The 70,741-nt window shown below is 45.8% G+C and overlaps 3 protein-coding genes across 3 annotated transcripts; all 3 read right to left on the bottom strand.

Annotated features, from left to right (window-relative positions):
* Positions 1-10,441: 10,441 nt before the first annotated feature.
* LOC135532056 (mitogen-activated protein kinase-binding protein 1-like) lies at positions 10,442-20,284 on the bottom strand (the record flags this gene model as incomplete). The annotated part of the gene is made up of 7 exons (XM_064959704.1): positions 20,222-20,284; positions 18,655-18,746; positions 18,190-18,252; positions 17,613-17,670; positions 11,981-12,151; positions 10,745-10,882; positions 10,442-10,624 (listed from the first exon to the last, which is right to left on the bottom strand). Coding segments are annotated over exons 1-7 (768 nt in total), but the record flags the coding sequence as incomplete, so codon positions are not given.
* Positions 20,285-20,374: 90 nt separating this feature from the next.
* On the bottom strand, positions 20,375-35,825 carry LOC135532058 (THAP domain-containing protein 5-like). The gene is made up of 5 exons (XM_064959706.1): positions 35,641-35,825; positions 34,416-34,599; positions 32,689-33,473; positions 28,140-28,326; positions 20,375-21,757 (listed from the first exon to the last, which is right to left on the bottom strand). The coding sequence occupies exons 1-5, from the start codon at positions 35,712-35,714 to the stop codon at positions 21,656-21,658; spliced, it is 1,332 nt and encodes a 443-aa protein (XP_064815778.1). The 5' UTR covers positions 35,715-35,825; the 3' UTR covers positions 20,375-21,655.
* A 1,863-nt stretch (positions 35,826-37,688) lies between these two features.
* Positions 37,689-66,613, bottom strand: LOC135532057 (serine/threonine-protein phosphatase 5-like). The gene is made up of 13 exons (XM_064959705.1): positions 66,468-66,613; positions 52,112-52,353; positions 48,611-48,758; positions 48,240-48,361; positions 47,172-47,237; positions 45,205-45,303; positions 44,822-44,927; positions 44,443-44,585; positions 42,254-42,341; positions 42,130-42,170; positions 41,813-41,991; positions 40,829-40,910; positions 37,689-38,439 (listed from the first exon to the last, which is right to left on the bottom strand). Exons 1-13 carry the CDS (start codon positions 66,574-66,576, stop codon positions 38,377-38,379), a joined length of 1,488 nt encoding a protein of 495 aa, XP_064815777.1. The 5' UTR covers positions 66,577-66,613; the 3' UTR covers positions 37,689-38,376.
* Positions 66,614-70,741: the final 4,128 nt, after the last annotated feature.

The raw sequence follows: 70,741 nt of genomic DNA, 5'->3' as shown, positions 1-70,741 counted from the left end.
TGGGACAGGGAGCAGGCCTCTACACTAGTTATGAATGGGTCTCTATGGTGGGACAGGGAGCAGGCCTCTCCACTAGTTATGAATGGGTCTCTATGGTGGGGCAGGGAGCAGGCCTCTACACTAGTTATGAATGGGTCTCTATGGTGGGACAGGGAGCAGGCCTCTCCACTAGTTATGAATGGGTCTCTATGGTGGGGCAGGGAGCAGGCCTCTCCACTAGTTATGAATGGGTCTCTATGGTGGGACAGGGAGCAGGCCTCTCCACTAGTTATGAATGGGTCTCTATGGTGGGGGCAGGGAGCAGGCCTCTCCACTAGTTATGAATGGGTCTCTATGGTGGACAGGGAGCAGGCCTCTACACTAGTTATGAATGGGTCTCTGTGGTGGGACAGGGAGCAGGCCTCTACACTAGTTATGAATGGGTCTCTGTGGTGGGACAGGGAGCAGGCCTCTACACTAGTTATGAATGGGTCTCTGTGGTGGGACAGGGAGCAGGGAGCAGGCCTCTACACTAGTTATGAATGGGTCTCTGTGGTGCGACAGGGAGCAGGCCTCTACACTAGTTATGAATGGGTCTCTGTGGTGCGACAGGGAGCAGGCCTCTACACTAGTTATGAATGGGTCTCCCTCTGTGGTGGGACAGGGAGCAGGCCTCTACACTAGTTATGAATGGGTCTCTGTGGTGGGACAGGGAGCAGGCCTCTACACTAGTTATGAATGGGTCTCCCTCTGTGGTGGGACAGGGAGCAGGCCTCTACACTAGTTATGAATGGGTCTCCCTCTGGTGGGACAGGGAGCAGGCCTCTACACTAGTTATGAATGGGTCTCCCTCTGTGGTGGGACAGGGAGCAGGCCTCTACACTAGTTATGAATGGGTCTCCCTCTGTGGTGGGGACAGGGAGCAGGCCTCTACACTAGTTATGAATGGGTCTCTGTGGTGGGACAGGGAGCAGGCCTCTACACTAGTTATGAATGGGTCTCTATGGTGGGACAGGGAGCAGGCCTCTACACTAGTTATGAATGGGTCTCTATGGTGGGACAGGGAGCAGGCCTCTACACTAGTTATGAATGGGTCTCTATGGTGGGGCAGGGAGCAGGCCTCTCCACTAGTTATGAATGGGTCTCTATGGTGGGACAGGGAGCAGGCCTCTCCACTAGTTATGAATGGGTCTCTATGGTGGGGCAGGGAGCAGGCCTCTCCACTAGTTATGAATGGGTCTCTATGGTGGGACAGGGAGCAGGCCTCTCCACTAGTTATGAATGGGTCTCTATGGTGGGGCAGGGAGCAGGCCTCTACACTAGTTATGAATGGGTCTCTGTGGTGGGACAGGGAGCAGGCCTCTACACTAGTTATGAATGGGTCTCTGTGGTGGGACAGGGAGCAGGCCTCTACACTAGTTATGAATGGGTCTCTGTGGTGCGACAGGGAGCAGGCCTCTACACTAGTTATGAATGGGTCTCTGTGGTGCGACAGGGAGCAGGCCTCTACACTAGTTATGAATGGGTCTCCCTCTGTGGTGGGACAGGGAGCAGGCCTCTACACTAGTTATGAATGGGTCTCCCTCTGTGGTGGGACAGGGAGCAGGCCTCTACACTAGTTATGAATGGGTCTCTGTGGTGGGACAGGGAGCAGGCCTCTACACTAGTTATGCTCCCCTGCTCTGGCTCGGTCGGTAGAGCATGGCGCTTGCAACGCCAAGCGTCGTGGGTTCGATTCCCGCTGGGGCCACCCATATGTAAACGTAGTGGCCCCAGCCGACTTGTAAGTCGCTTTGGACAAAAGCGTCTGCTAAATGGGATATATTATGAATGGGTCTCCCTCTGTGGTGGGACAGGGAGCAGGCCTCTACACTAGTTATGAATGGGTCTCCCTCTGGTGGGACAGGGAGCAGGCCTCTACACTAGTTATGAATGGGTCTCCCTCTGTGGTGGGACAGGGAGCAGGCCTCTACACTAGTTATGAATGGGTCTCCCTCTGTGGTGGGACAGGGAGCAGGCCTCTACACTAGTTATGAATGGGTCTCTGTGGTGGGACAGGGAGCAGGCCTCTACACTAGTTATGAATGGGTCTCTGTGGTGGGACAGGGAGCAGGCCTCTACACTAGTTATGAATGGGTCTCTGTGGTGGGACAGGGAGCAGGCCTCTACACTAGTTATGAATGGGTCTCTATGGTGGGACAGGGAGCAGGCCTCTCCACTAGTTATGAATGGGTCTCTATGGTGGGGCAGGGAGCAGGCCTCTCCACTAGTTATGAATGGGTCTCTATGGTGGGACAGGGAGCAGGCCTCTCCACTAGTTATGAATGGGTCTCCCTCTGGTGGGACAGGGAGCAGGCCTCTACACTAGTTATGAATGGGTCTCCCTCTGTGGTGGGACAGGGAGCAGGCCTCTACACTAGTTATGAATGGGTCTCCCTCTGTGGTGGGACAGGGAGCAGGCCTCTACACTAGTTATGAATGGGTCTCCCTCTGTGGTGGGACAGGGAGCAGGCCTCTACACTAGTTATGAATGGGTCTCTATGGTGGGACAGGGAGCAGGCCTCTACACTAGTTATGAATGGGTCTCTGTGGTGGGACAGGGAGCAGGCCTCTACACTAGTTATGAATGGGTCTCTGTGGTGGGACAGGGAGCAGGCCTCTACACTAGTTATGAATGGGTCTCTATGGTGGGACAGGGAGCAGGCCTCTACACTAGTTATGAATGGGTCTCCCTCTGTGGTGGGACAGGGAGCAGGCCTCTACACTAGTTATGAATGGGTCTCCCTCTGTGGTGGGACAGGGAGCAGGCCTCTACACTAGTTATGAATGGGTCTCCCTCTGTGGTGGGACAGGGAGCAGGCCTCTACACTAGTTATGAATGGGTCTCCCTCTGTGGTGGGACAGGGAGCAGGCCTCTACACTAGTTATGAATGGGTCTCCCTCTGTGGTGGGACAGGAGCAGGCCTCTACACTAGTTATGAATGGGTCTCCCTCTGTGGTGGGACAGGGAGCAGGCCTCTACACTAGTTATGAATGGGTCTCTATGGTGGGACAGGGAGCAGGCCTCTACACTAGTTATGAATGGGTCTCCCTCTGTGGTGGGACAGGGCGCAGGCCTCTACACTAGTTATGAATGGGTCTCCCTCTGTGGTGGGACAGGGAGCAGGCCTCTACACTAGTTATGAATGGGTCTCCCTCTGTGGTGGGACAGGGAGCAGGCCTCTACACTAGTTATGAATGGGTCTCTATGGTGGGACAGGGAGCAGGCCTCTACACTAGTTATGAATGGGTCTCTATGGTGGGACAGGGAGCAGGCCTCTACACTAGTTATGAATGGGTCTCCCTCTGTGGTGGGACAGGGCGCAGGCCTCTACACTAGTTATGAATGGGTCTCCTCTGTGGTGGGACAGGGAGCAGGCCTCTACACTAGTTATGAATGGGTCTCTGTGGTGGGACAGGGAGCAGGCCTCTACACTAGTTATGAATGGGTCTCTATGGTGGGACAGGGAGCAGGCCTCTCCACTAGTTATGAATGGGTCTCTATGGTGGGGCAGGGAGCAGGCCTCTCCACTAGTTATGAATGGGTCTCTATGGTGAGGCAGGGAGCAGGCCTCTCCACTAGTTATGAATGGGTCTCTATGGTGGGACAGGGAGCAGGCCTCTCCACTAGTTATGAATGGGTCTCTATGGTGGGGCAGGGAGCAGGCCTCTACACTAGTTATGAATGGGTCTCTGTGGTGGGACAGGGAGCAGGCCTCTACACTAGTTATGAATGGGTCTCTGTGGTGGGACAGGGAGCAGGCCTCTACACTAGTTATGAATGGGTCTCTGTGGTGCGACAGGGAGCAGGCCTCTACACTAGATATGAATGGGTCTCTGTGGTGGGACAGGGAGCAGGCCTCTACACTAGTTATGAATGGGTCTCTGTGGTGGGACAGGGAGCAGGCCTCTACACTAGTTATGAATGGGTCTCTGTGGTGCGACAGGGAGCAGGCCTCTACACTAGTTATGAATGGGTCTCTGTGGTGGGACAGGGAGCAGGCCTCTACACTAGTTATGAATGGGTCTCTGTGGTGGGACAGGGAGCAGGCCTCTACACTAGTTATGAATGGGTCTCTCTCTGGTGGGACAGGGAGCAGGCCTCTACACTAGTTATGAATGGGTCTCCCTCTGTGGTGGGACAGGGAGCAGGCCTCTACACTAGTTATGAATGGGTCTCCCTCTGTGGTGGGGACAGGGAGCAGGCCTCTACACTAGTTATGAATGGGTCTTTGTGGTGGGACAGGGAGCAGGCCTCTACACTAGTTATGAATGGGTCTCTATGGTGGGACAGGGAGCAGGCCTCTACACTAGTTATGAATGGGTCTCTGTGGTGGGACAGGGAGCAGGCCTCTACACTAGTTATGAATGGGTCTCTATGGTGGGACAGGGAGCAGGCCTCTACACTAGTTATGAATGGGTCTCTGTGGTGGGACAGGGAGCAGGCCTCTACACTAGTTATGAATGGGTCTCCCTCTGTGGTGGGACAGGGAGCAGGCCTCTACACTAGTTATGAATGGGTCTCCCTCTGGTGGGACAGGGAGCAGGCCTCTACACTAGTTATGAATGGGTCTCCCTCTGTGGTGGGACAGGGAGCAGGCCTCTACACTAGTTATGAATGGGTCTCTGTGGTGGGACAGGGAGCAGGCCTCTACACTAGTTATGAATGGGTCTCTATGGTGGGACAGGGAGCAGGCCTCTACACTAGTTATGAATGGGTCTCTGTGGTGGGACAGGGAGCAGGCCTCTACACTAGTTATGAATGGGTCTCTGTGGTGGGACAGGGAGCAGGCCTCTACACTAGTTATGAATGGGTCTCTATGGTGGGACAGGGAGCAGGCCTCTACACTAGTTATGAATGGGTCTCCCTCTGTGGTGGGACAGGGAGCAGGCCTCTACACTAGTTATGAATGGGTCTCTGTGGTGGGACAGGGAGCAGGCCTCTACACTAGTTATGAATGGGTCTCCCTCTGTGGTGGGACAGGGAGCAGGCCTCTACACTAGTTATGAATGGGTCTCCCTCTGTGGTGGGACAGGGAGCAGGCCTCTACACTAGTTATGAATGGGTCTCTATGGTGGGACAGGGAGCAGGCCTCTACACTAGTTATGAATGGGTCTCTATGGTGGGACAGGGAGCAGGCCTCTACACTAGTTATGAATGGGTCTCCCTCTGTGGTGGGACAGGGCGCAGGCCTCTACACTAGTTATGAATGGGTCTCCCTCTGTGGTGGGACAGGGAGCAGGCCTCTACACTAGTTATGAATGGGTCTCTGTGGTGGGACAGGGAGCAGGCCTCTACACTAGTTATGAATGGGTCTCCCTCTGTGGTGGGACAGGGAGCAGGCCTCTACACTAGTTATGAATGGGTCTCCCTCTGTGGTGGGACAGGGAGCAGGCCTCTACACTAGTTATGAATGGGTCTCCCTCTGTGGTGGGACAGGGAGCAGGCCTCTACACTAGTTATGAATGGGTCTCTATGGTGGGACAGGGAGCAGGCCTCTACACTAGTTATGAATGGGTCTCTATGGTGGGACAGGGAGCAGGCCTCTACACTAGTTATGAATGGGTCTCCCTCTGTGGTGGGACAGGGAGCAGGCCTCTACACTAGTTATGAATGGGTCTCTATGGTGGGACAGGGAGCAGGCCTCTACACTAGTTATGAATGGGTCTCTATGGTGGGACAGGGAGCAGGCCTCTACACTAGTTATGAATGGGTCTCCTCTGTGGTGGGACAGGGCGCAGGCCTCTACACTAGTTATGAATGGGTCTCCCTCTGTGGTGGGACAGGGAGCAGGCCTCTACACTAGTTATGAATGGGTCTCCCTCTGTGGTGGGACAGGGAGCAGGCCTCTACACTAGTTATGAATGGGTCTCCCTCTGTGGTGGGACAGGGAGCAGGCCTCTACACTAGTTATGAATGGGTCTCCCTCTGTGGTGGGACAGGGAGCAGGCCTCTACACTAGTTATGAATGGGTCTCTGTGGTGGGACAGGGAGCAGGCCTCTACACTAGTTATGAATGGGTCTCTATGGTGGGACAGGGAGCAGGCCTCTACACTAGTTATGAATGGGTCTCTGTGGTGGGACAGGGAGCAGGCCTCTACACTAGTTATGAATGGGTCTCTGTGGTGGGACAGGGAGCAGGCCTCTACACTAGTTATGAATGGGTCTCTATGGTGGGACAGGGAGCAGGCCTCTACACTAGTTATGAATGGGTCTCCCTCTGTGGTGGGACAGGAGCAGGCCTCTACACTAGTTATGAATGGGTCTCCCTCTGTGGTGGGACAGGGAGCAGGCCTCTACACTAGTTATGAATGGGTCTCTGTGGTGGGACAGGGAGCAGGCCTCTACACTAGTTATGAATGGGTCTCTATGGTGGGACAGGGAGCAGGCCTCTACACTAGTTATGAATGGGTCTCTGTGGTGGGACAGGGAGCAGGCCTCTACACTAGTTATGAATGGGTCTCTGTGGTGGGACAGGGAGCAGGCCTCTACACTAGTTATGAATGGGTCTCTGTGGTGGGACAGGGAGCAGGCCTCTACACTAGTTATGAATGGGTCTCCCTCTGTGGTGGGACAGGGAGCAGGCCTCTACACTAGTTATGAATGGGTCTCCCTCTGTGGTGGGACAGGGAGCAGGCCTCTACACTAGTTATGAATGGGTCTCTGTGGTGGGACAGGGAGCAGGCCTCTACACTAGTTATGAATGGGTCTCCCTCTGTGGTGGGACAGGGAGCAGGCCTCTACACTAGTTATGAATGGGTCTCCCTCTGTGGTGGGACAGGGAGCAGGCCTCTACACTAGTTATGAATGGGTCTCTATGGTGGGACAGGGAGCAGGCCTCTACACTAGTTATGAATGGGTCTCTATGGTGGGACAGGGAGCAGGCCTCTACACTAGTTATGAATGGGTCTCCCTCTGTGGTGGGACAGGGCACAGGCCTCTACACTAGTTATGAATGGGTCTCCCTCTGTGGTGGGACAGGGAGCAGGCCTCTACACTAGTTATGAATGGGTCTCTGTGGTGGGACAGGGAGCAGGCCTCTACACTAGTTATGAATGGGTCTCCCTCTGTGGTGGGACAGGGAGCAGGCCTCTACACTAGTTATGAATGGGTCTCCCTCTGTGGTGGGACAGGGAGCAGGCCTCTACACTAGTTATGAATGGGTCTCCCTCTGTGGTGGGACAGGGAGCAGGCCTCTACACTAGTTATGAATGGGTCTCTATGGTGGGACAGGGAGCAGGCCTCTACACTAGTTATGAATGGGTCTCTATGGTGGGACAGGGAGCAGGCCTCTACACTAGTTATGAATGGGTCTCCCTCTGTGGTGGGACAGGGAGCAGGCCTCTACACTAGTTATGAATGGGTCTCTATGGTGGGACAGGGAGCAGGCCTCTACACTAGTTATGAATGGGTCTCTATGGTGGGACAGGGAGCAGGCCTCTACACTAGTTATGAATGGGTCTCCCTCTGTGGTGGGACAGGGCGCAGGCCTCTACACTAGTTATGAATGGGTCTCCCTCTGTGGTGGGACAGGGAGCAGGCCTCTACACTAGTTATGAATGGGTCTCCCTCTGTGGTGGGACAGGGAGCAGGCCTCTACACTAGTTATGAATGGGTCTCCCTCTGTGGTGGGACAGGGAGCAGGCCTCTCCACTAGTTATGAATGGGTCTCCCTCTGTGGTGGGACAGGGAGCAGGCCTCTCCACTAGTTATGAATGGGTCTCCCTCTGTGGTGGGACAGGGAGCAGGCCTCTACACTAGTTATGAATGGGTCTCTGTGGTGGGACAGGGAGCAGGCCTCTACACTAGTTATGAATGGGTCTCCCTCTGTGGTGGGACAGGGAGCAGGCCTCTACACTCGTTATGAATGGGTCTCCCTCTGTGGTGGGACAGGGAGCAGGCCTCTACACTCGTTATGAATGGGTCTCCCTCTGTGGTGGGACAGGGAGCAGGCCTCTACACTCGTTATGAATGGGTCTCCCTCTGTGGTGGGACAGGGAGCAGGCCTCTACACTAGTTATGAATGGGTCTCTGTGGTGGGACAGGGAGCAGGCCTCTACACTAGTTATGAATGGGTCTCTGTGGTGGGACAGGGAGCAGGCCTCTACACTAGTTATGAATGGGTCTCTGTGGTGGGACAGGGAGCAGGCCTCTACACTAGTTATGAATGGGTCTCCCTCTGTGGTGGGACAGGGAGCAGGCCTCTACACTAGTTATGAATGGGTCTCCCTCTGTGGTGGGACAGGGAGCAGGCCTCTACACTAGTTATGAATGGGTCTCTATGGTGGGACAGGGAGCAGGCCTCTACACTAGTTATGAATGGGTCTCTATGGTGGGACAGGGAGCAGGCCTCTACACTAGTTATGAATGGGTCTCCCTCTGTGGTGGGACAGGGAGCAGGCCTCTACACTAGTTATGAATGGGTCTCCCTCTGTGGTGGGACAGGGAGCAGGCCTCTACACTAGTTATGAATGGGTCTCTATGGTGGGACAGGGAGCAGGCCTCTACACTAGTTATGAATGGGTCTCTATGGTGGGACAGGGAGCAGGCCTCTACACTAGTTATGAATGGGTCTCCCTCTGGTGGGACAGGGAGCAGGCCTCTACACTAGTTATGAATGGGTCTCCCTCTGCTGGGACAGGGAGCAGGCCTCTACACTAGTTATGAATGGGTCTCCCTCTGTGGTGGGACAGGGAGCAGTCCTCTACACTAGTTATGAATGGGTCTCTGTGGTGGGACAGGGAGCAGGCCTCTACACTAGTTATGAATGGGTCTCCCTCTGTGGTGGGACAGGGAGCAGGCCTCTACACTAGTTATGAATGGGTCTCTATGGTGGGACAGGGAGCAGGCCTCTACACTAGTTATGAATGGGTCTCCCTCTGTGGTGGGACAGGGAGCAGGCCTCTACACTAGTTATGAATGGGTCTCTATGGTGGGACAGGGAGCAGGCCTCTACACTAGTTATGAATGGGTCTCTATGGTGGGACAGGGAGCAGGCCTCTACACTAGTTATGAATGGGTCTCCCTCTGGTGGGACAGGGAGCAGGCCTCTACACTAGTTATGAATGGGTCTCCCTCTGCTGGGACAGGGAGCAGGCCTCTACACTAGTTATGAATGGGTCTCCCTCTGGTGGGACAGGGAGCAGGCCTCTACACTAGTTATGAATGGGTCTCCCTCTGTCACACGGACGCAATGTATGATACACCAAGCAACTGGCGAGGAAAAGAGCGGAGCACAGAACTCAGAGACACACTGCAGCAGGTAACTTGGATTGTAAACTACATCAAATCACATCTACTGCTCTCACGCCCGTCTTTCAAAACCATGTGGAGATACGGGATCGGAACATGACAATGTTTCATTTCACACCGAAGGCTTGGTGGTGATCGAGTGTTGAAAATATGTTTTCGCATTATGAGGAGCTGTTGTCCTTACCAAGCATGCAGGAGAAATACAAAAACATTCTCCAGATGTCTGACCGAATCAGGTGGATTGAGAGGAAATAATTTTTTTAAATGTAAAAAGCGAACCATGCCACCTTCCCTCGGCTGCTCTAACAGAAAACAGCGTCAGAAAGTGTCTGACACTTGTGATGACTGTTCACCTCCAACGCTTGGCAGAGCACGTCGGGACCTGCTTCCCAAATCACGTTTGACTGTGATCATGGCTCAGTCGACATGCCCGCAAGTGAAATCAAACAGCTGATTGAGCTGACACGTGACCCGAATGCTGCAGACAACGCATTCACGGGTCACTAAGGAGGAGTTTAGGTTCCTAGATCAAAAAAGGGACCCCCCTGCCGTCTCCCTCTGAACATTAATGCAGCGTTCAAAACAACTGGAAACAGGGTGGAATGAGCTATGACCAGGAAATATCTATTTGAACGATCATCCAACCTGGGAACTCAGGCATCTTTCTAGAGCTCCGACTTTCTGCCCTGAAGATCACCGTCGTCATGATTTGACCTCGTGTATTTTTCCAGAGTTTCCTAATTGTCTTGAAAGCCCCATAAAACTCATGGTACCCTTCTCCAGCTCTGATCTGTGTGAAGCTGGATTCAGTGGTCTCGTCTGCATTAAAACCAAATATCCATCCAGGTTAGATGTGACAGCAGGGACCAGGCCTCCTGACTTTCCGAGACCCATCAAGCAACACCCATCTCATTAGTGGTGGTGACATAAGAGACTTAACAGACTGTCATCATAGCCCCCATGTTAAAAGTATGTGATGGTGAATTGAGAAGACTAATCAGAAATACTGTTGCAAATGTTTTTTAATTAATTGACCGCCCCACCCCAAAACAAGTTAACATTGGCTGTTCGATTTTTTAAATATTTTTTACCTGGTTGGCGTTGCGAGAATTTTCAGATATCAAAATAGGGACAGCGAGAGGTTCAGGGGTCAGTTAGGGTCATACTGACCTTGAGGTCCACCCAGGCGTCAAGCATCCTCCTGCTGTTGAACTGACACAGCAGGCCAGAGGAAGTGATGCAATAGGTGCTGCTGGCCATGTTGCCCCGCCCACACGACAGACCACAGAACATGCTGTTCCTCTGTTCTCCTAGCAATCCTGATCGGCCAATCAGAGGCACCGTGCTGTTCACCTGGGGGAGGAGCCATAGTAAACATCCAGAATCAACCCATTACTTAGACGCCCTGAATACATGGAGTACAAACAATATGGCATATAAAACACTTAATAATAATAACAACAACGTCCTGACCCGTCTCTCTTTAGAGGCGTCGAGGTACCAGAACTTGACGTGTCGGTTTCCTGCCGTGACGAAGTAGCTGTTGTCTTCAGAGAAGGAGACGGACAGAACTCTGCTAGACACCTTGTTGGACGCTATCACCGTCCCCTTCTACAAAAACACACAGGACAAGAGGGTTTACAAAATCATGTCAGTTTCACAGAGTTCGGGTTATTTTAAGTAACACAGGGATTTCCGTGGCCTCGAGTTGACGGCCTTTGACCAGACTGCTGCCAGAACTGATTGCAGGATGTTGCTGTTGTTGTTGTGAAGAACGTTTGGACTATCATTACTCAGTCAGTCTGGACACCCTTCAACAAGTTAGCAGACAGATAAAATGACAGGACATAAAAGTACAGACTCTGGGATTCCCTGCACCCCACCAAGAAGCCCAGCCATACCTTAACCCCCCAGTACTATCCTCCAGGCTGAAGCCACAGCCATACCTTAACCCCACTACTATCCTCCAGGCTGAAGCCCCAGCCATACCTTAGCCCCAGTACTATCCTCCAGGCTGTAGCCACAGCCATACCTTAACCCCAGTACTATCCTCCAGGCTGAAGCCACAGCCATACCTTAACCCCACTACTATCCTCCAGGCTACCTTAACCCCAGTACTATCCTCCAGGCTGAAGCCACAGCCATACCTTAACCCCACTACTATCCTCCAGGCTGAAGCCACAGCCATACCTTAACCCCACTACTATCCTCCAGGCTGAAGCCACAGCCATACCTTAACCCCACTACTATCCTCCAGGCTGAAGCCCCAGCCATACCTTAACCCCAGTACTATCCTCCAGGCTGAAGCCCCAGCCATACCTTAACCCCACTACTATCCTCCAGGCTGAAGCCACAGCCATACCTTAACCCCAGTACTATCCTCCAGGCTGAAGCCACAGCCATACCTTAACCCCACTACTATCCTCCAGGCTGAAGCCCCAGCCATACCTTAACCCCACTACTATCCTCCAGGCTGAAGCCCCAGCCATACCTTAACCCCAGTACTATCCTCCAGGCTGAAGCCCCAGCCATACCTTAACCCCACAGTACTATCCTCCAGGCTGAAGCCCCAGCCATACCAAATTTCAGCAGTTGCCTGATGCAATGGAACCAATGTAGTGGAAAGGAAAAGTGCAACTCTACACCTCTGGCACTTAACAGGCTCACGTCTCTGAAAGAAAACCAAACAAACCCATGTGTTTAACTTACCCTCCACTCCCAGACGCTGACGGTCATGTCGTGCTGGTAGCCTACGGACACGATGTAGCTGCTGTTGGTTGAGAAGGCCACACAGGCCACCCCGTACTTATGGCACTGTACCTCTGCCACCTGGGCCTGCTCAGCCACGTCCCAAACCCGCACACAGGGCATGTGACCACTCTGCAGAGACAGAACCATCCAGTCAATGATTTGAGCAGAAACAAAGAGGAGAGCCAGAGCCCGGGGGGGGTGAAGCTGAATGCCATGGCAGTTGGACTGACAGTTCGAGTTGAATCCAGAGCATTCGAGAAACTGTTGAGTCAGCGCTGTGGCAACAATTAACCTCTAAAATAAGAAAAGGTAAAGTAGTGTCAACATTGGGTGTTAAAAGCGTTGGGCCAGTAAGCAAAAGTTTGCTGGTTCAAATCCCAGAGCCGACTAGGTGAAAAACCTGTAGATGTGCCCTTGAGCAAGGCACTTAACCCTAATTGCTCCTGTTAGTCGCTCTGGATAAGAGCATCTGCTAAATTATAAACATATTCAAATGAAATGGTTTGTCAATGAACAGGGGGAGGACTGTAAAGCAGATCAGAGAAGTTTAGAGCTTGGAGTAGATGACACTAGCAGGTCTTTGCACACACTAGGAGGTGAGGTCGCTGACTAATCATTGCACACCAAGGAGCTGTACATCTCTGTTGCAAAAACAAACTGAAAATAGATTTTTAAAACTTCTACAGGACTGAGGAACACGCCGGGACATGACAAAGAGCTGCCTCAGATAATTATATGCTTCCTTTAAAAAAAAAATAATAATAATAAAAAAGAGGTGCAGTGCGCAAAAACCCCCCAAAAAACCCCCGCATATTCCTGGTTATTAAAATTCAAAGCTTAAGGGAAGCCCATAGATCAGAATTTGGTCTGGTCGCCTAAAATACTACAATGCAGCATTAAGAACTCATTAATATAGTTCCTTTAAAAAGGACAATTCCGCCACTTTATAACAAGATCTTATGCTCTTAGTGTAGGTAACATTAAAAACACCTGCTCTTTCCGTGACAGACTGACCAGGTGAACACCTGTGAAAGCAACGATCCCTTATCCACTTCAGTCAGTGTCGACGAAATGGAGGAGACAGGTTTAAGAAGGATTTTCTAAGACTTAAAACAATTGAGATATGCATTGTGTAGGTGTGCCATTCAGAGGCGGCAGGTAGCTGGCACGAGAATTATGTTCTCAGTGTTCATAAACCCAATTGAATTAATTACTCAGCCTGAAACCCAGAATTTGTAGGAAACTGATTGGAATGAATCAGACAGAGGCCCAGCTACAATAGTCATGAATGTTTATTTATGAGAGCTCTGCTTATCATATCTGGTACATTGGTCTATATACCTCACATTTCGTCATAAATGTCCCTCCTCCTCTCAGAACCAAAGACAATATAGTTCACAAGTCTTCTCCTCCATTGCCTGCCACCTGTTATACAATCTACTACAAGCCCCAGGTTTCTCTCCTCTCTGGGTGGGGAGACTTCCTTCCCTCTTATCAGTTCCACAGTGGTCACAAGTTGTCTTGCCACAGTCCCTCTTTCTTACGGACAAACATTATTTATCATTACACAGAGACAGGGTAGAATTCTGTTAGTTATAGTTCTATGTTAAATGAATACATAATTTAGTCCTTATTCATAACAGTAGCCTAGTGGTTAGAGCATTGAACTTGTAACCCCCCCCCCACAACCCCTCTTTTTACACTGCTGCTACTCTCTGTTTATCATATATACAGTCACTAACTGCACATTCATGTACATACTACCTCAATTGGGCCGACCAACCAGTGCTCCCGCACATTGGCTAACCGTGTCCCATCCACCAACTCCTCTTCTACGCTACTGCTACCCTCTGTTCATTATATATGCATAGTCATTTTAAACATATCTACATACTACCTCAATCAGCCTGACTAACCAGTGTCTGTATGTAGCCTCTACTTTTGTAGCCTCTACTGTATATAGCTGTATGTAGCCTCTCTTCTGTATATAGCCTCTCTACTGTATATAGCTGTATGTTGCCTCTCCTGTATATAGCCTCACTACTGTATATAGCTGTATAGAGCCTCACTACTGTATATAGCCTCTCTTTTTACTGTTGTTTTTATTTCTTTACTTACCCATTGTTCACCTCATACCTTTTTTGCACTGTTGGTTAGAGGCTCTAAGTAAGAATTTCACTGTTGTATTCGGCGCACATGACAAATAAACTTGGATTTGATTTGACTGTCCAACAAACTATCCAACACTGGAGGACTATTGGAACCAAGAAAACCAAGATAAAGTATGACGTTTACAAGTTATTCAATAGGAAAATACAGGCTATTTGGAAAAGGCACAACGGCTGTTTCAGAACTTCAACTTCAGTCGGTACAGACTCTTAAAAACACTTCGACACAAAGTGATTGTCATAGCTGTTTAGGAAAGCATTTTTCGCTAATCCGAACCTTAATTATTTAATTAAACTTAAGTCTCCTAACCTGCTAAGTTAATTATCCTAACCTGCTGCATAAGTTCTCCTAAACCTGCTACGGAAAAGTCACTAGGGTATCGAAGTGGCATGAAAATAGTTATTCTCAACTTGGTGAGAGTGGTTTTACTGAATAGAATCATGGGAGTTTGAGCTTTGAACAGAAAAATATTGGAGTAAGCTGATAAATATCATTCTAAAAAGTTTTGGAGCATCTATTTAAAATAACTTCCCGGTGTTACTGGACAAAGACAACCAGGACACATACGGTGCGTTCAGAAGGTATTCAGACCCCTTGACTTTTTACACATTTTGTTACGTTACAGACTTAATCTAAAATTGATTAAAATTGTTTTCCCCCCCCTTCTCAATCTACACACAATATCCGATAATTACAAAGGCAAAAATTATTTTAGAAATTTTGCAAACATATCAACAAAAACAACTGAAATATCACATTTAAATAAGTATTCAGACACTTTACTCAGTACTTTGTTGAAGCACCTTAGGCAGTGATTACAGCCTTGAGTCTTCTTGGGTACGACGCTACAAGCTTGGCACACCTGTATTTGGGGAGTTTCTCCCATTCCTCTCTGTAGATCCTCTCAAGCTCTGTCAGGTTGGATGGGGAGCGTCGCTGCACAGCTATCTTCAGGTCTCTCCAGAGATGTTAGATCTGGTTCAAGTCGGGGCCTTGCCTGGATCTCTCAAGCACACAGCCAAGACAACGAAGGAGTGGCTTTGGGACAAGTCTCTGAATGTCCTTAGGGTCGTTGTCCTATTGAAAGGTGAACCTTCGCCCCAGTCTGAGGTACTGAGCGCTCTGGAGCAGGTTTTCATCAAGGATCTCTCTGTACTTTGCTCCGTTCATCTTTCCCTCGATCCTGACTAATCTCCCAGTCCCTGCCGCTGAAAAACATCCCCACAACATGATACTGCCACCACGCTTCACCATAGGGATGGTGCCAGGTTCCCTCCAGATGTGACGCTTGGTATTCAGGCCAAAGAGTTCAATCTTGGTTTCATCAGACCAGAGAATCTTGTTTGTCATGGTGCCTTTGGGCAAACTCCAAGCGGGCTGTCATGTGCCTTTTACCAAGGAGTGGCTTCCATCTGGCCACTCTACCATAAAGGTCTGATTGGAAAGATGGTTGTCCTTCTGGAAGGTTCTCCCATAACCACAGAGGAACTCTGGAGCTCTGTCAGAGTGACCATCAAGTTTCTTGGTCACCTCCCTGACCAAGGCCCATCTCACCTGATTGCTCAGTTTTAGCCAGGCGGCCAGCTCTAGGAAGAGTCTTGGTGGTTCCAAACTTCATTTAAAAAAGCACAGTGGTGTTAGGCACTGTATCTCAGTGCTAGAGGTGTTACTACTGACCCTGGTTCATTACATTAAAGAATTCTAAGAAATAAAAAGAATAATGTAGCCCACTGTTCTTGGACCTTCAATGCTGCAGAAGTGTTTTGGTAACCTTCCCCAGATCTGTGCCTCGACACAATCCTGTCTCGGAGCTCTACGGACTATTCCTTCAACCTCATGGCTTGGTTTTTGCTCTGACATTCACTGTCAACTATTGGACCTTGCATAGACAGGTGTGTGCCTTTCCAAATCATGTCCAATCAATTGAATACACCACAGGTGGACTCCAAGTTGAAGAAACATCAAGGATGATCAATGGAAACAGGATGCATCTGAGCACAATTTCAAGTCTCATAGCAAAGAGTCTGAATACTTATGTAAATAAGGTATCTGGTTTTTATTTTTCATACATTCAAATATTTTTTTATTGTTTCACTTTGTCATTATAAGGTTTTGTGGGTAGATGATGATTTTATGTGGAAAAAGTCAAGGGGTCTGAATACTTTCTGAATGCATTGTATAGCAGGGAGTTCCAATATGATCAGAAAACTAGACAGGTTATATAGAGCGCTGACAACGACTGGTCATGTTTTTGTATTAAACCACCACAGGGATCCTACTGAGAAAATGCCACAGAGAAGCAGTCTCCGGTTTAGCTCACCACTAAACAGTCAATAGACACGAAGTTACACTACAACTGTGTAGGACATCACTAAATATTTTATAACACAAATGTTAGAACCGTCCCAGATTTCGACAGGGCCGTCCCAGATATCGACAGGGTTCCTTTAAGAACCGTCCCAGATATCGACAGGGTTCCTTTAAGAACCGTCCCAGATTTCGACAGTGTTCCTTTAAGAACCGTCCCAGATATCGACAGGGTTCCTTTAAGAACCGACCCAGATATCGACAGGGTTCCTTTAAGAACCGTCCCAGATATCGACAGGGTTCCTTTAAGAACCGTCCCAGATATCGACAGGGTTCCTTTAAGAACCGTCCCAGATATCGACAGGGTTCCTTTAAGAACCGTCCCAGATATCGACAGGGTTCCTTTAAGAACCGTCCCAGATATCGACAGGGTTCCTTTAAGAACCGTCCCAGATATCGACAGGGTTCCTTTAAGAACCGTCCCAGATATCGACAGGGTTCCTTTAAGAACCGTCCCAGATATCGACAGGGTTCCTTTAAGAACCGTCCCAGATATCGACAGGGTTCCTTTTAGAACCGTCCCAGATATCGACAGGGTTCCTTTTAGAACCGTCCCAGATATCGACAGGGTTCCTTTTAAGAACCGTCCCAGATATCGACAGGGTTCCTTTAAGAACCGTCCCAGATATCGACAGGGTTCCTTTAAGAACCGTCCCAGATATCGACAGGGTTCCTTTAAGAACCGTCCCAGATAGACAGGGTTCCTTTAAGAACCCGTGGAAGAAGCCCGCTGGTCATAACAGAAAGTAAAACAACTGTAGGATACACTCCCTATCACCACGGCAACAGTACAGTCAGCTCGAGAGCAGCCAACCATAGACCACTGAGGGCAAGACAGGAGGCTCGTATATCACTTACTGTGACAACAAGTAGAATTTACAGCATGACCTGGTCTCTAGCAGCTTTTATATAACCATCAACCAACTAGTACACACACACACACACACACACACACACGTCCACCTTCTCACTGACTATTATACAAATACAGCAAAGTGCATATACACACCAACCAACATCTTTTTCTTCTTCCGGAACATTTCCAAACACTTACCTCACCAGTGACCAAATACTTTCCATCCTGAGAGAAGGCCAAGGCAGTGAAGGTTTTTCTGGGAAACACAAACAGACAAGCGAATTAATGAGAGAGCAGAGGGCTGAGGCAGAGGAGAGGGCTGAGGCTGGGCTTACATTTACATTAGGGAGAACATTTTATTCAGCAGCAATCTGAAAGGGATTTTAAACTCAGTTTAAAGGTTCAGACATTTTAACTCTGGGAGTTTCCCTTGACATGTGCATGTGAGCTTCGTACTTTAACCGTTTTATGACCTCCTAGAGAACAAAAAATAATAATAATATTGTGATATGATATTCTGGCCATATCGCCCAGTCCCATAATGTACCACACAGTCTCTGTCTACCAAGTCTGTCTGGAGTCACCATGACGAGACTGAGCAATCCCCTCTTGAGTACAGATGACTCGATCAATGTAATGTTTTGGAGAAGTTGCAGATATGTCCTAGCCCTGTGTAGTGCACACACCTAATGTATACTTATCAAGACATGACTAAATATGACTTCACCATAGAAGAGAGTGAGAACAATAATTAAAACCCAAGTAAATATCTCACCTTGAAGTATTGAGGATGTGGGTCTGTTTATTTTTCTTTGGGTGCAGGATTACAACAACACACCTGGAATACAAAACAAACTGCATAAAGATGACTAGCTACTATAACTTCAGTATTTACATAATGTAGTGTATTCAACAGATATCTTCTTTGAAGTGTTAGTTAGTAACAGGTTAGTTAGAGGCCAGTATTGCAGGTTAGGGTTAAAGACTCACTCCAGCCCCACTAGAACCTTATTTATCACCTGATTTACTTAACAAATGAAACATCTCAATAGGTGGTCCAGGAGTCCTCTGACATGGCACAAGTGTGTGTGTGTGTGTGTGTGTGTGTGTGTGTGAGAGGGGGGGGGCGATGACATTATGTTCCCACAAACAAGGAGGAGGCCGATGACATCAGAGAGCACCATTAGACCAGCTCTTTGAATTGCCACCACTTGAATTTTGCAGTTGCAGCTCGTCTTACCCAGCTGGGTAGGCCACCAGGCCAGTGTTGGGGTCACAGGCCAGCCCACTGCCGTTAGAGGTGGTGATGCCCAGAACCCGCTCCAGAACCACCTAGCACACAAATAGGCATCACTCACTGACATGATGCACAATACACGCCCACTCTAATAATGGACGAGCGACATTACTGCATATAAAGTACCATCCAGTATGCATATATTTTATATTGTGTGTATGCTTCAGGTGACAGAAATGAGGAGGCACTATCAGCTCTGAAAAGTTGATGTAGTTCTACATTAATGTGGATATATTGTCTCACATTCCTACAGACAAAAATGACCAACCAGAACCGACAACCGGTAAAGTATTTTAAAATATCAATTTATTCAACTTTCTGGCTTGTAGAGGTCGTGAGAGAGAACTTTCCTGATTCAAACGCCAATTTCTACCGGACGTAGAATTAAAATGTAACTCCGCGTCGGGTTTCCAGGTCAAATAGATTGGTATTCGGTTAACGACTTGACTGTACAGGTTTTTAGCATCACGGTTTCCCGAGTTGGAAGGTGGTATCCGTAATCGGTAGACGGTTCTGATGGAAAGGGTTGAACCATTTAACACCTTCCAACTCGGAAAAACCTGCTGAATCGCCGAATAGATCCCAAATAGTGTTCAATTCAATCGTTTGAAAAAGTCTAATAATTCGCGGCCCTATATAGTACTAACTTAACATATGGGCTGCTTCTTTACAGTTACTAGTTAATGTTACACGATCGTGTCTTCGCTTACTCCAACTCGTTGACAACAACTATCTGACTAAGTTAGCTACATGTTTGGCATGTGAAGAAGCCAGCCAAGACCAAACAAGAAAATCTAGCCTTCAAGAGGCACTAATGTTACAAAACAGAAGTTAACTAGCCCATTTAGCTACCTAGAAGACATGACAATAAACATACCCGGTTGTGTGTAGTCCGCCTTTGACTTTGTTGTCGATTTTTCCGTCGCATGTTTGCGGGTGCAGGAGCAGCATTCACATTGCTAACTCTTTTTGTAACCCTGGAGGTAAATGAATTTATCCCCGCTCCCTCCGCCATAGTCACAGAAATTATTCAAGATTTAGCCAAGACGCTTGCTACTTCACTGGCTGATAAATCTCAAAATGATGATCCCGTTCGTGACTAACATTAGCCTAAGTTGCTAGCCACTTTTAGATCCTCATCCGCACAGCAACCAACAAAAAATATGTTTGGGGGGGGGGGGGTTGCCAATGTTAAATAAACTTCAGGCTTGTCTGACAGTAATATTCACAGATATTATTACAAATACGTAAAAACAATTTTTTTAAATCTGATTTAAAAAAATATTTTATAATATAGTAATATATTATAATTTTTTATTACATATAATATTCCTTCTTGCTTCCTCTGGTTTAGAAACACTTCGGAAAAGTACGGCAAGTCAAGAGCGATGAAACCTGACTCTTTTCTTCTTCTTTTTTAACTTCAACGTCGTTGCGTTGAAGCGCGGGACACAGATTCAAATATAAACCGTCTTCTCTGATTGTGAACTGCCGCTGCGCAAGAACCTACCCGTGACTCTATCCTGTGATTGGTCCTCCCGTGACAATGACGATTGGTTTGAGAACGTCTCATCTCGCCAATACATTTCCGGAAGCAATGTAAACAGGATTATCGTAATGAAATAACTGACTGTCAATAAATTACAAGTAATGGAGGGGAAAAGTCAGTGCAAATCAATATTGTATTGTCAATACTTTAAACACACAAACACAACAAGCTGACGGAGCAAATTTTTCAACATCAAACTGACATTCTGAAAGAAAATTACATTTACAGCAGGGGATAAAATTATATGATTAAACAAAACAGAATACCATTGTTAGTACATTTCCACTGTCCCAGCAAAACTAACTCCAGTGATGCCACTTCACCTACAGACCGACTAATGTCTCTCCAAAATGTAATAACTGACAAACACTAGTAAAATAATTCATCAATAAGGCCTGAGGGGGTGTGGTATATGGTCAATGTACCACAGCTAAGGGCTGTTCTTTAGCATGACACAACGCGGAGTGCCTGGACACAGCCCTTAGCCGTGGTATATTGACCATATACCACAAACCCCCCAAGGTGCCTTATTGCCATTATAAACTGGTTACCAACGTAATTAGAGTAGTAAAACAGATTTGTCATACTGTGGTATACAGTCTGTTATGCCAATCAGCACTCAGGGCTCAAACCACACAGTTTTATAATAAGTGTTTAGGCCTGAGGAGGTGTGGTATATGGCCAATATACCACGGCTAAGGGCTGTTCTTACACACAACGCAACACAGAGTGTCTGGACACAGCCCATAGCCATGGTATACAGTCTGATATACCACAGCATTCAGCATTCAGGGCTGGAACCACCCAGTTTATAATATCACCTAAGATACTAATAAATAATAAAACAGACACGTTCATCCAAACAGATCAGTCTCCATCTTCTGATATTCCAAGAATAGACAAAGTTTCTGATTTTCACATCACATAAAGTACAGGGTTCATATCAGCTAGATTCCTCATCACTTTAGCAAGGTAACTACCTATCTCGCCCGTCTGTTCTGGACCCTGACCCCGTCCCGTGTCTGTCTGTCTGTTCTGGACCCTGACCCCGTCCCGTGTCTGTCTGTCTGTTCTGGACCCTGACCCCGTCCTGTGTCTGTCTGTCTGTTCTGGACCCTGACCCCGTCCCGTGTGTTTGTTCTGGACCCTGACCCCGTGTCTGTCTGTCCTGGAACCCGTCCCGTATATATGTTCTGGACCCCGTCCCGTGTCTGTCTGTCTGTTCTGGTACCTGACCCCGTCCCGTATCTGTCTGTTCTGGACCCTGACCCCATCCCGTGTCTGTTCTGGTACCTGACCCCGTCTCTGTTCTGGACCCTGACCTTTCTCGGTCTTTATACTAGACAAGGCATAGAGGTACGCTGTTTAACCCGATCTGTCATAGAGGTACGCTGTTTATCCAGATCCGTCATAGAGGTATGCTGTGTTGTCCTGTTCATAGATGATAGCCACGGTCTCTCCTGCCTCCGATACAGCAGCACTGGTCTGGATACACACCTGGGAAAGAACAAATACGTTCACGTACAGTTTGACAAATGTTTGGGGAATGTTATTATTTATTTTATCAGTGAGAGGGGGTATCATAAAGCAGAATCAGCCTCAGTTTGAAAATATTAGTTCTACCAGTATTCTTACTGTTTATCATATAATCCTGCACATTTTATAATCACAGCAATGTCCTCAGGGCAATGTCCTCAATCACAGGGTCATTGGGATCTTTTCTTTTTTTTAACCAGAGGAAAGAGTGCCTCCTACTGGCCCTCCGACACCACTTCCAGCAGCAGCAGCTGGTCTTGTCAGAACCAACCCTGCTTAGCTTCAGAGGCCAGCAGCTGGTCTTATCAGAACCAACCCTGCTTAGCTTCAGAGGCCAGCAGCTGGTCTTATCAGAACCAACCCTGCTTAGCTTCAGAGGCCAGCAGCTGGTCTTATCAGAACCAACCCTGCTTAGCTTCAGAGGCCAGCAGCGGGATGCAGGGTGGTATGCTTCTGGACTCTCGAGATTCAGTGCATTTACATTTTGTTACATTACAGCCTTATTCTAAAACATTCTCAATCAATACCCAATAATGACAAAGCGAAAACAGGTTTAGAAATGTTTGCAAATGTATAAAAAAATATTTAAATAAGTATTCAAAAAAGTAAAGTATTCAGACCCTTTGCTATGAGAATCTAAATTGAGCTCAGGTGCATCCTGTTTCCATTGATCATCCTTGAGATGTTTCTTCAACTTGATTGGAGTCCACCAGTGGTAAATTCAGTTGATTGGACACGATTTGGAAAGGCACACACCTGTCTATAAGGTCCCACGGTTGACAGTGCACGTCAGAGCTAAAACCAAGCCACAACGTCGAAGGAATGCTTAGAGACAGGATTGTGTCGAGGCATAGATCTGGAGAAGGGTGCCAAAAAATGTCTGCAGCATTGAAGGGCCCCAAGAACACAGTGGCCTCCATCATTCTTAAAAATGGAAGAAGTTTGGAACCCCCAAGACAGGCCAAAATGAGCAATCAGAGGATAATTTAATTTAACTAGAAAAGTCAGTTAAGAACAAAATTCTTATTTACAATGACTTCCTAACCCGGTCAAACCCGGACAACGCTGGGCCAATTGTGTGCCGCCCTACGGGACTCCCACTCAGGGCTGGTTGTGATACAGCCTGGAATCAAACCAGGGTCTGTAGTGAAACCTCTAGCACTGAGACGCAGTGCCTTAGACCGCTGCGCCACTCGGGAGAAGGGCATTGGTCAGGAACGTGACCAAGAACCCGATTGTCAATGACAGACCTCAAGTTCCTCTGTGATGATAGAAGAACAACCATCTCTGCAGCACTCCATCAAATCAGGCCTTTATGGTAGAGTGACCAGACAGAAGCCACTCCTCAATAAAAGGCACATGACGGCCTGAGTTTGCCCAAAGGCACCTAAAGGACTCTCAGACCTTGAGAAACAAGATACTCTGGTCTGATGAAACCAAGATTTTACTATTTTCCCTGAATGCCAAGCGTCACGTCTGGAGGAAACCTGGCATCATCCCTACCATGAAGCATGGTGGTGGAAGCATCATGCTGTGGGGGATGTTTTTCAGCGATAGCGACTGGGAGACCAGTCAGGATCGAGGGAATGAGAAACAGAGCAAAATCCTTGAAGTCCTGAGCGCTCTGGAGCAGGTTCTCAGACTGGGGCGAAGGGTCACCTTCCATCAAGACAATGACCCTAAGCATACCGCCAAGATGACGCAGGAGTGGCTTCGGGACAAGTCTCTGAATGTCCTTGAGTGGCACAGCCTGCATCCGGACTTGAACCCAATCTCTGGAGAGACCCGAAAATAGCTGTGCAGCGACACTCCCCATCCAACCTGACAGAGTTTGAGAGGATCTACAGAGAAGATATGGTAGAAACTCCACCAAAAACAGATGTGCCAAGCTTGTAGCGTCATAACCAAGAAGACTCGAGGCTGTAATCGCTGCCAAAGGTGCTTCTACAAAAGGACTGAGTAAAAGGGTCTGAAAACTTATGTAAATGGTGCTTTATGTGATTTATGTGCAACATTTTCTAAACCTGGTTCTGTTTTGTTACTATGGGGTAATGTGTGTAGATTGAATTCAAAGTTTAACTCCTCAATTTAGAATAAAGCTGTAATGTAACAAAATGTGTGAAGTCCAAGGGTCAATACTTTCAGTACATATTTTATATAAAACGTTCTATCATGTACTATTTTTTAAATGTATTTTTACATTGAGTGATTTCAGCAGCCCTCTTACTATCCAGATTGACTTATAATAGTGGATGCATACATTTTGTTGTAGTGTCCCCCAAGGGAAACGAACCCACAACCCAGCCATTTCAAGAGACATGCGCTATCAACTGAGCCTCAACGGCCAAAACTATGGGGACACGCCTTCAAATGACTGGATTCTGGCTGTTTCAGCCAAACGCATTAATGGCCGGCGTATATAAATTCAAACAAACAGCCATGCAATCTCCATAGACAAACTTTGGCAGTAGAATGGCCCTTACTGAAGAGCTCAGTGACTTTCAACGTGGCACCGTCATAGGATGCCACCTTTCCAACAAGTTAGTCAAATTTCTGCCCTGCTAGAGCTGTAAGGGCTGGATTTATGAAGTGGAAACATCTAGGAGCAACAATGGCTCAGCCGCGAAGTGGTAGGCCACACGAGGTCACAGAACATGACAGTCGAGTACTGAAGCACGTAGAAATCGTTTGTCCTCGGTTGCAACACTCCCTACAGAGTTCCAAACTGCCTCTGGAAGCAACATCCGCACAACATCCGCACAAGAACTGTTCGTCATGAGCTTCATGAAAATCGTTTTCCATGGTTGAGCAGCCGCACACAAGCCTAAGACCAGGAGTACACTTCCTGCCTGAATGCATAGTGCCAACTGTAAAGTTTGGTGGAGGATGACCAATTTCAGCCTTGAGTCTTCTTGGGTATGATGCTACAAGGTTGGCATTCCTGTATTTGGGGAGTTTCTCCGATTCTTCTCTGTAGATCCTCTCAAGTTCTGTCAGGTTGGATGGGGAGTGTCGCTTCACAGCTATTTTCAGGTCTTTCCAGAGATGCTCGATCAGGTTCAAGTCCAGGCTCTGGCTGGGCCAATCAAAAACATTCAAAGACTTTTCCCTATGCCACTCCTTCGTCTTGGCTGTGTGCTTAGGATCTTTGTCCTGTTGGAAGGTGAACCTTCGGTCTCGGGTCCTGTGTGCTCTGGAGCAGGTTTTCAGCAAGGATCTCTGTACTTTGATCCGTTCATCTTTGCCTCGATCCTGACGAGTCTCCCAGTCCCTGCCACTGAAAAACATCCCCACAGCATGATGCCGCCACCACCATGCTTCACCGTAGGGATGGTGCCAGGTTTCCTACAGACATGATGCTTGGCATTCAGGCCAATGAGTTCAATCTTGGTTTTTGTCAGATCCAGAGAATCTTGTTTCTCATGGCCTGAGTCCCATTGGTGTCTTTTGACAAACTCCAAGCGTGTTGTCATGTGCCTTTTACTTAGGAGTGGCTTCCGTCTGGCCACTCTACCATAAAGGCCTGATTTGGTGGAGCGCTGCAAAAACTTATTAGGTATTGTGTGTAGATTGGATGAGGACATTTCATTTAAACCATTTTAGAATAAGTCTAACAAAATGTGGGGAAAGTCAAGGGGTCTGAATACTTCCCGATACATCACAATATATACAGTGTATTTGTTACATATTGGTTATGTGTTGAATTGTCATGTCCCGTACTGGCCCGTCATGCATCGTCCCGTTCCGTGTATTGTCCCGTACTGGCCCGTCATGTATCATTCCGTTATGTGTATTGGCCCGTCATGTATCGTTCCGTGTATTGTCCCGTACTGGCCCGTCATGCATCATCCCATTATGTGTATTGTCCCGTACTGGCCCGTCATGTATCATCCCATTATGTGTATTGTCCCGTACTGGCCCGTCATGTATCATCCCGTTATGTGTATTGTCCCGTACTGGCCCGTCATGTATCGTCCCGTTCCGTGTATTGTCCCGTACTGGCCCGTCATGTATCGTCCCGTTATGTGTATTGTCCCGTACTGGCCCGTCATGTATCGTCCCGTTATGTGTATTGCCCCGTACTGGCCCGTCATGTATCGTCCTGTTCCGTGTATTGTCCCGTACTGGCCCGTCATGTATCGTCCCGTTATGTGTATTGTCCCGTACTGGCCCGTCATGTATCGTCCCGTTATGTGTATTGTCCCGTACTGGCCCGTCATGTATCGTCCCGTTATGTGTATTGTCCCGTACTGTCCCGTCATGTATCGTCCCGTTCCGTGTATTGTCCCGTACTGGCCCGTCATGTATCGTCCCGTTCCGTGTATTGTCCCGTACTGGCCCGTCGTGTATTGTCCTGTACTGGCCCGTCATGTATCGTCCCGTTATGTGTATTGTCCCGTCATGTATCGTCCCGTTCCGTGTATTGTCGCGTACTGGCCCATCATGTATCGTCCCGTTCCGTGTATTGTCCCGTCATGTATCGTCCCGTTCCGTGTATTGTCCCGTACTGGCCCGTCGTGTATTGTCCCGTACTGGCCCGTCAAGTATCGTCCCATTATGTGTATTGTCCCGTACTGGCCCGTCATGTATCGTCCCGTTGCGTGTATTGTCCCGTCATGTATCGTCCCGTTCCGTGTATTGTCCCGAACTGGCCCGTCATGTATCGTCCCGTTATGTGTATTGTCCCGTACTGGCCCGTCATGTATCGTCCCGTTCCGTGTATTGTCCCGTCATGTATCGTCCCGTTCCGTGTATTGTCCCGTCATGTATCGTCCCGTTCCGTGTATTGTCCCGTCATGCATTGTCCCGTTATGTGTATTGTCCCGTACTGGCCCGTCATGTATCGTCCCGTTCCGTGTATTGTCCCGTACTGGCCCGTCATGTATCGTCCCGTTCCGTGTATTGTCCCGTACTGGCCCGTCATGTATCATTCCGTTATGTGTATTGTCCTGTACTGGCCCGTCATGTATCGTTCTGTGTATTGTCCCGTACTGGCCCGTCATGTATCATCCCGTTCCGTGTATTGTCCCGTACTGGCCCGTCATGTATCATTCCGTTATGTGTATTGTCCCGTACTGGCCTGTCATGTATCGTCCCGTTCCGTGTATTGTCCCGTACTGGCCCGTCATGTATCGTCCCGTTATGTGTATTGTCCCGTACTGGCCCGTCATGTATCGTCCCGTTCCGTGTATTGTCCCGTACTGGCCCGTCATGTATCGTCCCGTTATGTGTATTGTCCCGTACTGGCCCGTCATGTATCGTCCCGTTATGTGTATTGCCCCGTACTGGCCGTCATGTATTGTCCCGTTCCGTGTATTGTCCCGTACTGGCCCGTCATGTATCGTCCCGTTATGTGTATTTTCCCGTACTGGCCCGTCATGTATCGTCCCGTTATGTGTATTGTCCCGTACTGGCCCGTCATGTATCGTCCCGTTATGTGTATTGCCCAGTACTGGCCGTCATGTATCGTCCCGTTATGTGTATTGTCCCGTACTGGCCCGTCATGTATCGTCCCGTTATGTGTATTGCCCCGTACTGGCCGTCATGTATCGTCCCGTTCCGTGTATTGTCCCGTACTGGCCCGTCATGTATCGTCCCGTTCCGTGTATTGTCCCGTCATGTATCGTCCCGTTCCGTGTATTGTCCCGTCATGTATCGTCCCGTTCCGTGTATTGTCCCGTCATGTATCGTCCCGTTCCGTGTATTGTCCCGTCATGTATCGTCCCGTTCCGTGTATTGTCCCGTCATGTATCGTCCCTGTTCCGTGTATTGTCCTGTTCCGTGTATTGTCCCGTCATGTATCGCCCGTTCCGTGTATTGTCCCGTCATGTATCGTCCCGTTCCGTGTATTGTCCCGTCATGTATCGTCCCGTTCCGTGTATTGTCCCGTCATGTATCGTCCCGTTCCGTGTATTGTCCCGTCATGTATCGTCCCGTTCCGTGTATTGTCCCGTACTGGCCCGTCATGTATCATCCCGTTATGTGTATTGTCCCGTACTGGCCCGTCATGTATCATTCCGTTATGTGTATTGTCCCGTACTGGCCCGTCATGTATCATTCCGTTATGTGTATTGTCCCGTACTGGCCCGTCATGTATCGTCCCGTGTATTGTCCCGTACTGGCCCGTCATGTATCATCCCGTTATGTGTATTGTCCCGTACTGTCCCGTCATGTATCGTCCCGTTATGTGTATTGTCCCGTACTGTCCCGTCATGTATCATTCCGTTATGTGTATTGTCCCGTACTGGCCTGTCATGTATCATTCCGTTATGTGTATTGTCCCGTACTGGCCCGTCATGTATCGTTCCGTGTATTGTCCCGTACTGAGACATGTATGACGTACCCTCTCCAGCAGATGTACCCTCTCTTCATTCAGCAAGTTGTTCTGTCTCAGTTGGTTGACGGTGTTTTCCAGACCCACAAGTTTATCCAGGTGTCTCCTGTGTCTCTGCTGCAGGACCTTTACCTTCTTCTGAAGCTCGATCACAATGGCTTCCAGCTGCTCCTTACTCAGGCTGTTCTTATTGTAGCTAACAGAGGAGACGGTACAGTGGTTAGGGTTACTCAGGCTGTTCTTATTGTAGCTAACAGAGGAGACCTTAGTGGTTAGGGTTACTCAGGCTGTTCTTATTGTAGCTAACAGAGGAGACGGTACAGTGGTTAGGGTTACTCAGGCTGTTCTTATTGTAGCTGACAGAGGAGATGGTGGTTAGGGTTACTCAGGCTGTTCTTATTGTAGCTGACAGAGGAGACGGTACAGTGGTTAGGGTTACTCAGGCTGTTCTTATTGTAGCTGACAGAGGAGACGGTGGTTAGGGTTACTCAGGCTGTTCTTATTGTAGCTGACAGAGGAGACGGTACAGTGGTTAGGGTTACTCAGGCTGTTCTTATTGTAGCTGACAGAGGAGACGGTACAGTGGTTAGGGTTACGCAGGCTGTTCTTATTGTAGCTAACAGAGGAGACGGTACAGTGGTTAGGGTTACTCAGGCTGTTCTTATTGTAGCTGACAGAGGAGACCTTAGTGGTTAGGGTTACTCAGGCTGTTCTTATTGTAGCTGACAGAGGAGACGGTACAGTGGTTAGGGTTACGCAGGCTGTTCTTATTGTAGCTAACAGAGGAGACGGTACAGTGGTTAGGGTTACTCAGGCTGTTCTTATTGTAGCTGACAGAGGAGACGGTACAGTGGTTAGGGTTACTCAGGCTGTTCTTATTGTAGCTGACAGAGGAGACGGTACAGTGGTTAGGGTTACTCAGGCTGTTCTTATTGTAGCTGACAGAGGAGACCTTAGTGGTTAGGGTTACTCAGGCTGTTCTTATTGTAGCTGACAGAGGAGACGGTACAGTGGTTAGGGTTACTCAGGCTGTTCTTATTGTAGCTAACAGAGGAGACCTTAGTGGTTAGGGTTACTCAGGCTGTTCTTATTGTAGCTGACAGAGGAGACGGTACAGTGGTTAGGGTTACTCAGGCTGTTCTTATTGTAGCTGACAGAGGAGACGGTACAGTGGTTAGGGTTACTCAGGCTGTTCTTATTGTAGCTAACAGAGGAGACCTTAGTGGTTAGGGTTACTCAGGTTGTTCTTATTGTAGCTAACAGAGGAGACCTTAGTGGTTTGGGTTACTCAGGTTGTTCTTATTGTAGCTAACAGAGGAGACGGTACAGTGGTTAGGGTTACTCAGGCTGTTCTTATTGTAGCTGACAGAGGAGACCTTAGTGGTTAGGGTTACTCAGGCTGTTCTTATTGTAGCTAACAGAGGAGACGGTACAGTGGTTAGGGTTACTCAGGCTGTTCTTATTGTAGCTGACAGAGGAGACCTTAGTGGTTAGGGTTACTCAGGCTGTTCTTATTGTAGCTAACAGAGGAGACGGTACAGTGGTTAGGGTTACTCAGGCTGTTCTTATTGTAGCTGACAGAGGAGACGGTACAGTGGTTAGGGTTACTCAGGCTGTTCTTATTGTAGCTGACAGAGGAGACGGTACAGTGGTTAGGGTTACTCAGGCTGTTCTTATTGTAGCTAACAGAGGAGACGGTACAGTGGTTAGGGTTACTCAGGCTGTTCTTATTGTAGCTAACAGAGGAGACCTTAGAGGAGACCTTAGTGGTTAGGGTTACTCAGGCTGTTCTTATTGTAGCTGACAGAGGAGACGGTACAGTGGTTAGGGTTACGCAGGCTGTTCTTATTGTAGCTAACAGAGGAGACGGTACAGTGGTTAGGGTTACTCAGGCTGTTCTTATTGTAGCTGACAGAGGAGACGGTACAGTGGTTAGGGTTACTCAGGCTGTTCTTATTGTAGCTGACAGAGGAGACCTTAGTGGTTAGGGTTACTCAGGCTGTTCTTATTGTAGCTGACAGAGGAGACGGTACAGTGGTTAGGGTTACGCAGGCTGTTCTTATTGTAGCTGACAGAGGAGACGGTACAGTGGTTAGGGTTACTCAGGCTGTTCTTATTGTAGCTAACAGAGGAGACGGTACAGTGGTTAGGGTTACTCAGGCTGTTCTTATTGTAGCTGACAGAGGAGACCTTAGTGGTTAGGGTTACTCAGGCTGTTCTTATTGTAGCTGACAGAGGAGACGGTACAGTGGTTAGGGTTACTCAGGCTGTTCTTATTGTAGCTGACAGAGGAGACGGTGGTTAGGGTTACTCAGGCTGTTCTTATTGTAGCTAACAGAGGAGACCTTAGTGGTTAGGGTTACTCAGGCTGTTCTTATTGTAGCTGACAGAGGAGACGGTACAGTGGTTAGGGTTACTCAGGCTGTTCTTATTGTAGCTGACAGAGGAGACCTTAGTGGTTAGGGTTACTCAGGCTGTTCTTATTGTAGCTAACAGAGGAGACGGTACAGTGGTTAGGGTTACTCAGGCTGTTCTTATTGTAGCTGACAGAGGAGACCTTAGTGGTTAGGGTTACTCAGGCTGTTCTTATTGTAGCTGACAGAGGAGACGGTACAGTGGTTAGGGTTACTCAGGCTGTTCTTATTGTAGCTGACAGAGGAGACCTTAGTGGTTAGGGTTACTCAGGCTGTTCTTATTGTAGCTAACAGAGGAGACGGTACAGTGGTTAGGGTTACTCAGGCTGTTCTTATTGTAGCTAACAGAGGAGACGGTACAGTGGTTAGGGTTACTCAGGCTGTTCTTATTGTAGCTGACAGAGGAGACGGTACAGTGGTTAGGGTTACTCAGGCTGTTCTTATTGTAGCTGACAGAGGAGACGGTACAGTGGTTAGGGTTACTCAGGCTGTTCTTATTGTAGCTGACAGAGGAGACGGTACAGTGGTTAGGGTTACTCAGGCTGTTCTTATTGTAGCTAACAGAGGAGACGGTACAGTGGTTAGGGTTACTCAGGCTGTTCTTATTGTAGCTGACAGAGGAGACGGTACAGTGGTTAGGGTTACTCAGGCTGTTCTTATTGTAGCTAACAGAGGAGACGGTACAGTGGTTAGGGTTACTCAGGCTGTTCTTATTGTAGCTAACAGAGGAGACCTTAGTGGTTAGGGTTACTCAGGCTGTTCTTATTGTAGCTAACAGAGGAGACGGTACAGTGGTTAGGGTTACTCAGGCTGTTCTTATTGTAGCTAACAGAGGAGACCTTAGTGGTTAGGGTTACTCAGGCTGTTCTTATTGTAGCTAACAGAGGAGACGGTACAGTGGTTAGGGTTACTCAGGCTGTTCTTATTGTAGCTGACAGAGGAGACGGTACAGTGGTTAGGGTTACTCAGGCTGTTCTTATTGTAGCTGACAGAGGAGACCTTAGTGGTTAGGGTTACTCAGGCTGTTCTTATTGTAGCTGACAGAGGAGACCTTAGTGGTTAGGGTTACTCAGGCTGTTCTTATTGTAGCTAACAGAGGAGACGGTACAGTGGTTAGGGTTACTCAGGCTGTTCTTATTGTAGCTGACAGAGGAGACGGTACAGTGGTTAGGGTTACTCAGGCTGTTCTTATTGTAGCTGACAGAGGAGACGGTACAGTGGTTAGGGTTACTCAGGCTGTTCTTATTGTAGCTGACAGAGGAGACGGTACAGTGGTTAGGGTTACTCAGGCTGTTCTTATTGTAGCTGACAGAGGAGACGGTACAGTGGTTAGGGTTACTCAGGCTGTTCTTATTGTAGCTGACAGAGGAGACGGTACAGTGGTTAGGGTTACTCAGGCTGTTCTTATTGTAGCTGACAGAGGAGACGGTACAGTGGTTAGGGTTACTCAGGCTGTTCTTATTGTAGCTGACAGAGGAGACGGTACAGTGGTTAGGGTTACTCAGGCTGTTCTTATTGTAGCTGACAGAGGAGACCTTAGTGGTTAGGGTTACTCAGGCTGTTCTTATTGTAGCTGACAGAGGAGACCTTAGTGGTTAGGGTTAGGGTTACTCAGGCTGTTCTTATTGTAGCTGACAGAGGAGACAGTACAGTGGTTAGGGTTACTCAGGCTGTTCTTATTGTAGCTGACAGAGGAGACCTTAGTGGTTAGGGTTACTCAGGCTGTTCTTATTGTAGCTAACAGAGGAGACGGTACAGTGGTTAGGGTTACTCAGGCTGTTCTTATTGTAGCTGACAGAGGAGACCTTAGTGGTTAGGGTTACTCAGGCTGTTCTTATTGTAGCTGACAGAGGAGACCTTAGTGGTTAGGGTTACTCAGGCTGTTAACATTTTTATCCCATTGATTTTGTTGCAATATTTGGGTCACTCAGATATCACATTAATGTTGGGGTGACACGGTATCTTAGCATAACATACTGGCACTAACATTAAGGCAAGAGTCTGAACACAGGGTTTGGGTTAGGCACCAGGCCCAAGACCATCATTCTTAGGGTTAAGGGTCAAGGGGTAGAGGGTCAAGGGTCAGAGGGTCAAGGGGTAGAGGGTCAAGGGGTTAAGGTGTATCGGGTTAGGGTTCTCTATACCGGTGTTCCTCCAGTTGGCTTCCCCGATGTTCCATATCGTCCTCCTCTGGAGTCTCCCCCTCCTCCGTCGCCAGTCTCTCCAGCGTGAGGATAAGTGATGCAGGAGAGGGGGGCGTGTGCTTGGACACTATAGGCAGTGTGGAGACGATGGGTGTGGGGCTGAGAGCAGAGGACAGCACAGTGTCTGGGGGGATGCTGAACTGATCCGCCCCGCTGGACAGAATGTTAGGAATCGTCTCAAAGTAGGCGATGATCTGAGCCCCACCACCGTGGTCGTCCTGGGAGACAGACAGCTCCTCCTCCATCTCAGGAGAGACGTTCTCCATGACCAGAGACGTCGGGGACAACACAAAATTGCCGACATCTTCCGTCGTTCCGAGGTCATGACCCTCAGTCAAGATGGCCGCTGTGACCCCACTCACCACCTCTTCCAGCTGTTGTGACACCACCACGTCCCCGTCCAGCCCACCCAGATCCTCTACTGTCTGGAACACCGTAACAGGGAAGTCTCCCGCAGCCCCGTCGTGGCTCCTCCCCTCCAACGCCGACAGTGGCAGAGGTGCTGTGTGCAGAAGGCCCACTGTGTGGCCAGTCACGTCCCGCTCCTCCAGCAGCTGTGCCTCCTCAGTCGCCGAGGGGTTAACAGTGACCTCATAGAGTGTCAATGTGTTGTCGGTGGAGTCGCTAACTGGCATCCCAACGTCAGAAGAGGTGGTCAGTGGTTTCCTGCCGTGTCGCAGCCTTTTGGATTTCTGACTCTCACTGTGTTCCTCACCTTTACGTTTCTGACCAAATCAAAGAGAAGAGTGTTTTTATGCTTTAAAAAAAATGTTTAGAAGTTTGAAAACAATCTAATAAACTCATGTAGAACTTGAAGGAACATAAACCAACAAACCCCTCCATTACATTTTGGTTGACTTCATCCGGGTTGACACATCGCTACATTTACAGACAACACCTAGGGTTAGAGTTACTATACAGCGTATTCTTCACTTTCTCAACATTTTGATACATTACAGCCTTATTCTAAAATGTATTAAATAAAAATGTTTCCTCAATCTACACACAAAATCACAATGACGAAGCACTCAGGACCTCAGACTGGGGCGAAGGTTAACCTTTCAACAGGTCAACAACCCTAAATATACAGCCAAGACAACGCAGGAGTGGCTTCGGGACATGTCTCTGAATGTCCGTGAGAGGCCCAGCCAGAGCCCGGACTTGAACCCGATCTAACATCTCTGGAGAGACCTGAAAATAGCTGTGCAGCAACGCTCCCCATCCAACCTGACAGAGATTGAGAGGATCTGCAGAGAAGACTGGGAGAAACTCCCCAAATACAGGTGTAGCTTGCAGCGTCATACCCAAGAAGAGTCAAAGCTGTAATCACTGCCAAAAGTGCTTCAACAAAGTACTGAGTAAAGGGTCTGAATACTTATGTTAATGTAATATTTCAGTTTATTTTTTTTATTAGTTTGCAAAAATGTATTTAAAAAAAAAACTTTTTGCTTTGTCATTATGGGGCATTGTGATGTCATTATGGGGCATTGTGATGTCATTATGGGGCATTGTGATGTCATTATGGGGCATTGTGATGTCATTATGGGGCATTGTGGGTAGATTTGAGGGTGGCAAAAAAACAATTGACTCCATTTTAGAATAAAGCTGTAATGTAACCAAATGTGGAAAATGTGAAGGGGTCTGAATCCTTTCAGAATCCAGTGTACCTCAGTGAGCTGGAAGACAGTGGGCACAGCATTATTCTCCAGGTAGCGAATCCCCCAGCGCAGCTTGAAGCTGGAAGCTGCAAAATGTTCATGACAGATGTACTGGTGTCTGGAAGGGCTCCAGTCCTCACGACCCATGTTTTTCAACCACTGTTCTAACCGAGCTGGATCCTGCAGTGGAAACCTACAGGGGCAGGAGAACAGTATAATTTTCCAACAGCAACCTTTCTTGAGTCAGCTCATGCCACTGTGACACACATTGCGAAACATTGACCGTGTGGCACAGTAGATCAGCTTACACATGGATTTATTTTTTATTTGATTTGATTAACTAGGCAAGTCAATTAAATTAATTGTAAATAAGAATGTTCTAATTTTATTTCACCTTTATTAAACGAGGCAAGTCAGTTTAAGAACAAATTCTTATTTACAATGATGCCTACCAAAAGGCAAATGGTCTCCTGTGGAGACCGGGGTTAGGATTAAAAATATATGTTTACAATGAAGCCTACACTGGCCAAACCCGGACGACGCTGGGCCAATGGGACTCCCAATCACGCTCGGTTGTGATACAGCCTGGATTCGAACAAGGGTGTCTGTAGTGACGCCACTGAGATGCAGTGCCTTAGACCGCTGCGCCACTCGGGGGCCCACAAGTCAAATACATTATCAGGGAAACTAACTATCAATATGGTTTAACACACGTCATGTGTCAAACTAGTATTAGCCTTTGAGACATGACTTAATGTTATTTCCCGGAAGCTTTCCAATCTTTGGGGATCTCAGGCGATACGAGAGAGGTTGAACAGGCTAGTAATAGGGGTTGCAACAATGATAATGCTTGATACCGTCACCTTGCCATTCACAGTAGCCAAATAAATGTAACTGGAGTCGAGTGGCGACTACAGTTCCAATGACAGATACAATTAGTGTATCCAAAACTATTGTTTTCGGCAGCCAAAAAAATTGCCCGCAAATACACAAGACAATGTGTAATTTCGGGCTAGTTTTTGGGTGCTGAAATCAGTAGTTTCAAAGTATATTTTTTTCTTATAAAACTTACATTTTGTCACAAATTGCGTGATTTCATTTTTTTTTTTTTACGCGTCCACCCACACTAGTCGCCACTTAACTCTATCGTAAATCGGCGAGTTTAATCATTAATATCCAACGTTACTGCTCGCATAGTTACAGTTAATCTAACAACAAATACAGCCATGCTTACTTATAGAAGCTTTTCCTTTCAGAATTGTTTCCAGAATCATTCTTGCAGTTCGGTGCAGAACAATACTTCGGCATCTTGTCGACAAACCTTGAAGAGTTATCTTTAAAACTGGCAAGGTGAGTTGTCAGTTTTCTGATCCACTTGTAGCGTTCGTCAGCTGTTAGCTTGTGTGCATTACGTCAAAATGATGCGACCCGTATATCACGTGGCGCACGTTTTGCTGCATTCAAAACAACTGGGAATTCTGAAATCGCCGACTGGGGGAAAAAAACAGCTCCGACTAGGAAAAATCGATTTTTAACATGTATTTTATTTGATTTATTTCACCTTTATTTAACCAGGTAGGCTATTTGAGAACAAGTTGTCATTTGCAACTGCGACCTGGCCAAGATGAAGCATTACAATTCGACACATACAACACAGTTACACATGACATTTTAACGGTCATTCAACTTGGGAACCCTGGCCCTTTTCTAGATCTCCGAACTGAAGAACACTTAACGTTATGATTTGATCGCGTATTTACCGAGTTAAAAAAAAATGCGACATTCATCTCCCACATCTGAGAACAGCTGTAGAGCAGAACAATGAGCCAGAGCCAGATATTTCACCGGATGTGTAAATGTGAAGCATCGGGTTGACATTTCCACTCACTACCAAATATGGTGATGAGAGGAAGCCCAATGACTGGCAATGGAAGAAGCCGGAGTGAGATGGATTTTGGCCGATATTCAAATCAAATTCTGCTAATTATCTCATCATATTTGATCTTGATACCGTTTTCTGTTTCAAAAACTTTTAAATCCGTAACAGAGTAGACTGTGTTTTGAACTTCAACCCTTTGACGAAGTAAAAAATAAATAAAAAATACGTTGTTTTGGAACGCAAGGACGAATTGAGTTTTTGCACACGCGCACTTGAGTAGGCGTTCCCCAAAGGAAATATGCAAATAAATGCTAGAACGTGCCAATAGGATCTCACTAGATCTTCCTTGACTCAGCCCATCGCATTGCTTGGCTCTGCCCACTATGATTCATTCTCTCCCATTGGAAACGACCGACTCTGGTCTATCTTCAGTTACATATACACAAATATTTGGCTGTGCATGTTGGTGTCGTTCTTATAGCTCAATGGTTGGTATATGTCTAAAGATGGTAAACTATACTTGGCTGTTGGTATATGTAAAAATATATATACACTCACACACACTTGGCTTCATTAGCAAATATATTGGTAATTTCTGAAGTGGGTGCATTTCTTGACAGAGAAATCATCGCAGGCCCTGCGCACTGAAATTTCAACATAAATAATCATTAATTTAAAAATCACTGGACTGGAATTTTTTTTATTCAATATCTTTTTTTCCAAACATGTACACAGCATTAATTTTAAATGATAATATATATATATACACACACACATACACTTCAGTGTATACCATTATCTTAAAAAGTTTAGGGCCAATATTGGGACACTGCAGCTGTGCGCATGAGAGAGAGAGAAGGGAGGTGGCTTGGTGTCTGGACATCCGGGCTGTACATCCACACAACGGCAAAGTCACACTGGTAGACAAAACTAACAGTGGAGCGGCTTGAAGCATCACACCAGTGCTTGGCCTTGTAGCAAAGCAGGTCGGGAGAGAAGAGATATTGTGCAAGAGCTGCCGGGAGACAGGAGAGTGACACTACTGACTGAGCTGAAGAGCATCAACACTCCTGCCCCCCCCCAACAGGTAGAGGAGAGGTGCAGCAGAGCAAAATAAACGGAATGAGGATCTGTTTTGTACATGTTGAATGTGAAGAACCTACAACATCTGACTACTAGTAATGAACAGCACCGTGCAGAGTGAGACTGGAGACAAACAACCAGGTACTTCCCCAAAACACCTCCTTTTCTCCTGAAGATTGCAATCGTAGCTACATTTTTCTACACTCACTTTTTTGCCCTACTGTAAAAAATATTGAACTTTAATAAAACTATATTTCACAGGATGTATGAACCAATACTGTAGTATAGACATTCTGCTAGCACCCCCCCCCGCCCCCCCACTTCCCCTCCCCCAACGAGACACACTATAAACGGTGCAGTTGGCCAACCAACTGTATGTTTTACAGTAGCAGAACAATCAAATATTATTCTTAACAGTTCTGCTGCCGTATGTTCTTACAAAAATCCTCCACTTCTCATGTAACCATACAGTACCAATACAGTATAATTCATCATTCTAAATCACTACCGGGAATGAAACCCATGTGTGGGGACCAATATGGACAGAAATTAGGGAGAGATTGAGTTTTCCAGTTTTTACCAATACAAAAAAGAAAGAAAGAAAGAAATGAACACACCCAGTTCTTGACTGTGCCGGTCGAAGATATATTTCTCCCTTTCCACCTTAACTACCATCACACCACCACGTTGTCTACTCTGAACGCAACAAGAGGGATTTACCCGAAACCGGTCGCAATTCGCTCCCCATTCCTTCCCCCATGGTACTAACCCTTCAATGTTATCAGATCTTTAAAGTGCTGACCCTTCAGATGTACAAACATCAACGAATTAAAAAGGTCAAGGGGAGGGGGGGGGGGGACAGGCTGGGAGAAAGGGATCCCATGGAACCGCATGGACCAGTGGGCCAGGGCAGGTTGTTGTCTAAGGAAGGAGTGGTGGGTGTGGTCAGCCAGGAGGTGGGTGTGGTCAGCCAGGAGGGAGGTGCCAGGCTGAGCGTCGTGGGCCTCTCTACATCATCCCCATCTGCATCAGAGAGTTGGCGTACGCCATCGGCTTCACATTCGGATGAGGCTGTGGAGGAACGATAAGAGGTGTTTTTATTGGCCCGTGGTAACAAATACGAAAACTTATTTCCCCCCCTCAAAGCTAAAGATCCGGGTCCCGTTCACACCCCCGATCCCGTTCACACCCCCGATCCCGTTCACACCCCCCGATCCCGTTCACACCCCCGATCCCGTTCACACCCTCTGATCCCGTTCACACCCCCCGATCCCGTTCACACCCCCGATGCCGTTCACACCTCCCCTTCTGAACCAAGCCACTCTCTGCCTCACATTTCGGAACAACTGAAAACACAACCTGCAGCCATTTTTTAAATATTTTTTTTTTTAACTAGGCAAGTCAGTTAATAAGAACAAGTTCTTATTTACAATACAAAAACTACCCCGGCCAAACGAGGATGACGCTGGGCCAAATGTGATGCAGCGTCTAACCAGGTACTGCAGAGACACCTCTTGCACTGAGATGCAGTGTCTATGACCACCGTGGAGCCCCATTTGAATGAACATTCCCACAAATATTTATTGAAGGCTATACAACCCGTCTGTTGTAACCAATATTGCAGTTGCACAAGCAGGAAAGTCCCTACACAATGCATTGTGGCCAAAGCCAATCAGCATACTGTGTGGTGTAGGCTAATCTGTCTCCTTTTGGTCATGATAATATACAGTTATTCTGCCTTATACTGTCTCCTATTGGTGATGGTAATCTACGTAGTTATTCTGCTTTATATTGTCTCCTTTTGGTCATGATAATCTACATAGTTATTCTGCTTTAGACTGTCTCCTATTGGTCATGATAATCTACAGTTATTCTGCTTTAGACTGTCTCCTATTGGTGATGGTAATCTACGTAGTTATTCTGCTTTATATATTGTCTCCTTTTGGTCATGATAATATACATAGTTATTCTGCCTTATACTGTCTCCTATTGGTCATGATAATCTACATAGTTATTCTACTTGAGATTGTCTCCTATTGGTCATGATAATCTACATAGTTATTCTGCCTTATACTGTCTCCTATTGGTGATGGTAATCTACGTAGTTATTCTGCTTTATATATTGTCTCCTTTTGGTCATGATAATCTACAGTTATGCTGCTTTAGACCGTTTCCTATTGGTCATTATAATCTACAGTTATCTAACCAATGATGCAATGATGAGAAATGATGCAATGATGAGAAAATCCAGGCAGTCAAAATAGACAGTATGTGTTTAATATGCTGGTTTACATTTGCTGTTAGAGCAGACAGTCTGTACCAACACGTCGATCGTGTCTTTCGTGTAGGCTACAACATGAAATCACACTCGAGGCATGGAACGCATAGTTGGAACATGTCGACCATGTCTTCAGTGTACAACATGGAGTTTCCACCTCCACGTCAATGAGGGGGAGCGGCAGTAGAGCAGCGGGAGCAATGAACAGCAGCTACGTGGGCGGCAGAGTGGGAAATGGCAGAGTGGGAAGCGGCAGAGTGGGAAGCGGCCATGTGGGCGGCAGAGTGGGGGCGGCAGAGTGGGAAGCGGCAGAGTGGGAAACGGCAGAGTGGGAAACGGCCATGTGGGCGGCAGAGTGGGGGCGGCAGAGTGGGGGCGGCCATGTGGGCGGCAGAGTGGGAAGCGGCAGAGTGGGAAGCGGCAGAGTGGGAAACGGCAGAGTGGGAAACGGCAGAGTGGGAAACGGCAGAGTGGGAAGCGGCAGAGTGGGAAGCGGCAGAGTGGGAAGCGGCAGAGTGGGAAGCGGCAGAGTGGGAAACGGCCATGTGGGCGGCAGAGTGGGGGGCGGCAGAGTGGGAAGCGGCAGAGTGGGAAACGGCAGAGTGGGAAACGGCAGAGTGGGGGGCGGCCATGTGGGCGGCAGAGTGGGAAGCGGCAGAGTGGGAAGCGGCAGAGTGGGAAGCGGCAGAGTGGGAAGCGGCAGAGTGGGAAGCGGCAGAGTGGGAAACGGCAGAGTGGGAAACGGCAGAGTGGGAAACGGCAGAGTGGGAAACGGCAGAGTGGGGGGCGGCCATGTGGGCGGCAGAGTGGGAAGCGGCAGAGTGGGAAGCGGCAGAGTGGGAAACGGCAGAGTGGGAAGCGGCAGAGTGGGAAGCGGCAGAGTGGGAAACGGCAGAGTGGGAAACGGCAGAGTGGGAAACGGCAGAGTGGGAAACGGCAGAGTGGGAAACGGCAGAGTGGGAAACGGCAGAGTGGGAAGCGGCAGTGGGAAGCGGCTATGTTAAAAAAAAATGTTGCCACCTGCACAGAAATCTCTATATTTAGCCACGACGAGTCGGGTTCTAGAAAATCCGAAACGGCAACCGGTTTAAAGGCCTGAAAGGTTCTGTAACTCAGTAGATGTACTGTTATTGTAACGTTGGTTAGGGTTAGTATGTCAAAGTTATTATCAGATGTACTTACCACAGCAGTGAACTGGTGAAACTCTGGTTTGAGGTCTGATCCTCTGAGGTGGATGTACGCTCCCTTATTAGCCATCTGATCACTTGAGGGAGAGAGAGGACAGCGAGAGGAAGGGAAGGGGAGAGCGAGAGGAAGGGGACAGCGAGAGGAAGGGAGGGGGAGAGCGAGAGGAGGGGAGAGCGAGAGGAGGGGAAGGGGAGAGCGAGAGGAGGGGAAGGGAGAGCGAGAGGAGGGGAAGGGGAGAGCGAGAGGAGGGGAAGAGCGAGAGGAGGGGAAGAGCGAGAGGAGGGGAAGAGCGAGAGGAGGGGAAGAGCGAGAGGAGGGGAAGAGCGAGAGGAGGGGAAGAGCGAGAGCGAGGGGGAGGGAAGGGGAGAGCGAGGGGGGAGGGAAGGGGAGAGCGAGGGAAGGGGAGAGCGAGGGAAGGGGAGAGCGAGGGAGAGAGAGCGAGGGGGAGGGAAGGGAGAGCGAGGGGGAGGGAAGGGGAGAGCGAGGGGGAGGGAAGGGGAGAGCGATGGGGAGGGAAGGGGAGAGCGAGGGGGAGGGAAGGGGAGAGCGAGGGGGAGGGAAGGGGAGGAGCGAGGGAGAGCGAGAGGAAGGGGAGAGCGAGGGAGAGCGAGAGGAAGGGAAGGGGAGCGAAAGAGGAAGGGAAGGGGAGAGCGAGAGGAAGGGAAGGGGAGAGCGAGAGGAAGGGAAGGGGAGAGCGAGAGGAAGGGGAGAGCGAGGGAGAGCGAGAGGAAGGGGAGAGCGAGGGAGAGCGAGAGGAAGGGAAGGGGAGAGAAAGAGGAAGGGAAGGGGAGAGCGAGGGGAAGGGAAGGGGAGAGCGAGGGGAAGGGGTGAGAAGAGAATACTGATCTTAAATATCTTTAGAGGGGGTGACATTTGACATGTGAGAGTCTTACAAGAGATGTTGTTTAAATCTGGCAATGCATATTTAAAAAACAAAATCACATTTGTATTGAATAGTGAGTCTGTTGCCCTAGTTACCAGTAGTTGGGCGCTGAGAAGACTGTGATGCACTTCCCTGAGTGTGTGACCTCATAACCCTCTGCCTTGACCTCGTGACTGCGGACGATGTAATCCAACTTGTTCTGGTCCAGGAACCGCTCGGTGACGTCAGGACCAAACTGACAGCTCACACCTCGCTTAGAGACAGACCGCCCATTCTGGGGGTCAGGAAAAAAAGAAAATAATTAAATAGACAGATGACATGATGCAGTACAGCTATTTAAACCAGATTATATTAGAATTATATTTTGTTGTTGGACAAGAGTGTGTTTCTCGGACAGTGCTGGACACCAAACCTGTGGCTGTGGGTCTGACCAGAGGAGATCACACATGGGACCTGAAGAAAAACAAACAGTTGAAACAGCACTTTCATTCCTAGGTCCTAAACGAGAAAGGTATTGATTAATTGATCGCTCTTACCAGAGTCAGGGGGCTGTCTGTTCCTGTCTATCTTCCTCAGATCGTCGAGCATCACTCCGTCCTCACTGAACAGCCCCCCGTGCATCACCTGACACAGACAGAACACAACTACAGACAATATTCTCAAAAAATGTCCAGTTGTACCATTGGCAGGCCTCAGCATGCTTCAGTTCGGCTGGCGCCTAGCGTTACTTGGCTCGTCGAACTGAACGGCCGTGCTGCACACACTCTCTTAAAAAGACCTTTGCTTGAAAAACAAGAAATAAGAAATAAAAGTGGCAATAGTACCGTTTGCTCATCTTGAGACGCCAAAGCCATTATTCACTTCCTCAAAAAAAGTCAGAATGGGATCTCACTCAAGAAATCTGTCATTAATTGAAGTTATCGCTGAAGAGATTTGTCACACAATGTTACACGTAACTTAGAAGTTTGGTGCATTGTTTATCTATTCATTGTTGTTTGCAGGAAAACAAGTTCTCTCACTGTGAACGGCAGACTTTATTGAAGAATCCCTACTGTTGAAAAATCAGACGAAGGGACTTTTCTTGCCTCCCAGAAAAATTGAGGGCCGAAAAAGCCGGGGAAAAACCGAAGTCCAAAATGTCGTCCGATACGAACAAACTCCACCGAACTGTTTCGGCTGGGAAGCATGCGGTACACCGTGTGAGGGCTGTCAGGGGTCAAAGGTTAGAGGTCAGGGATACCTAACAGGACTTTGCCGTTGATGCACTGTGCCACAGGTTAGGGTTTAAAGGTCAGGGTTACCTACCAGGGGAGAATCTCAATTGCATTAGTTCTTTTTCCTCGCCTACCTCTCAAAACCCATTGGAGGAGATGGTCAGAAGGGAGGGACCTCTGGCTTTCTCATCCAATGAGTTTTGAGAATGAGTATGCAAATGAGATTCTTCCCGATGATTTTACAGTTAATACACTGTGCTTCAAAAAGGGTTTGTGGTAGATATCAAAACTCTTCCGCAAAGGACTGCGATAGGTAGGATACACATGACCAGCCTCAATGAAAAACGTGGCTATCGAGGTGGAGAAGACACTACTAACAAATTGACTCTACTCGACCATCACCGGTTTCCGGGTCACAGAAGAGCGAGGACAGAGGCAGTTTGGAACTCGATGGTGAGTTTTGCAACCGAGGACAGACGATTTTTGCGCATCAGTGTTCCCGTTCTGTGAGCTTGTGTGGCCTACCACTTCACGGCTGAGCCGTTGTTGCTCCTAGACGTTTCTCGTTGACAAAACCAGCACTTACAGTTGACCCGGGACAGCTCTAGCAGGAATTTGATGAACGGACTTGTTGGAAAGGTGTCATCCTATGACAGGGCCACATTGAAAAGACATCTTCAGTAAGGCCATTTAATGTATTTATTTACTTTATTTTTTAAACCTTTATTTAACTAGGCAAGTCCGTTAATAAGAACAAATTAATATTTTTCAATGACGGCCTAGGAACAGTGGGTTAACTGCCTTGTTCAGGGACAGAACGACAGATTTTTACCTTGTCAGCTCGGGGTTTCGATCTTGCAACCTTTCGGTTACTAGTCCGACGCTCTAACCACTAGGCTACTTGCCAATGTTTGTCAATGGAGATTGCATGGCTGTGTGCTTGACGTTATACACCCACCGGTAACGGGTGTGGCTGAAATAGCAGAATCCACCAATTTAAAAAGTGTATTCCACAAAGTCCAAGTTCAAAATGTGAATTTACTCATCTCGTATTTACGGCTTCACAACTGGTAATTACCACCTTACCACATCGTTATAAACGCCAAATTACCTACCAGGACCTTGCCGTTGATGCACTATGCCAGAGGGGTCAGAGGTCAGGGTTACCTACCAGAACTTTTCCATTGATGCACTATGCCAGAGGTTAGGGGTCAGAGGTTAAAGGTCAGGGTTACCTACCAGAACTTTTCCATTGATGCACTGCGCCAGAGGTTAGGGGTCAGAGGTTAAAGGTCAGGGTTACCTACCAGAACCTTTCCATTGATGCACTATGCCAGAGGTTAGGGGTCAGAGGTTAAAGGTCAGGGTTACCTACCAGAACTTTTCCATTGATGCACTGCGCCAGAGGTTAGGGGTCAGAGGTTAAAGGTCAGGGTTACCTACCAGAACTTTTCCATTGATGCACTGTGCCAGAGGTTAGGGGTCAGAGGTTAAAGGTCAGGGTTACCTACCAGAACCTTTCCATTGATGCACTGCGCCAGAGGGAGCCACTGAAAGACCTCACTGAAGAGCGTAAACATCTGAGCGGTGTACTTGGCCTTCACCTCCCCCTCAAAACCATACATCTGGTTCATGTTGTCAGTCTCGTGGTTACCTAGTGACACAGGAACATATGGACATCAGTTACCAACACAATTTACCCTTTTCTCCAATGGTTTGAATGGAGAATTGGGCTTCCTGGTAAAATGTTGACCAAGGTCGCAAAAGTAACCACGGGTGGCAGGGCTTTAGCGAAGGGTCCATTACACATAGGTAATATAAACATTAGTAAAGGAGGAAGACTGGCCACAGATATACAGTGCTCTTAACTTCCTCTGTGAGCCTACTGACCTCTGAGCAGGTAGAAGGAGTCCGGGAGGAGCAGCTTGAAGCCGAACAGAGTCAGAATGACCTCTAGGGAGAACGAACCACGGTCCACAAAGTCTCCATTAAACAGCTGTGTTCTATTGTTAAGGGTTATCATGTACATTTATTTGAATACAAACACCGCTTTACTGCACATGTCACCGCTTTACTGCACATGGCACCCCTTTACTGCACATGGCACCCCTTTACTGCACATGTCACCGCTTTACTGCACATGGCACCGCTTTACTGCACATGTCACCGCTTTACTGCACATGTCACCGCTTTACTGCACATGTCACCGCTTTACTGCACATGTCACCGCTTTACTGCACATGTCACCGCTTTACTGCGACTGAGCAGGATACATAGGGGTTGGTCTCGGAGGGTAAGCCGTTCAGCTCGAAGATGTTCAGAAGGTCGTAGAATTGTCCATGTGTGTCGCCACAAATGGTTATCTTCTCTGTCTGTTGGGGAGGAAACAGAACAGGTTTAGGCAAAGGGACATATGCTGAAGGGGACCACCAAGTGCTAACAGTCAGTATCTGGATAGCGTGTGAAATGCTTGATACTGTACCAACCAGCCTGACTCAGTCTACTGTACCTACCTACATTACCTGCTTGATAATGGATGTGATATCAACAGAGAAGTATATTTTCTGAGTGATTTAAATATTGACTGGTTTTCATCAAGCCGCACACTCAAGAGAAAGCTTCAAACTGTAGCTAGTGCCTGCAACCTGGTTCTGGTTGTCAGTCAACCTACCAGGGTAGTTACAAACAGCACAGGAATTAAATCATCAACATGTATTGATCCCATGTTTACTATAAAATTGCTTATCCCAATTACTAATAAGTATGCACCTATTAAGAAAATGACTGTAAAAACTTAAATCCCCTGCAAATTGAGAAATCATGTGACTAACCTGAATAAAAATGAAGAAACTACACTATGAAACAAAGATAAATGACAAAGAATGATAGTAAAAAGTTATGGTGCTCCTTAAATGAAATTTCAGGCAAAAAGGCAAACTCAGCTCCATCATTTATTGAATCAGATAGCTCACAAACCCAACTGATATTGCCAACTAATTTAATGTTTTTTTTTTGTTGTTGGCAAGATTAGCAAACTTAACCATGACATGACAGCAACAAATGCTGACACAACACATCCAAGTATATCTGACCAAATAATGAAAGACAAGAATTGTAATTTTGAAGTGTGGATTGGCAAGGTGGTGAAAAAAGTATTGTTGTCGATCACCAATGACAAGCCACCGGGACCTGACAACTTGGATGGAAAATTACTGAGGATAATAGTGGACGATATTGCCACAACTATTTCCCATATCTTCAACTTAATCCTACTAGAAAGTGTTTGCTCTCAGGCCTGGAGGGAAGTTAGTCATTCCGCAACCTAAGAATAGTGAAGCCCCCTTTACTGACTCAAATAGCCGACCAATCACCCTGTTAACAACCCTTACAAAAGTTTTGGAAAAAAAATAGTGTGACCTGTAAACAAATTGACTTTCAGCACGCTTATAGGGAAGGACTTTCAACAAGCACAGCACTTACACAAATGACTGATGATTGGCTGAGAGAAATTGATGATAAAAAGATTGTGGGGGCTGTTTTGTTAGACTTCAGTGCCGCTTTTGATATTATTGATCATAGTCTGCTGCTGGAAAAACCTGTGAGTTATGGCTTTACACCTCCTGCTATAATGTGGATAAAGAGTTACCTGTCTAACAGAACACAGAGGGTGTTCTTTAATGGAAGCCTCTCCAACATAATCCAGGTAGAATCAGGAGTTCCCCAGGGCAGCTGCCTAGGCCCCTTACTTTTTAAAATCTTCACTAACGACATGCCACTTGTATTTGTGAGATGCATTGACATGTTGAATGCACCGAGCTGTCTGTTTAAACTACTGGCACACAGCTCAGACACCCATACATACCCCACAAGACATGCCACCAGAGGTCTCGTCACAGTCCAAGTCCAGAACAGACTATGGGAGGTGCACAGTACTACCTAGAGCCATGACTACATGGAACTCTATTCCACATCAGGTAACTGATGCAGCAGTAGAATCAGATTAAAAAAACATTTAAAAATATATACCTTCTGGAACAGTGGGGACTGTGCACACACTTGGTATGTTGTGAATTCTGTAATGGAATGTTTTTTAAATTGTATAACTGCCTTTAATTTTGCCGGGACCGCAGGCAGAGTAGCTAATGTGGGATCAATGATAAATACAAATCTGACAATTGAAGGACTAGACAGGATGAAGAGCAATACCAAGAAGTCAACATACATCACACGGATGTCTCACCTCTTTTAACGTGATCTCAACTAGACTGGGTAGTTTGGACAAGAGCTCTTTGACTTGGATCAGAATCTAAAAGGAGAGATTTTATTAGTCAACACAAATACAGTATTATTATAGGTGTACCTGGTAACTACAGTAATATTATAGGTGTACCTGATAACTACAGTAATATTATAGGTGTACCTGATAACTACAGTAATATTATAGGTGTACCTGATAACTACAGTAATATTACAGTATTATTGTAGGTGTACCTGATAACTACAGTAATATTACAGTATTATTATAGGTGTACCTATAAGCACAGTAATATTACAGTATTATTGTAGGTGTACCTGATAACTACAGTAATATTACAGTATTATTATAGGTGTACCTATAAGCACAGTGATATGACAGTATAATTATAGGTGTACCTGATTAGCACAGTAATATCACTGTACTTATAGGTGTACCTGATTAGCAGTAATATTACAGTATAATTATAGGTGTACCTGATGAGTACACTAACATTACAGTATTATTATAAGTAGACGATAAGTACACTAATATTACAGTATTATTTAAGGTGTACCTGATAAGCACAGAAATATTACAGTATTATTGTAGGTGTACCTTATAACTACAGTAATATTACAGTATTATTATAAGTGTACCTGATAACTACAGTAATATTACAGTATTATTATAAGTGTACCTGATAACTACAGTAATATTACAGTATTATTATAAGTGTACCTGATAACTACAGTATTATTATAAGTGTACCTGATAACTACAGTAATACAGTATAATTATAGGTGTACCTGATGAGTACAGAAATATTACAGTATTATTATAGGTGTACCTGGTAACTACAGTAATATTATAGGTGTAGCCGATAACAACCGCAATATTACAGTATTATTATAAGTGTACCTGATAATTACAGTAATATTATAGGTGTACCTGATAACTACAGTAATAATACAGTATTATTATAAGTGTACCCAATAAATACACTAATATTACAGTATTATTATAAGTGTACCTGATAACTACACTAATATTACAGTATTATTTAAGGTGTACCTGATAAGCACACTTTCTGTGCAGTTTCTTCTGGTCTTTGAAGCACTCCATCATCTCTTTCATGAACCTCATCGTCACCTTTCCTTCTTCCAGCTTCGGTCCAGTGTACTCGTCCTCAATCACTGCATGGGTGGCACAATCAACCAAATGTATACAGCCCATTTTACAGCAACATTTGTCACCGAGTGTTTCACAGTAACTAAGTCTTGAAGATCTTCATTTCAAAAACACCACAATGTATACAGGCAGTAGTCCATTATCTAGACATTCAAATTGTATATATTATGAGATAAATATGATATATATATATATTTAAAAAAATATATAATCAAGTAATGAATCCTAAAATATAAAGACTACCAACTACTCACTCATGTTTTCTATGTCTAGGGAGTCCACGACCGATTTCTTCATCTCGTCGCTGGCGATGGCTCTCTCGAAGGCTTTCTGTTTCACGATCTTGTTGCACTCCTGGTATTTCATCTTAGCGTCCTTATCATTGGGTCGCACCCGCACTACCTAACCCCACAACACCAGGCAAACACACAGGACAAGGACTAGGGTCAGTCTCACACAAAACACTATCCTCGGTACCAGTACTACACAAGTGGTCAGTACCATGTCAGAAAAGTCAGTCCAAAATTCAAAGGAAAATAGATTTTACAGCCATGGTTTGGTCATAAATGAATACAAAACAGTTTTGATTTCTAGAAATAGTTAGTGCTTCTCTCCTCTCACTAAGACTTCAGTACTAGTAGAGATGGTTGCATCTGTGTAGAGCAATATGTCCATGACACCAATACTCTAAATTTGTCTCAGTGACAGCAGGCAGCTATCACTGTCAGTGATGTGGCACAGCCAGCCAGCCAGCCAGCTCCCTGTTGCCAGAGCCTTGGGGTGTTTATGTCAACATGGAACAAAGACCAGCTGTTTATAAATGACCCCCCTACCCCATTGACCGAATGTACATTTGAAGGGACAAACTTTTGATCGATTTACTGAACTGACCACAACTAAAACAGAATCTAACCCTGGCAGTACGCGACTGCCAAGTCATTACACTGTTCAAGGTAAACACATCTGCAAGACGTCATCTCGAACAGGACGACTTTCTAAATTGTGACAACAGCCCCACTATTGGCTCCTCCCTTGTGACAAGCCCACATTCTCCTCTTCTGTCCTCATCTTAGTAATAATACTACTGCTACATGGGCCTTATACAGCGCTGGTCAAACCCAGTCACCTGGTAGGACGTCACCTAGTGATTTAGGGGGCGGCAGGGTAGCCTAGTGGTTAGAGCGTTGGACTAGTAACTGGAAGGTAGTAAGTTCAAATCCCCGAGCTGACAAGGTACAAATCTGTTGTTCTGCCCCTGAACAGGCAGTTAACCCACTGTTCCTAGGCGGTCATTGAAAATAAGAATTTGTTCTTAACTGACTTGCCTCGTTAAATAAAAGGTAAAATAAATAAATAGTCACCTGTTTGTTTTTTTGCGACTAACTTTGTCTTATTTTTGTTGTGAGGGGTTCAGATCACAATTATATTATAAATAATTTTTAAAAAACACCAAAAAACTCAAATAAATACATTCGGTGTAGTCTATTCATACTCCTCCCTCCCCCATGGGCTCATGTTGTGGACCTACACTACCGTTCAAAAGTTTGAGATCACTTAGAAATGTCCTTGTTATTGGAAGAAAAGAAAAAATTTTGGTCCATTGAAATATCATCAAATTGATCAGAAATACAGTGCAGACATTGTTGATGTTGTAAATTATTATTGTAGCTGGAAACGGCAGATGTTTTATGGAATATCTACATAGGTGTACAGAGGCCCATTATCAGCAACCATCACTCCTGTGTTCCAATGGCACGTTGTTTTAGCTAATCCAAGTTTATCATTTTAAAAGGCTAATTGATCATTAGAAAACCCTTTTGCAATGTTGTTAGCACAGCTGAAAACTGTTGTTCTGATTAAAGAAGCAATAAAACTGGCCTTCTTTAGACTAATTGAGTATCTGGAGCATCAGCATTTGTGGGTTCGATTACAGGCTCAAAATGGCCAGAAACAAAGACCTTTCTTCTGAAACTCGTCAGTCTATTCTTGTTCTGAGACATGAAGGTTATTCCATGCGGGAAATTGCCAAGAAACTGAAGATCTCGTACAACGCTGTGTACTACAACCTTCACAGAACAGAGCAAACTGGCTCTAACCAGAATAGAAAGAGGAGTGGGAGGCCCCGGGGCACAACTGAGCAAGAGGACAAGTACATTAGAGTGTCTAGTTTGAGAAACAGACGCCTCACAAGTCCTCAACTGGCAACTTCATTAAATTGTACCCGCAAAACACCAGTCTCAATGTCAACAGTGAAGAGACAACCCTTAGGGCGGCAGGGTAGCCTAGTGGTTAGAGTGTTGGACTAGTAATCGAAAGGTTGCAAGTTCGAATCCCCGAGCTGACATGGTACAAATCTGTCGTTCTGCCCCTGAACAGGCAGTTAAACCCACTGTTCCTAGGCCGTCATTGAAAATAAGAATTTGTTCTTAACTGACTTGCCTAGTAAAATAAAAGGTAAAATAAATTTAAAAAACTCCGGGATGCTGGCCTTCTAGTCAGAGTTCCTCTGTCCAGTCTCAATGTCAACAGTGAAGAGGCGACTCCGGGATGCTGGCCTTCTAAGCAGAGGTCCTCTGTCCAGTGCCTGTGTTCTTTAACCCTTAAATCTTTTTCTTAATCTTTTTTTAATTTTTATTGGTCAGTCTGAGATAAGGCTTTTTCTTTGCATCTCTGCCAAGAAGGCTAGCATCCCGGGGTCACCTCTTCACTGATGACATTGAGACTGGACAGAGGAACTCTGACTAGAAGGCCAGCATCCCGGGGTCACCTCTTCACTGTTGACATTGAGACTGGACAGAGGAACTCTGACTAGAAGGCCAGCATCCCGGAGTTTTTAAAATTTATTTGACCTTTTATTTTACTAGGCAAGTCAGTTAAGAACAAATTCTTATTTTATGTATTTCAAATCAATTTGATGTTATTTTAGAATTGACAAATAAATGTGCTTTTCTTTAAAAAAAAAATTTTTTTAAAGAAGACATTTTTAAATGACCACAAATTTTTTGGAACGGTAGTGTATCTATGAAAAAAAACTAAGCATCATGAATAAGTCATCTTAAGTGTGTACGTTTGCTTGTGGGTCCAAGGTACACGTCGACAGTCAGCCTGGACATCGATACTCAATACAGATATTCAAACTACAACTCATGAATTTAAACATGGTTACATGAACTCCTAATAAGGTTGTTGTTGTTCTCTAATGAATGCTCTAGTGAGAGGACATTTGACCATACCATGTTTCCAATGCCGTTTGTTTCTGGAGTTTAAACGATCACAATTTGTTTTGGTAGAACTCTGTACATTTTTTTGTATCCAGAAGAATGACAAATACATTTATTATTATTTTTCAACCAATTCTGGACATTGGATTTGTCTGCGTCAAGACTAACATTTCACCTCCCTCCATTGTGGCTAAAGGATTAGAATGGAAATGTATTTGAACAATTATATTGGACAATTTAGCCACTACAGGAACTATTCCCATTTAAATCACCTGGGGATTTACAACCATGTCATCTTCCTAAAGAGTACCTTGAAGCTTCCTCTCCTGTCATCTTCCTAAGAGTACCTTGAAGCTTCACTTTCCTGTTATCTTCCTAAGAGTACCTTGAAGCTTCACTTTCCTGTCATCTTCCTAAGAGTACCTTGAAGCTTCACTTTCCTGTCATCTTCCTAAAGAGTACCTTGAAGCTTCCTCTCCTGTCATCTTGCGGAGTGTACCTTTAACTCTCCTGTCTAACCGTGTCCGGTCTTACCGTCTCGTAGTCTTTGAGTGCAGCCTTGAACTTGCCCAGGGCCATGTTGGACGTGGCTCGGCGATAGTAGCCCTTGATGTAGTTCTTGTCTATCTCCAGACACTTGGTGGCGTCGGCCAGAGCGTAGCCATAGCACTCTGTCCGCAGGTACGCCAGGCTGCGGTTGGAGAAGTAGATGGCGTTGGCCGGGTTGAGCTCCAACGCCTCCGTGTAGTATTTGATTGCATTGTCATAGTCTTTCTCTAGAAAACAACATCACATTCATTGTCATATGATTACTCTAGAAAAAACGTCACATTCATTGTCATATGATTACTCTAGAAAACAACATCACATTCATTGTCATATGATTACTCTAGAAGAAAACGTCACATTCATTGTCATATGATTACTCTAGAAAACAACATCACATTCATTGTCTCTAGAAAACAACATCACATTCATTGTCATATGATTACTCTAGAAAACAACATCACATTCATTGTCATATGATTACTCTAGAAAACGTCACATTCATTGTCATATGATTACTCTAGAAAACGTCACATTCATTGTCATATGATTACTCTAGAAAACATTCACTGTCATATGATTACACATTCATTGTCATATGATTACTCTAGAAAACGTCACATTCATTGTCATATGATTACTCTAGAAAACGTCACATTCATTGTCATAAGATTACTCTAGAAAACGTCACATTCACTGTCATAATTACTCTAGAAAACGTCACATTCATTGTCATATAATTACTCTAGAAAACAACGTCACATTCATTGTCATATGATTACTCTAGAAAACAATGTCACATTCATTGTCATATAATTACTCTAGAAAACATCACATTAATTGTCATATGATTACTCTAGAAAACAACGTCACATTCATTGTCATATATTACTCTAGAAAACATCACATTCATTGTCATATTTACTCTAGTCACATTCATTGTCATTACTCTAGAAAACATCACATTCATTGTCATATAATTACTCTTCACATTCACTGTCATATGATCACATTACTCTAGAAAAAAACATCACATTCATTGTCATATGATTACTCTAGAAAACATCACATTCATTGTCATATAATTACATCATATAATTACTCTAGAAAACATCACATTCATGTCATATAATTACTCTAGAAAACATCACATCACATTCATTGTCATATTCATTGTCATTAATTACTCTAGAAAACATCACATTCATTGTCATATAATTACTCTAGAAAACATCACATTCATTGTCATATGATTACTCTAGAAAACATCACATTCATTGTCATATGATTACTCTAGAAAACATCACATTCATTGTCATATGATTACTCTAGAAAACATCACATTCATTGTCATATGATTACTCTAGAAAACATCACATTCATTGTCATATGATTACTCTAGAAAACATCACATTCATTGTCATATGATTACTCTAGAAAACAACATCACATTCATTGTCATATAATTACTCTAGAAAACATCACATTCATTGTCATATGATTACTCTAGAAAACATCACATTCATTGTCATATCTAGAAAACATTTCATTGTCATATGATTACTAGAAAACATCCCATTCATTGTCATATGATTACTCTATCCCATTCATTGTCATATGATTACTCTAGAAAACATCATTCATTGTCATATGATTACATATTCATTGTCATATGATTACTCTAGAAAACATCCCATTCATTCATTGTCATATGATTACTCTAGAAAACAACATCACATTCATTGTCATAATTACTCTAGAAAACATCATTCATTGTCATATGATTACATCACATTCATTGTCATATGATTACTCTAGAAAACATCACATTCATTTCATTGTCATATGATTACTCTAGAAAACAACGTCACATTCATTGTCATATAATTACTCTAGAAAACGTCACATTCATTGTCATATGATTACTCTAGAAAACATCACATTCATTGTCATATGATTACTCTAGAAAACGTCACATTCATTGTCATATAATTACTCTAGAAAACATCACATTCATTGTCATATGATTACTCTAGAAAACAACATTGTCATAAAACTCTAGAAAACATCACATTCATTGTCATATGATTACAGAAAACAACATGTCATATGATTACTCTAGAAAACAACATCACATTCATTGTCATAATTACTCTAGAAAACATCACTTTCATTTAGATCAGAATCAGTTCCACTTACAAGGCTGTACAGCACTTTGAAATATCAGCTGATGTACGAAGGGCTATATAAATAAATTTGATTTGATATAGTGGACTTTCTCTCGAGTCACTCATTCGCTTCAATAATATGCATTCATTGGCTTATTGCCTATCAAGGAACGGGCTACTCAACGTGTCAAAGAAACCTGTGGCGTTGTCAATGGCGATATTGAGCAAAGTCATAGCATAACACAAGGTTCAAAGGTTGAACTCTAAAAATGTATGCCACTGGAGGACAAAACCACACATTGGGAAGTGTCTTTCCCTTAGCGGGTGGATTGATAGGCTAATTGATCAAGGGTTATCTTACCACTGCTGTGCTATGGAAGCGTTATGTTATCCTGGATTTCAAGTGCAATCCAACACATCGATGGGTTCCATAGCAGGATAACAGTGGCTACAATAACTAGCTACACCATGGAAACTCTAACCTGCAACTGTAGCGTATCAGGGTACTGTAGCGTAGTAGTATTTGTATTTATTATGGATCCCCATTGGCTGCTGCCAAGGCAAGCAATATTAAGGCAGTTTATACAATACATTCACACACCACAGACCAGCAGCGTCTGGTTGCTCCTCATTACACACCACAGACCAGCAGCGTCTGGTTGCTCCTCATTACACACCACAGACCAGCAGCGTCTGGTTGCTCCTCATTACACACCGCGGACCAACTAATATTCTTTACATCATCAACATAGGATTCACTACAAACTTCTTGTATGACCTCATACACTATATTAGGCCCAGCCTTTGGATCTTTGGTTTTCCTAGATATGGCTATTATATTGTGATCACTACATCCTATGGATTTGGATACTGCTTTAAAGCAAATATCTGCAGCATTAGTAAAGATGTGATCAATACATGTTGATGATTTTATTCCTGTGCTGTTTCTAACTACCCTGGTAGGTTGACTGATAACCTGAACCAGGTTGTAGGCACTGGTTACAGTTTGAAGCTTTCTCTTGAGTGGGCAGCTTGATGAGAGCCAGTCAATATTTAAATCACCCAGAAAATATACTTCTCTGTTGATATCTCATACATTATCAAGCATTTCACACGTTATCCAGATACTGACTGTTAGCACTTGGTGGTCTATAGCATTTTCCCACCAGAATGGGCTTTAGGTGAAGCAGATGAACCTGTAGCCATATTACTTCAACAGTATTTAAACATGAGATCCTCTCTAAGCTTTACAGGAATGTGGTTCTGAATATAGACCGCAACACCACCTCCGTTGGCATTTCGGTTTCAGAGATAGATGACATTCATATTCTGACTGTTACAAGCAAGTTATTGACTTCATGGACCTTGTTTCTTAGGCTACATGTGTTAAAATGGGCTATTTTTAGCACTTTTCTGGGTTGCTTGATTGTTTTTTAATGCTTTACTGGGAAGCTTATCAGAGGTAGACTTATTCGTGTTATTTACATTGGAGCCGATAGTGCAGGGTGAGATATATAAAGTGGTCTTCCTACTAGGGCACACCACCTAAGTGCTAACAGTGTAACTCTGGTTTATTGGCTCATGACTACTGCTTACAATAGCTGATCAACAGATATATTCAGTGCAATTAGGAGTACATAAATTATATTACTTGTGTTTACCAATGCCCCTAAGATCATGTACATTTGATGGTAGTCGTTTCCAGTCCAGTCCAGTTACCATGTTGTCAGCCGATGAGTCATCTTCCGCCCCCGCTCTCGCAGACTCTAGGGGTATTCTCGTATGTTGACTTTCTGTAGCTAAAGCGGGTGTTTCCAACATACTGTGAAGCATGGGAAACTACAGAAATGAGAAGCTAACCCATGACTGTCCCAGTGGGGTCTATTCCCTCCTGTCAGACGTCTCTCCGTGCCGCCACAAGGACTTTCCCCTGTTGTCAGCTGATCTTTCTCAGCAGTCACTGGACAAGTCCAGATATTCAGATTCCAAGAACACAGGATGAGATGTTACTATCCTTTGTGCAAGCACTTCCAAGAGTTAATGAACAGTGAGCCTGGTGAAATTTGGGGAGCGCATCGTCAGTAGTGTACCTTTGGTTCCTAGGGTGTTTCGGCCTTTCACACTATACACCCTCCCCAAAGGCGGCCAGCGACAGGGTGATCAATCCTACGCTTGCGTCCCATTCCCAATTAGTCATAGGAGTTGCCTTGTTGTTGATAGCCAACATCCCATGGGACTATGCATGGCAGGGGCGTCCTCCTCCCTGAGTCAAGCATTGTTTACCGCATACCTCCTGACCCTCTCACTTCGGGGCCCAGCTGGGGTCTTTCCTCTTCATCCAGAGCCACTGACTGCTGCCGCCTCTGATACAGCTTTGATTGCCGAACGCTGGCTCTGGCCCTTAATTCCCAGGTCTCTAAGCAGTCTGGTTGTAGATGTTGCCACAAAACCTCTGCAGCCCACCTCCACTGGTCGGACTTCTGTGTTCCAGCCATGATGCCGTGCTTCGGCATAGCGCAGATGTTTTCGCTCATAAGCCTCATCTACTGAGTTTTCCTAGGGTACTGTGAGCTCAATGATGACCTTATTGAGTGAACGGGACCAGAGCACCATGTCAGGTCTTAGGGTGGTGGTTGCGATCTCCGGAGGAAACACAAGTTGCCGGCCAATGTCAGCTAGCATTTTCCAGTCGCGGGCCAAGCGCAGCTGGTCTCGCTCTAATGGTGTAGAGACGCTCTTCGGTGGTTTAGCCCCTTCGCGGACAAAGTTTGTCCGTAAGGAGTGTGATGCTGCTGTGGGTGGTAGGGAGTTGGTGGCAGCTCGCTTGTCCTCCAGGGCGGACGCAATGTTTTTAAGGACTTGGTTGTGACGCCAAGTGTAGCATCCTTGGGTGAGGCTTGTTTTACACCCTGTGAGAATGTGCCTGAGGTTGGCTGGCATGGAACAGAGGGCACAGTCCGGATCTTCACCATACCATTGGTGAAGATTAACTGGTGTTGGAAGGACGTCATATGTTGCTCTGATTGAAAAGCTCAACCGCCTTGCTTCCATGGCCCACAGATCCTTCCAGCTGATCTTCCTCTTCTCCACACTGTCCCATCGAGTCCACTGTCCGTTTGGCAAGAGAGACTGCCTTGGCCCACCTTGCAGCCTCCTCCTGATGGCGTACTTCCTGCACTACCATCTTCCACCGCTCTGGTGCAGTGGCCTTACTCCAAGCAGCACGGCTAGTTAGCCCAAGTCTCCTCTCCCTTGCTGAACATGACCCACAATGTCAGCATGTCTGAGGGCTGCTGTTGCCTCCTGGACTGCTTTTCCTGGCCTCCATTTGCGCCCAGTTGCCAAGGTCGGCGCGTTGTTACTCACCACTGGGTCTCGAGATTCATTCAGTGTCATCTGGAGCCTGGTTTTTGCACACTTGAATTCCTCTGTTAGACTGGTGAGGGGCAGCTTGAGGACACCATCTCCATAGAGGCCTATGGTGGTAAGGCATCGTGGAACTCCGAGCCACTTCTTTAAGTAGCCTGTGATTAACTGAGCTGGTCCTGGATCATTTACCAGTCATTGGGGTAGGGATTAACTGAGCTGGTCCTGGATCATTTACCAGTCATTAGGGTAGGGATTAACTGAGCTGGTCCTGGATCATTTACCAGTCATTGGGGTAGGGATTAACTGAGCTGGTCCTGGATCATTTACCAGTCGTTGGGGTAGGGATTAACTGAGCTGGTCCTGGATCATTTACCAGTCATTGGGGTAGGGATTAACTGAGCTGGTCCTGGATCATTTACCAGTCATTGGGGTAGGGATTAACTGAGCTGGTCCTGGATCATTTACCAGTCATTGGGGTAGGGATTAACTGAGCTGGTCCTGGATCATTTACCAGTCATTGGGGTAGGGATTAACAGAGCTGGTCCTGGATCATTTACCAGTCAGTGGGGTAGGGATTAACAGAGCTGGTCCTGGATCATTTACCAGTCAGTGGGGTAGGGATTAACAGAGCTGGTCCTGGATCATTTACCAGTCATTGGGGTAGGGATTAACAGAGCTGGTCCTGGATCATTTACCAGTCATTGGGGTAGGGATTAACTGAGCTGGTCCTGGATCATTTACCAGTCATTGGGGTAGGGATTAACTGAGCTGGTCCTGGATCATTTACCAGTCAGTGGTAGGGATTAACTGAGCTGGTCCTGGATCATTTACCAGTCAGTGGGGTAGGGATTAACAGAGCTGGTCCTGGATCATTTACCAGTCAGTGGGGTAGGGATTAACAGAGCTGGTCCTGGATCATTTACCAGTCAGTGGGGTAGGGATTAACAGAGCTGGTCCTGGATCATTTCATTTACCAGTCAGTGGGGTAGGGATTAACAGAGCTGGTCCTGGATCATTTACCAGTCATTGGGGTAGGGATTAACTGAGCTGATCCTGGATCATTTACCAGTCATTGGGGTAGGGATTAACTGAGCTGGTCCTGGATCATTTACCAGTCAGTGGTACTGGTCATCATTTACCAGTCAGTGGGGTAGGGATTAACTGAGCTGGTCCTGGATCATTTACCAGTCATTGGGGTAGGGATTAACTGAGCTGGTCCTGGATCATTTACCAGTGGTCATCATTTACCAGTGGGGGGATAGGGATTAACAGAGCTGGTCCTGGATCATTTACCAGTCAGTGGGGTAGGGATTAACAGAGCTGGTCCTGGATCATTTACCAGTCAGTGGGGTAGGGATTAACAGAGCTGGTCCTGGATCATATAACAGAGCTGGTCCTGGATCGTTTACCAGTCAGTGGGATAGGGATTAACTGAGCTGGTCCTGGATCATTTACCAGTCAGTGGGGTAGGGATTAACAGAGCTGGTCCTGTCATTTCAACCAGTCAGCCTGGTGATCAATGTCAGTTGGATTAACAGAGCTGGTCCTGGAGCAAGATGATGGTCCTGGAAGTCATTGGGGTACTCCCTGTCATTTACCAGTCAGTGGTAGGGATTAACTGAGCTGGTCCTGGATCATTTTCCAGAAGGTGTCAACTGAGCTTATCAATCAGTGGGGTAGGGATTAACAAGTGATCTACAGTCAGAGCTTAACAGTGGTCTGGATTTAGCCAGATGTAGGGATTAATGCCCTGGATCTTTACCAGTCATTGGGGTAGGGATTAACTGAGCTGGTCCTGGATCATTTACCCGTCAGGGGTAGGGATTAACCCCTGGATCATTTACCAGTACTGGACCTGATCAATCAGATTAACAGGCTGGTCCTTTTTCATTTACCAGTCAGTGGGGTAGTCTTTGGATAATGCCAGTCAAATCTGAGTTCTTTTTACCAAATCAATTTTCAAATGTTCCAAGCTGGTCCTGGATCTTTACCTGATGGTAGTTTGACCCCACATGGACTATGATCATTTACCAGTCAGTGGGTTAGGGATTAACAGAGCTGGTCCTGGATCATTTACCAGTCAGTGTAGGATTAACAGAGCTGGTCCTGGATCATTTCATTTACCAGTCAGTGGGGTAGGGATTAACAGAGCTGGTCCTGGATCATTTACCAGTCATGGGGTAGGGATTAACTGACCCCATTTACAGTCATTGGGGTAGGATTAACTATGACAGTGTCAGCTCCCGGCATCTGTGGTAGAGCAGTCGGAAGCAGCCTTGTGATGTCCTGTACTCGTTCTCCTGGGTAGCACAGGGGTTTTGCCTTGGGGACCGAGATGTTTCTCACCATAGAGCTGCCTATGATGACAGCTGGTGAATAGGCCAGTCTCTCAGGTAGCCTTGCGGTCTGATGAGGCTGGGAGCTCCGAGGATCTGAACCCGAGGTAGAAGTCACCGGAGTAGGAGACAGAGCAGAGGACGAAGACGCAGGTACCTCCGGATCAGATCTGGATTGGGAAGCAATCACGGACGAAGGCGCCGGAACTTCTTGATCAGATCTGGATTGGGAAGCCACCACGGACGTTTACCAGTCAGTGGTAGGGATTAACGCTGGTCCTGGATCCTTTTCCACTCTTGTTTCAACGCAGCCTTGAAATGCTTGGATCAGATCTGGATTGGGAAGCCACCATCGGACGAAGTAGTCGCCAGATGAACCTCTTGATCAGATCTGGATTGATTGGAAGCCACCACGGACGAAGGCGCCGGAACCTCCGGATCAGATCTGGATTGGGAAGCCACCACGGACGAAGGCGCCGGAACCTCTTGATCAGATCTGGATTGGGAAGCCACCACGGACGAAGGCGCCGGAACCTCCGGATCAGATCTGGATTGGGAAGCCACCACGGACGAAGGCGCCGGAACCTCTTGATCCAGGGCAGCAAAGCTGTTTCTGGTCTGTGTCAGTTCCGGGCTCAACATCTCCATGGAGACCCCCGTTGCCAGAGGACGCTTTCTCCGACTTCCACGGTGAGTGGCGTACCTCCATGGCTGGTTGGTTGGGTCGAGATCAGCTCCGTTCTCCTGGGAAGGGCGAGACCCCTTCGGGGATGGAACCCTGCCTAGAACCGGCCAATCAGCTGTGGGGAGCCGACACGGCGGCGAAACCTCCACCAGACCAGAGCGGCGTGCGGCTACTGGGGCGGAAGAAAAATAAAACGTAGGTGGGCGTGGGTTCCCCAGTAGTTAATGTAGGTTTGCTACATTGCTTGTTAAGAGTAGCTACTTCGCTCCTGTAGTCCTCCACAAGCAAGCAATTGCTAAATTGAAAGTCAACTCGGTCCACACCGTCCCGGAACAAAGCAAAACAAACACAGCTCCTGCAACGATGGAAGCATTCAATAGCTGCCTACATTTGACACTGCGGAGCCAGCTAATCTAGCTCGTCTTTCTGGCAGGATCCCGGGACAGATCATGTTTCAGCGTTCGACAGCGTTTAACAACAAAGATACGTAGCGCCCTGATGACGTCAGTGTCAGGTGATTAGGTGCAGTGTAGCTTATCAGGGTACAATTTAATTACACACTTCTGGAACAAAGCTATACATGACAATTCATACAGTAATAACTGGGAGCTTTTTAAATATTAGGTTGGAAAATATGGGAGTATTGATGCCAAGACGAGGAGAGCTGAAGAAGAAAGTTGAATTACAAAGATCATTTCTTGTTAAAAAGCCTGTTGAAAGTCTCTCAGAGGAGGACACATCTGTTCTGTTTGAGCTACAACACAAGTTGGATGATAAGTATAAACTGAAAGCAGAGGGAGGCTTTGTCAGATCTAGGAAGAAGTGGCTAGAGGAGGGTGAACAAAATGCCTCTTATTTTTTGAGGTTAGAAAAACACCACTTTCAAACCAATACAACAATTAAATATCATTGGTCTAATCACAGATGATCCCAAATTAATTTCTAACTTTAGTTGCAACTTCTACAGGAATTTATATAGTTCTAAGTATTGTGAGGTTTCCTCAACTCTTTTCTTTGACTCTCTGGGGGATGTGAAATCATTTGGGGAGGCTGAGAGGGAACATTGTGATGACCATATTTTAGTTGAAGAGATAATTTATTCTATTGAACACCTTACAAATAATACATCTCCTGGGACTGATGGTACATCTGCTGAGTTTTACAAAACTGTTTCTCAACAGTTGGCCCCATTTCTGTTTGAGGTCTTTACTGAAAGCATTGTAAATAATGCTCTCCCTCCCAGTTTGACTCAAGGTCTGACTACATTAATACCTAAGCCCAAGAAAGACTGGCTTCTCCTCCATAATTGGCATCCAATCTGTCTGCTCAATAACAACTACAACATATTGGCCTCTATATTTGCAAAAAAGAATGAAAGCAGTACTGGACTCAATTATAGAGGAGACTCAATCTGGCTTCATGAGGAATAGACATATCTATTAATATCCGACTGGGGTTAGGCCTTATTGACTATTTTGATCTAATCTTCGAAGATAGACAATAAAACTTCAATATAGAGAAACTCATGTTCCACTCTTTCTCTCCCTTGAGAAATTTGGATTTGGGGAATTATTTTGTAGTACTATTAAAACTCTTTAAATTAAACGGGAACAGTTCCATAAAATTAAAGTATGGGACTTCTACTAGATTTGATTTGAAAAGAGGAATTGGGCAAGGTTGCCCAATTTCACCTTACCTCTTCCTGCTTGCAACACAACTTCTTACAAGTTCTGTGAAATCCTGCAATATAAAAAGGGATCTCTATTGCTGACAGAGATATTATCATTAGTCAGCGTGCAGATGAAACCACCCTCTTTTTGAAAGACACTGACCAGATACCTAGAGCAGCCGATGTGATAAATTGTGTGAATTGTTTGCTGTTAATGACCAATACCCTCAATATTTCAGTCGAGGAAAAAGTAATATATCTTGGGAAAACCATATCTAAGGATCAACATGAAAGACGTTCATTAAAATTTCATAACTATTATTGAAAATAACAAAAAGAAGTTGAGCCAGAGGGATTTATCCTTGAAAGGTTGAGTACTGCTTTCTAAAGCAGACGGTATCTCCACTTTTCTCTAATGCTGTTCCATCTGGAACTCACGTTATTTATAGGTGTAGCCAGACCTCACCTTGTTGACCTACCTTCACTTAATCCAGTTGACTATCCAATAGAGATAGTGTTTCTCCTTGTTCCCTCAGAACAACAGAACTTTACCTGCTTTATTTCAAAGGGATATTGTATCTATTCCTTATGTCACAACTTACTGGAATACATTTGTCAATAATATCCGTTGTGAAAAAATACCTGCTTGTTAACAAGGTCAACGAGGTCTCTTTCAGAATGATCTAGAAGTATTACCCTGCGAATCATTACCTGAAGAAACTCATAAAAGACATTAACTACCTTTTATGTTGAGCATCCAGAAACATTTTTAGCATTTATTTTGGCATTGTCTACATGCAAAAAAATTATGGAAAGATAAAACTATGAATATAATTGTTAATATTCTTGATAACTAGTTTTTTTTGAATGGGAGAATGTGCTCCTCAGGTTTCTGTTTTAAGGTCCGTGTATAATCTGTTATTTATATTTATATATATATATATATATTTTTTAATAAACATGATGGTTGATATAGCAATATGCAGACACATGCACATCGTGTTATGGCCATGTATCTAGCTAGCTATTTCAATCAGTGCACTTCTATGTTTTGGCAACAACTGATTTTCCTTGGACAATAACTAAACTATCATCTAGCCAGAATACGATGTCAACATATTGACTTGGTATCCTGAGTTACAGGTAACCCACTGCAGGATAATACTGATACCGTTATTACTTATATAATATATATATTTTCTTTCTTTTTAAATAGACATGTTATTTCAATCAGTGCACTTCAATGTCGAGTTGCTTCCCACCGGGCACCGGAAGAGTTTACTGAGTTACCGTTTATATAAAGGAACTCGGTGGATTGACATAATCCCGTAGACACTAATCTATTTACGTCACATAACTGGGAATACAGATACGCATCTGCTGGTCACAGATACTTTATTCTTAAAGTAGGGACGTGGATCAGAAAACCAGTCAGTATCTGGTGTGACCACCACGTCTCATGCAGCGTGACACATCTCCTTCACATAGAGTTGATCAGGCTGTTGATTGTGGCCTGTGGAATACTGTCCCACTCCTCTTCAATGGCGGTGTGAAGTTGCTGGATATTGTCAGGAACTTGAACACGCCGTCGTACATGTCGATCCAGAGCATCCCAAACATGCTCAAATGGGTGACATGTCTGGTGAGTATGCAGGACTTGGAATAACATGGACATTTTTCCCCCCTTCCACTTGCTTCTTCCATTTTTGTGATAATGCTGCAATTAGTTGGTTGTCACTTTGGGCAGAGCAGACGTTTCCATATATTTCTTCAGCTGCATATGTGACATAAGTCCACCAGTCCTATTTATGATATCATTTACAAAGATAAACCTTATTAAAATAATGTTTTGTTTTTTTATCAATTAGTAAACTTGAGTTTAACCACAATAATTGTGGTATTATTTGTTCTGTCTTTTCTTGGTGGAATAAACTGAAATCGCAACCAACTTTCTATTGCTCGTTTTAAAAAATAACTATTTTGGAGATTATTTCGTTTTCAAATAACTGAAAGTGAGAGTTTGTAATCTGAATAAAAGGAAAAAAGCCATTCTTGAACATGGGGTGAGACATTCTTACTAAACTGCTAGAGAACCAGTTTGGATGGAAGTATATCTTTTGTATGGCTGACACCTTTAGTGAGAGGTCTAATGCTTTAATATTTCATCATTTCTGCCCTCCAAATTCATATTCATGATATAAAACAGGCCGTTTTCAATTTTGTCTAGCTTGCCATTCCAAATTTTAAAAAAATACATATTTTGCTCATATAATTTAAATTTAAATATCATTTTAATTTAAAACAGGTTACTAGGTGTATAGGCAAGACCATAAGCAAATAGGTAAACTGGGATATGACTAAAGAGTTAATCAGGGTGATTTGTCCACAACTAGATAGGTATTTTCCTTTCCATGGTAGCAAGAACTTGTTTATTTTTGCTAACTTTCTATGAACATGTACTGTAGTGAGATCATTTGGGGGGGGGGGGGGTACAGAGTGTACACGTGATTTAACCTCAATCAAATGGTTCTATGGCTGCCATATTTGTGTTTGGACATCATATTAGATTGGAGGCTACAACTATGGTGGCTCCAAAGATCATCTGTGGTGGCCACTGACTTCATGACAAGGGTAGGGGCTAATCTTACAAAAAAGGAACCTTGGACCACAAAAAAAAAAGTCTGAGCCAACGTGTTTTCCTTAGAGCTGATTACAATAGCCACAAGGTTTAAAGAAAACACTTGCAACTGTATGCATGTTTGTCAGGCAGCACTAAATGAGAGGAAATTTGGCTTGAAAGTTGTCTATTAAAATCAGCCACCAAAAAAGTAATGCTTACATTCATTAAAAATATTCATAGTTGGCATTATGTTTACAGGTCTATATTTGAAATACCAACCGCTGTTTGTTTGTGTATAAAGGACAGACAATAAACTACTTGCGTACCACATTTTAGCAATATCAGAGCTCGCAATATTGGGTTACATGATCACTCCTCCAGCCAGATATTATTCTGTACTTCCCTTACCTTTTTCACATGGAGAATATAAGTATCTATGTTGAAAATGTTTACCACACACACACAAAGACATTTAGGAGCACAATGAAAAATATTTTAGATATTAAAAGCTTGAATCCACTGGTGCTCGTAAATAAATAAAAGAATTAGGCGCATATGCGAGTAAAATGGTCGCACTGTTGAGTGCCCTGGGGGTGTGTCACAATAGCTATCAATTTAAGCCCCTTTGAAGGAAAATATTTTTTACACAACCATCCATTTCATAAATGAGAGACATTAGGGATGTGAAAAAAATACATGTTGATGTTTTGTTCTACCGCGGCTATGGGTTATCTGGATTTGGGGGCCTTGCCACTTTCCTATTAAGCTAACTTTAGTAGCGATGTGATTTAGGGTTTTTATGCGCAAAGTGTATGACAGGTTTTTTTTTCTCCAATCGTTAAATATATGACCACGGTGTCAACTTGCAAAATTAAAACTAAGACAGTGAAATCATGTTGTTTTCTAAGGAACAGTAACTAGCTAGCGAATGAATGACTTGACATGGCCTGTCTGTGTGCTACTGACACAATACCGACTTGTTTAGCGTGAAAGACATCTAGAACAAATCTGGTCGGTGTCATCAGTTAGGACATACTGGATAATCACAATTATCAATATTACATGGAATATATATTTATATTTAAATGGATCGTTTTCTGTTTTCAAGAAGAACCAAGTTGCGACGACAACACAACCACACGACTGAGGCACGTTTTCACGAGTGTGTTAGCGGGTATGCTAACTAGCATAGCAGCAGCTGTCCACTGAAGCAATGCGCCGTTTAGCTAGCTAGCTGATAGCATAGCAACAACTGTCCACTGTAGCAATGCGCCGTTTAGCTAGCTAATAGCATAGCAACAACTGTCCACTGTAGCAATGCGCCGTTTAGTTAGCTAGCTAGCTGATAGCATAGCAACCGGCTCATGTGTGCTAGACAAATCCACCGTTGTTGCCCATATGAAAGGACACTGAATTTGGATCATTACAGACTTTGTCCAGATAGATTGAACGATAACGTTAATTTAGAACCACTTTACGGGGTTGTTGTCAAATTACCTTTAAAGCAATTATTCGCCTTCTCCTTGAGTTTCTCTGCATTTTTATCTCCCTCCGCCATCTTCTCTCTGCTGCTGCCGCTTGCGGATGTTGCCGTATCGTTCGCCATTAACAGTACAGTCGCAAAGTGCGCACGTTGCGGTTCTATGGTCGCAAACTACACTTTTCCACTGAGCCCTGATCTCGGGTCAGTTTTCAATCGCTCCACTGAAGCGTGAACTAGCGTGTGGTAGTAGAGTTGTCCTAATTTGAAAAAAATAATAATAACCATTGACACTAGGTTTTAACAGAAATAAGCAGATTTTTTTAACATTTTAAATAAGTTAAACTGAAATAATAAGTAATTAGTCTACAATGAAGGAACATATTGGAATTGCTTAATTTAGAATAAAACAACAAGCTTCACTATTCTGTATAGAGAACCTATGCTGGCTCATTATTAGGTCATACAGAATCACAGAAGCTTTACGTAACAGGGTGCAATACTGTGAAACAACCTCCAGATGGAAGCAGAGCTATGCAGAAGAGAAGCGTTACCAGATTGAGGCAGTCCAGTTTGTCGGGACGGGGTGGGGATCTCTGTTTAGACAGAGATCTACATGTGATAAAAGAGGCCTCTCAGGAATGGACCCGCAACCACACCCTCTCACACCCGTTTCCTGCCCCTTACCCCACTCTACCCCCTGCCCCTCTGTCCTGTCTCTTTCCCCCCTCTACCCCCTGTCCTGCCCCTTACCCCTTCTACCCCCTGTCCTGCCCCTTACCCCCCTCTACACCCTGCCCCTGTCCTGCCCCTTACCCCCTCTACCCCCTGCTCCCTGTCCTGCCCCTTACCCCCTCTACCCCCTGTCCTGCCCCTTACCCCCTCTACACCCTGCCCCCTGTCCTGTCTCTTTCCCCCTCTACCCCCTGTCCTGCCCCTTACCCCTTCTACCCCCTGTCCTGCCCCTTACCCCCCTCTACACCCTGCCCCCTGTCCTGCCCCTTACCCCCTCTACCCCCTGCTCCCTGTCCTGCCCCTTACCCCCTTCTACCCCCTGTCCTGCCCCTTACCCCCTCTACACCCTGCCCCCTGTCCTGCCCCTTACCCCCTCTACCCCCTGCTCCCTGTCCTGCCCCTTACCCCCCTCTACCCCCTGTCCTGCCCCTTACCCCCTTCTACCCCCTGTCCTGCCCCTTACCCCCTCTACACCCTGCCCCCTTTCCTGCCCCTTACCCCCTCTACCCCCTGCTCCCTGTCCTGCCCCTTACCCCCTCTACCCCCTGTCCTGCCCCTTACCCCCTCCACACCCTGCCCCCTGTCCTGCCCCTTACCCCCTCTGCCCCCTGTCCTGCCCCTTACTCCCCTCTACACCCTGCTCCCTGTCCTGCCCCTTACCCCCTCTGCCCCCTGTCCTGCCCCTTACCCCCTCTACACCCTGCCCCCTGTCCTGCCCCTTACCCCCTCTACACCCTGCTCCCTGTCCTGCCCCTTACCCCCTCTGCCCCCTGTCCTGCCCCTTACCCCCTCTACACCCTGCCCCCTGTCCTGCCCCTTACCCCCTCTACACCCTGCCCCCTGTCCTGCCCCTTACCCCCTCTACACCCGGCCCCCTGCCCTGCCCCTTACCCCCTCTACCCCCTGCCCCCTTGTCCTGCCCCTTATCCCCCTCTGCCCCGTACCCCCGCCCCCTGGCTCTGCTCTTCGTGACCAGTCCATCTGTGCTGAGGAATGAGGATATGGTGTGTTTCCTGCCAGCTGGACTCAGCATGTGGATCTTGATAAACCGTAATGTTGTGTGAGGAAGGGGACAGAACGACACAGGTCTCTCTTTCCACAACCTGAGTCACTTCGCCTGACATCTGACGCATCGTCGTCCTCAACTGACTAGCTGGCAAAAACAACACGCATCCTTAAACAGAAACACACTAGAAACACCTTTCATGGTCAAAGCCATGAGTCCTGTTTGCAAAAGTATTGTTGAATGGCTAATCAGCTCTCTCTATGCATTGTACCTTTGAATAATTACTTATTTTTACAGAAAATTCAACGTAATATTGACTTGCTCTTCTGCTGAAAACAGTCAAATTACAGAGATTGTCATTTAATAATAATAGTAATAATTGGTGGGTGCTTATATTTGTATATGTACAGGTATGTATTAATAACAAATATAAATACACGTTTTATATGCATGTGTGAAAACAGATGTACCTTAATTTGAATGAAATTGCATTGTATGTGAGGAAAGTTTTGAATTGACGATTGGCACACAGGAAGCACGTCATGCCTGAAATAAACAGTACAGGAAGTACATGATGTTTTTGTTAGCCACACCCTACAAAGGTCACGAAATACTACAGTTATCCCAATTTAGCTAAATGGCTAACATCGCTAGCTAGCAAATTACTAACATATGTGCTGGTTCAAAGCCACAAAAAAAAAAAACATTATTCACAAAAGGGCAATTTACAACAACAGGCAAAATAGTATTATCACAATTATTTCACATAAAGGCCTGAGCAAGATGCATAAGTAAAAGAAAAACTAAAGTAGGGTAACGATGCATTACATCACAACATGAGCAAAGCTTCCAAAAACACCCACAAGACACTTTTTAGGATCTACAACACTCTCAGTATAGTGATGCGTGTGTTTCGATGTTATACCTATTCACTTGTGTTATTCCGAATTCATCCGTAACGTTACATTCCAATATGTTGGACTCGAGCGATACAATGGAATAATAACACTGCCAATAAAGATAGGATCCTAAATACAAATGTGTATTTAAAAAAAAAATCATGTTTTTTACTTGTCATTTAAGCTGTGAGCTCTTAGGTAACAAAACACACTGTCTCTCTTATAACTCAATAGTTGTTGGGGGGGGGTTCTGATATTTTGAGCAGATCTTAAAGTCCCTACTCATCATATATAGCCCATCCACCACTGTCCCAGTGTGGGGCAGTGCTCACTCAGTATAAACAACAGACATCCGTAGTTTCACAGAAAAAGTGAGCCAGTCTCACAGAAAGACAGACAGACAGTCAGATATTAGGGCTTGAGGTTGTGTGTGGTGTGGTGTGTTGTGTCTGACACAGAGGATATGTCCCAGTCCAGTCTGCTCCCCTGACTCACTGGGTCAGGCCAGGGACATCCCATCCAGCCACAGGGAACGAAAGGCCAAGCATTGATTCACAGTTGACTTTTTTCTCTCTTTTTTTTAAAACACCATAGGAGTGAGCAACACAGCAGTAGTGTGAGTTCACTTTCTCTCAGTGAGTTCATCATATGACTCTTTCTTTGATGACATCAAAGGCCTGTTCACCTGTTGACGGACGGAAGGAAATGGAGGAGCTTAGGAGGTAAACAAAGAGAGAAGAGGTTTTAAGTTAGAACCCAGAGAGAGAGAAAAGTGCAGACAGTGGGTGGGAGAAAGAGAGAGACATTGGGTGGGAGAAAGAGAGAGACATTGGGTGGGAGAAGATAGACAGTGTGGGTGGGAGGTAGCAATGTGGTGAGGGGGAGAGTGGAAGGAGGGAGATTGCTGTCCTTCTATGTGTAAGATTCATGAGTTTTGGTTTTGTGGGGTCTTGAGAAAGTTTAAACAAACACACAGAGAAGACAGTATATATACGAGGGACTGGCGGAGAGAAGGGGACTGACATAACAATTCTAGTAATATCTATGTAAGAACATATTCATCAGTCAAGTTATTCACCCCACAGGCTGTTATTCACCTCACAGGCTGTTATTCACCCCACAGGCTGTTATTCACCTCAGGCTGTTATTCACCCCTCAGGCTGTTATTCACCTCAGGCTGTTATTCACCCCACAGGCTGTTATTCACCTCAGGCTGTTATTCACCTCACAGGCTGGTATTCACCCCACAGGCTGTTATTCACCCCACAGGCTGTTATTCACCCCACAGGCTGTTATTCACCTCAGACTGTTATTCACCACAGACTGTTATTCACCACAGACTGTTATTCACCTCACAGGCTGTTATTCACCTCAGGCTGTTATTCACCACAGGCTGTTATTCACCTCACAGGCTGGTATTCACCCCACAGGCTGTTATTCACCCCACAGGCTGTTATTCACCTCAGGCTGTTATTCACCCCACAGGCTGTTATTCACCTCAGACTGTTATTCACCACAGACTGTTATTCACCCCACAGGCTGTTATTCACCCCACAGGCTGTTATTCACCTCAGGCTGTTATTCACCCCACAGGCTGTTATTCACCTCACAGGCTGTTATTCACCCCACAGGCTGTTATTCACCTCACAGG

The sequence above is a fragment of the Oncorhynchus masou genome, unplaced genomic scaffold, assembly GCF_036934945.1.
Source record: "Oncorhynchus masou masou isolate Uvic2021 unplaced genomic scaffold, UVic_Omas_1.1 unplaced_scaffold_1705, whole genome shotgun sequence".
Classification (NCBI taxonomy): Eukaryota; Metazoa; Chordata; class Actinopteri; order Salmoniformes; family Salmonidae; genus Oncorhynchus; species Oncorhynchus masou.
The sequence above is the reverse complement of the archived record's forward strand: the minus strand, read 5'-3'. Positions and strand labels throughout refer to the sequence as shown.

Bases quoted from the DNA above. Each gene is read 5' to 3' on its own strand.
- LOC135532057 (XM_064959705.1), bottom strand. From the start codon at position 66,576: ATGGCGAACGATACGGCAACATCCGCAAGCGGCAGCAGCAGAGAGAAG. The intron at 44,586-44,821 runs GTCAGTAGGCTC...CTGTGTCACTAG, and splicing joins CTCCTTCTACCTGCTCAGAG to GTAACCACGAGACTGACAAC. The intron at 41,992-42,129 runs GTTTGGTGTCCA...CCTGACCCCCAG, and splicing joins GGTCAGACCCACAGCCACAG to AATGGGCGGTCTGTCTCTAA.
- LOC135532058 (XM_064959706.1), bottom strand. From the start codon at position 35,714: ATGCCGAAGTATTGTTCTGCACCGAACTGCAAGAATGATTCTGGAAAC. The intron at 33,474-34,415 runs GTACACTGGATT...TGATTTGGTCAG, and splicing joins CTGTCTTCCAGCTCACTGAG to AAACGTAAAGGTGAGGAACA. The intron at 28,327-32,688 runs GTATAGAGAACC...CTCCTCTGTTAG, and splicing joins AGCCAACTGGAGGAACACCG to CTACAATAAGAACAGCCTGA.